General features: G+C 43.1%; 1 protein-coding gene across 1 annotated transcript; it reads left to right on the top strand.

Moving 5' to 3' along the window:
• Positions 1-14,774: 14,774 nt before the first annotated feature.
• LOC106607594 (potassium channel subfamily K member 3) lies at positions 14,775-64,972 on the top strand. Its single transcript, XM_014204681.2, has 2 exons — positions 14,775-15,057; positions 64,035-64,972. The coding sequence occupies exons 1-2, from the start codon at positions 14,775-14,777 to the stop codon at positions 64,970-64,972; spliced, it is 1,221 nt and encodes a 406-aa protein (XP_014060156.1).
• Positions 64,973-72,089: the final 7,117 nt, after the last annotated feature.

Here is a 72,089-nt window from a genome sequence, read left to right as displayed (position 1 = left end):
TCGGGACTGCGGACCGTCGCTGAAGACTCGGGACTGGGGACCGTCGCTGGAGGCTCCGGACTGGGGACCGTCGCTGGAGGCTCTGGACTGGGGACCGTCGCTGGAGGCTCCGGACTGGGGACCGTCGCTGGAGGCTCCGGACTGGGGGACGTCGCTGGAGGCTCCGGACCGGGGGACTTCGCTGTAGGCTCCGTGCCATGGATCATCACTACAGGTTCCGCACCATGAATCATCACTGGAGGCTTCTTGCCATGGATCATCAATGGAGGCTCCGGGCCATGGATCATCACTGGAGGCTTCATGCCATGGATTATCACTGGAGGCTCCGGGCCATGGATTATCACTGGAGGCTTTGTGCCATAGATCATCCCTACAGGCTCCAGGCCATGGATCATCACTGGAGGCTTCGTGCCATGGATCATCCCTACAGGCTTTGTGCAATGGATCATCCCTACAGGCTCCGGGCCATGGATCATCACTGGAGGCTTCGTGCCATGGATTATCACTGGAGGCTCCGGACCATGGATTATCACTGGAGGCTTCGTGCCATGGATCATCACTGTAGGCTTTTTACGTGGAGCTGGAACAGGTCTCACCGAAATGGGGAGAGGCACTGGAGATCGGGTGCGCAGAGCAGGCACAGGGTATACTGGGCCGTGGAGGTGCACTGGAGGTCTGGGGCTTAGGGCTGGCACAACCCGTCCTGGCTGAATGCTTATTTTAGCCCGGCAAGTGCGGGGCGCTGGCACAGGACAAACTGGGCTGTGAAGGCGTACTGGCGACACCGTGCGTAGAGCTGGCACAGGATATCCTGGGCCGGAGAGACGCACTGGAGGTCTGGAGCGTATGGCTGGCACAACCCGTCCTGGCTGGATGCTCAGTTAAGCCTGGCAAGTGCGGGGCGCTGGCACAGGACGAACTGGGCTGTGAAGGCATACTGGTGACACCGTGCATATCACCGCATAACATGGTGCCTGACCAGTCACACGCTCCCCACGGTAAGCACGGGGAGTTGGCTCAGGTCTGAACCCTGACTTAGCCAATCTCCCCGTGCGCCCCCCCCCAAAACATTTTTTGGGGCTGCCTCTCGGGCTTCCGTCATTGCCGTGCCTCCCGATCTTGTTGCTGTTCCTCCCTCGCTGCTTCCACCTGTTCCCATGGGAGGCGATCCCTTCCAGCCTGGATCTCCTCCCACGTCCAGGATCCTTTGCCATCCAGGATGTCCTCCCATGTCCACCTTGTCTTCCCCGTAGGCGCACGCTGCTTGGTCTTCTTGTGGTGGGTAATTCTGTCACGTTCGCTATCTTCAAATTCTCTGTCATAAATTAACCAAGGCGCAGAGTGCCGGCAATTCCACATTCTTTTCTTGAAGTGAAACTGAACAAAACAAAAACCAGGTAAACAGAATTGAACGTGACGCAACTGAGGTGCACACAAAACACACACAGAAAATAATAATTACCCACAAATACAGGTGGGGAATAGGCTGCCTAAGTATGATTCCCAATCAGAGACAACGATAAACAGCTGCCTCTGATTAGGAACCATACCCGGCCAAACACAAAGAAATACATGACATAGAATGCCCACCCCACATCACACACTGACCTAACCAAAATAGAGGAAATAAAACGTCTCTCTCAGGTCAGGGCGTGACACCCACTCTCTGAAGCATCACACTGTAGTACAAGCTGCTCTGTTGGGTTGTAGTATTTCAGCACAGGGATCTGTACAATGATATCCCTGATTTTATTGAAAGCCTGCTCATGTCTCTCCGACCACTCCCACAGTGAGTCCTTGTGTGTTAGCTGTCGCAGTGGCTCGCAGAGCTCCGTGGCATGGCTGCAGAACTTGGCTAGGTAGTTTACCATGCCCAGGAAGCGCTGCACCCCCTGCATATCTGTAGGCCTAGGCATCTGTTTGATGGCTGTCACTTTTCCTGGGTCCACTTTCAGCCCCTCTGATGTTAGCAGGTGGCCAATGTAGGGCACTTCCTTCAGCCTGAGCTGCAGCTTCTCCGGATTCAGCTTGATATTGAGCTTCCTGCATCTGTCCAGGAGCATTTTCAGGTTTTTGTCAAGATCCAGAGTCGCCGCTTCATCATTGTCTCCTTCTCCCACAATCAGGATGTCATCTGCAATGATTTTGACTCCAGCCACCTGTAGCGTCCCATGGGAGTAGAGAACGTGGTGAGATAGCTGGATTCCTCCTCCAGTTCCACATGCCAAAATCCATTTTTTACATCACAAACAGAGAACACGCGTGCTCTGTTCAGATCTGGCAGCACATCTTCAATAGTGGGAAGTGGGTAATGGTTCCTCTTGAGCACCTTGTTGAGAGGTTTCGGATCAATGCACACTCTTAGTTTTCCAGACGGTTTCTTCACTACGATCAGACTGTTAATCCAATCTGTGCTTTTTTCAACTGCTTTTATCATCCTTCTTTTCTCTAGACCACTGAGCTCCTCTTTGAGTGGTTTATATAGTGCTACTGGCACTGTTCTCTTTGGCAGCTGGATGGGCTCCCCTCGCTCATCCACTTCCAGCTTCAGTATGCCGGGTAAGCATCCATCTCCCTGGAATACATCACAGTACTCCTGTTTAATTTGCTCTTTAGTCCAGGATCCTGTTGTTTTCTCGATGGCCAGGATGTTGTGATGTTACAGTAATCAACTCCATTGCCTGGATAGCCTTACTGCCTAGAATGGGCATGTGCACATTCTTGTTGACTACGATGAACCCAACTCGGTAGGTTTTCCTATTACGTGGATTGATCACTTTAAGTGTGCACTTCCCCAGTGTCGTCAGAGTACTCTTGTTATACATCACCAATACCTGACTGCATGGCTCTAGGTGACTGGCTTGCAGGGATAACATTACAACTAGCACCACAATCTAGCTGAAATCTGACTGACTTTTTGTTGACCAGCATGGTTGCAAAGAGAGCTGCATTGGGGTCTGTGGTTTTCTCCTGCACCACGTTGATGCTCTCTGACTTTGGTCCTAGTGTGATGCACAGAACATCCTCACCGTTCTGAGTCAGCTGACACATTTTCCATTGCCAGGACTCTGTTTCTCTTGCTGGTCCCTGCACTTTTGCAAACCACACAGTCCTGTGTGGCTCAGTTAGTAGAGCATGGTGTTTGCAACACCAGGGTTGTGGGTTTGAATCCCACGGGGGACCAATATGGAATTTTTTTTATGAAATGTATGCATTCACTACTGTAAGTTGGATAAGTTGGATAAGAGCGTCTGCTAAATGACGTAAATGTAAGTGATTGTTTTTTCCACAGGATTTACATTTTTGTCTATATGCAGGCATTTTTCCTTTTTTCTCTCATATGTCCGTCCACAGTATCTGCATTGTATAATGCTCTGTCCCTCTGTAGGGTCTCCTCTCCCTCTCGGTCTCTCTTGCCGTGTTACTGCATGCACTAGGGCCCTGCACATTTATGACTTTAGCTCTCTGTCTGGACAGTTCTACAGCTCTTCCAATCTGTATGCATTTCTCTAAACTGAGATCAGTCTCTCTGAGTAAGCGCTCTCTTAAGTGTGGGTCACACGTGCCACACACAATCCTGTCCCTGATAAGAGAGTCTGTGATTACTCCAAAGTTGCAGGTGGCCACTAGAGTCCTCAATTCAGTGAGATATTTGTCTAAACTCTCATCTTGGCACTGACTTCGCATGAAAAAATTATATCTCTCAATTGTTTAATTTTTCTTGGGATCACAAAATGCATCCAATCCTGCAATTACTTCCTCAACAGAGAGATTGTCTTTTGTAATGCCCACACATAGGGTCTCACAAATCTCTCTGCCTTTTTCCCCAACGAGATAATACAGTAGCTTCACTTTGTAGTCATCAGGTTTTTCTCTCATTGTAAGAGCCATGTACAAATTGAATTCCTCTTTCCAACTTTTCCAGGTCAGTGCTAAATTACAATCATCGAAGTCTATTTTTCCCGGAGGTTTCAGTGCATTTCCATGGCATTGTAGAATGGAACATTAGCTACTCACGAATCTGCTTGTATCCAATAGCCAGCTAGCTTTTAGCATAGAGTCTCTCATGATAGCCAGCTAACGTAGACGTTCGGCGCGATGACTAGCCTGTAAACGTGGCACTTTTTAAAACTGCTGCCTGGGATGTATTCTTCATTTACATTGATGAGATCCAGGTTCTTTTGAGTACCGCTGCCACCATGTTTCAATATGCTTTGTGTTGTAGTCACGACAGACAAAGTTATATAGTTAAGCAATTTTTACTAAGCATGTTGTCAACCAGCACATTAATAAAGTAAGTAACAACTGGTTTCCGTTTCCTGTATAACATCAATATGAGTAACATCAATATTGCTACAACAGGGTGTCACGACTTCCGCCGAAGTCGGTCCCTCTCCTTGTTCGGGCGGCGTTCGGCGTCACCGGCCTTCTAGCCATCGCCAATCCACTTTTCATTTTCCATTTGTTTTGTCTTTGTCTTACACACCTGGTTTCAATTCCCCAATTACTTGTTCATTATTTACCCTCTGTTCCCCCATGTTTGTTTGTGAGTAATTGTTCGTTGTAAATGGGTCCGTTATTGTGGGCTCGCTATATTGCTTTGTATTTGTGTATTTTGAGTAAAGTACGTTGATTACTCATATCTGCTGTCCTGCACCTGACTCTCTACACCAGCTACACACAGGACCATTACAGAATTACTCACCTTTTAATGAAGTCAGCAGAAGCAGACCCTTTCTCGGTCGAAGAGCGCGTCCAGCAACACGCGACCTTGTTACAACGTCTGGGCACTGCCATGGATCGCGTGCTACAGATGATGGATAGATGGGAGAGAGAAGGAGGTTTTCCAACGCCTCCACCAGCTCCACTACAGCAGGCTCCACGGTCCACCCCTCCTTCACCCGGTCCCGGCGGGATTCGGGTCGCACTCCAGAGGGAGTATGATGGGACGGCTGCCAGATGCCAGGGGTTCCTACTCCAGCTGGAGCTCTACCTGGCGACCGTCCACCTGGCTCCTTCGGGACTTGAGAGCATGTCTGCCCTTGTCTCTTACCTCTCAGGAAAAGCCCTGGAGTGGGCCAACGCCATATGTGAGGGAGACGCGGCGTTGGACCATTATGCAAAGTTCCCCCGCCACTTTCGGGCAGTGTTCGACCACCAGCCTGTGGGTCGAGCGGCGGGTGAACTTCTGTTCCACCTGAGGCAGGGGACGAGGAGCGCGCAAGATTTTGCTTTGGACTTCCTGGCCGCCAGCGCGGGATGGAACAACAGGGCCCTGATCGATCACTACCGATGCAGTCTGCGCGAGGACGTCCGTTGGCAGTTGGCCTGCCGAAACACCACCCTCACGTTGGACCAGCTGGTGGACCTGTCCATCTGGCCACCCGCGGACGTCCGGATCGGGGCCCGTCAGTTCCATCCCCCTCAGGGAGTCGAGGCAGCAGGCAGGGCACTATCTTGTCACCCCAGGTGAGTCGGCACCAGGCTCACCCAGAGCCCCCTGTTGCTCACATGTATGTGTTTATAAAAGTTCCTGAGTTTTCCCCGCATTCCCAGCATAAGGCGCTCGTAGATTCAGGCGCAGCTGGGAATTTTATTGACTGTTCATTTGCCTATTGTTTAGGGATTCCCCTTGTTCCTGTGGATATGCCCTTCCCTGTGCACGGCCTAGATAGTCGACCATTAGGGTCAGGGCTGATTAGGGAGGCCACCGCTCCACTAGACATGGTTACGCAGGAGGGTCACAAGGAGAGAATCAGTCTCTTCCTTATCGACTCTCCCGCGTTTCCCATGGTGCTGGGCCTACCATGGTTGGCCTGTCTTGACCCCACTATTTCGTGGCAACAGAGGGCTCTCAATGGGTGGCCACGAGAGTGCTCAGGGAGGTGTGTAGGGGTTTCCATCGGTGCGACTATGGAGGAAAGTCCAGACCAGGTCTTCACCTTGTGCATTCCCTCAGAATATGCCGATTTGGCTCTCGCCTTCTGTAAGAAGAGGGCGACTAAATTACCACCCCATCTACGGGGGGATTGTGCGATAAATCTCCTGGTAGACGCAGCACTTTCCCAGGAGTCATGTGTATCCTCTGTCACAGGAGGAGACGGCGGCTATGGAAACATATATCTCCGAATCCCTGCAGCAGGGATATATTCGGCCTTCCACTTCACCTGCCTCCTCGAGTTTATTTTTTGTGAAGAAGAAGGATGGAGGTCTGTGCCCGTGTATTGACTATCGAGGTATCAATCAGATCACTGTGAGGTACAGCTACCCGCTGCCTCTCATCCCCAGTGTGATCGAGTCAATGCGCTTCTTCACAAAATTGCATCTCAGGAGCGCCGTCTCCTCCCTTTGCCCGGTCTCCCTACGGCCCTACAGACTGCGGAGGCCATGTTCACTCACGTCTTCCGGCACTACAGGGTGCCTGAGGACATAATCTCTGATCGGGGTCCCCAGTTCACGTCCAGGGTCTGGAGAGCGTTCATGGAGCGTCTGAGGGTCTCGGTCAGCCTCACCTCAGGTTTTCACCCAGAGAGTAATGGGCAGGTGGAGAGAGTAAACCAGGATGTGGGTAGGTTTCTGCGGTCATATTGCCAGGACTGGCCGGGGGAGTGGGCGGCGTTCATCCCCTGGGCAGAGATGGCCCAAAACTCACTCCGCCACTCCTCCACTAACCTCTCTCCCTTTCAGTGCGTACTGGGGTATCAGCCGGTTCTGGCACCTTGGCATCAGAGCCAGATCGAAGCTCCTGCGGTGGACGAATGGTTTAAGAGCTCGGAGGAGACCTGGCACGCCGCCCATGTGCACCTGCAATGGGCCGTGAGGCGGCAGAAGGCGAGCGCCGACCGCCACCGCAGTGAGGTCCCGGTGTTTGCACCGGGGGACCGGGTCTGGCTCTCGACCTGAAACCTGCCCCTCCGCCTGCCCTGCTGGAAGCTGGGTCCGCAGTTTATGGGGCCATTCAAAGTCCTGAGGAGGCTGAACGAGGTATGCTACAGGTTACACCTTCCCCAGATTACCGTCTTAATCCCTCGTTCCATGTGTCTCTCCTCAGGCCGGTGGTGTCTGGTCTGCTCGAGGAGTCTGAGGTGCGGGAGGTTCCTCCGCCCCCTCTGGACATCGAGGGGGCCCCGGCGTATGCTGTTCGAACCATCCTGGACTCGAGGCGTCGGGCGAGGGGCCTTCAGTACCTCATGGAGTGGGAGGGGTACGGTCCGGAGGAGAGATGCTGGGTGCCGGTGGAGGATTTCTTGGACCCTTCGTTGCTGCGGGAGTTCCACCGTCTTCATCCGGATCGCCCTGCGCCTCGTCCTCTGGGTCGTCCCCGAGGTCGGTGTCGGCGTGCTGCTGGAGCCGCGCGTCAAGGGGGGGGGGGGGACTGTCACGACTTCCGCCAAAGTCGGTCCCTCTCCTTGTTCGGGCGGCGTTCGGCAGTCGACGTCATCGGCCTTCCGGCCATCGCCAATCCACTTTTCATTTTCCATTTGTTTTGTCTTACACACCTGGTTTCAATTCCCCAATTACTTGTTCATTATTTACCCTCTGTTCCCCCATGTTTGTTTATGAGTAATTGTTCATTGTAAATGGGTCCGTTATTGTGGGCTCGCTATATTGCTTTGTATTTGTGTATTTTGAGTAAAGTACGTTGATTACTCATATCTGCTGTCCTGCACCTGACTCTCGACACCAGCTACACACAGCACCATTACACAGGGAGATTTAATAGACAGCCAAGTGATAAATTACATTTTGTTATGAAGAAAGGACAAAGCTTATTGATAATGCACTTCACAACCAAAATGATTCTACTACTTGCATCTGCTTGGCTGGGTAACCTAACCTACTAGATTATCAAATCAGGTATTTTTTATACAATTTTTCACATTACCGTTGTTGATTAAGTTGTCTGTGTCATCAGGCAGTAACTCGGGTCAAGCTAATTCTAGGTGGTTACCACAGCCACAAAGTCATAAAACCCACCTATTTCTACAATTTCTCCTCTTAAAATGTGATTTTAAACCTAACCTTAAATTAAGACCAGAAGCAAATGTTTATCATGTATTTTTACAGCCAATTTTGACTTTGTGGCTGTGGTAACCCTAATTTTATGCTTTACAGATGTAGACTGACTGTAGCTCCAGGTTGGATTAGATTCACACCGTTACAGTTTGTTGCTCCAAATTCACTGTATTAGTCAGACTCAGACGTGAGTTAGCTACCACTATAGCTGCACCCATTATTTAGTTTTGCCCTATACAATACAGAATAGACTTGTATGAGCTACGAACTAATTTACAAATCCTACTTGTAGGCTAACATTAGCTAGCCTGTAGCTAGCTAGCCTTCCTCACTAGTATTATCAAATGATAACCTTACATAGCTAACCAGCAGTATCTACAATACACAATAACCTTGTATGAGCTAGCTACACTAACGTTAGCTAGCCTGCCTCACTTTATTAAAAGATAGCTACCTATATAACCAGCAGTCACGTTATCAAGCTAACTTTGTTAGCAAAATTATACCAGAGAGGTCATTAGCTATATTCCAGTATCTCTGGTTATACTCACCACCATCGTTGCACCATCGTTGCACACCATCGTTGGAGACCGACAAACTCCAAGCACCTATTCCACATACTAGCTAGCACACCAAATAATTTTGGTGTGCTAGCTAGCATGGTTAATCCGTATAGGCCCCGTGATCCTTTGAACGCGTTGGGGGCGATGAAACAACAGAGCCCCATTCAATGAAGGGAGTTTGGCGAAAGGGAGCATGATTTGTTGACATAATTGTAATCCAAACCCAACCTTCATTTACTCATTGTGACACACTGAGGTTCTAAACTTAGTTTTAGACGAGAGTGGCTTATGATCAAAATTAACCTATTAAAATTAACCTAACATTGTAGTAAATTGTGATACTAGAATAAATGTTTGACTCATATCAATGCCACATTGGCCGTTTTCAAAGGGATTAGTTGCCTTTTAGGGGCAGTTAACGTTGAACTCTGCTAGTTTGAAGTTTTCTGAAGAAAAAAAACAACAGAACACTTCAACTATAGTAGAGTAAAGTACAGAGTACAGTATGGTACAAAGTATCTTGTGGATTAAATAAAAGTTCAGTGACATTTTGGCAGGTGTGAAAATAGCCTTGAGCTAGAGCTAAACTGAGCAGCAAGTGTACGAGAGCAGAAATTACACCTTGCTTGTGAACAGGGACACAAGAAGGCCCTTGGACTGAAATGCCAGTGCTATTAGCCTAGAATGTTGTGTCTTAAACTCTACATGTACAGTCAGATTATTGGCACCCTAAAAAGGGTGGGGGAAAAAGACTGTATAAAATAAATAATACAATTACGGAGAACAGTATATTGTATTCTCCCGAAAGATGGGGAATTCTATTATTTTATATTAATAAAATTTGACAAAATAATTAGATTTTCTTTAAAAAATATTGGGGTCAAAATTATTGGCACCCATTTTTCAGTACCTTGCGAGGATAACGGCACTGAGCCTTTTTCAAAAATATTTTATGAGATTGGAGAAGACATTGGGATGGGTATTAGTCCATTCCTCCATACAGAATGTTTCCAGATCCTTGATATCCTTCATCTGCAATTATGGACTGCCCTCTTCAATTCAAACCACAAGGTTTTCAATGGGGTTGATGTGCGGAGACTGAGATGGCAATTGCAAAATATTGATTTGGTGTTCAATTAACCATTTCTTATTGGATTTTGATGTGTGCTTGAGGTTATTGTTTTGCTGGAAGATCCACTTGCGGCCAAGTTTCAGCCTCCTGGCAGAGGCAACCATGATTTTGGCTAAAATGTCCTGGTACTGGAAAGGGATGGGCATGAGAAATTGAATAGCCTTAATCGAGTACTAAAACGGACGTCAAAACTCAATCTTTAACCAAAGATAAAAAAATTCAAATACTGTGTGGCGAAGACACCAAGGCACGTCTCTGTTCACTAATGCGCACACTCACTCCCTCCAATTTGTGTGCATTCATTGTTTTCATGGTGTGAATTGTTTGTCAATGTTAATGAATTTAAAAAAATCAACAGTAGTAAATGTAGGCTACCATTAATTAATGGCCTTTCCCCATTAATATAGAATGTTTAATTATGGACATTTCTGTTCATTCAATGTATTATTGATACTGCATATGTTCTCATTCGCACCCATGTTATTTGGAGAGCTCACAAACTGCTAAACACTTCTGATAATGAAGTTGCAGTTTATTTAATTATATTCACCAGTTTTATGTACATTTCTTCATTGTCTTTCATTTGGACTATATGTCTGGTTTCTCCAAATTGTCACTGTGTGAGTGCGCACAAATGTACCCTATCACTATCAAGTTCTCCTATCACAGCACAACTAGCTCCAAGACAAAACATATGCTTATCAAGCACAAAGAAACATTCTCGGAGGCGGACAAGCAGCAGCAATCTCGCATCATATTTTTTTGCCACTGCAAAGCGCTGCTGCGACCACGCCAGAGCCGAGCAGGTAACACAGCTCATTACGTTTTCAATTAATGATTTCAAATGGCACTTGTTTTTTATTGACTGAATAAAGTCAGACCCCTTGACTTTTTTCACGTTTTGTTACATTACAGCCTTATTCTAAAATTGATTATATTATTTATTTTTCTCACAAATATTTCTCACAATACCCCATAATGACAAAGCGAAAACTGTTTTTAGACATTTTTGGGAAAAAAATAAAATGTATTTATAAGTATTCAGACCCTTTGCTATGCGGCGAAATTGAGCTCAGGTGCATCCTGTTTCCATTGATCATCCTTGAGATGTTTCTACAACTTGATTGGATTCAATTGATTAAACATGATTTGGAAAGGCACACAGTTGTCTATAAAAGGTCCCACAGTTGACAATGCATGTCAGAGCAAAAACCAAGCCACGATGTTGAAGGAATTGTCCATAGAGCTCTGAGCTCCGAGATCTGGGGAAGGGTACCAAAAAAATGTCTGCATCACTGAAGGTCCCGAAGATCACAGTGGCCTCCATCATTCTTAAATGGAAGAAGTTTGGAACCATCAATACTCTTCCTAGAGCTGGCCTCCCGACCAAACTGAGCAATCGGGGGAGAAGGGTCTTGGTCAGGCCGGTGACCAAGAACCCGATGGTCACTCTGACATAGCTCCAGAGGTCCTCTGTGGAGATGGGAGAACCTTCCAGAAGGACAACCATCTATGCAGCACTCCACCAATCAGGCCTTTATGGTAGAGTGGCTAGACGGAAACCACTCCTCAGTAAAAGGAACATGACAGTTTGCAAAAAGGCACCCAAAGGACTCTCAGACGATGAGAAACAAGATTCTCTGGTCTGATGAAACCAAGATTGAACTCTTTGGCCTGAATGCCAAGCGTCACGTCTGGAGGGAACCTGGCACCATGCCTACGGTGAAGCATGGTGGTGGCAGCATCATGCTGTGGGGATGTTTTTCAGTAGCAGGGACTGAGAGACTAGTCAGGATCGAGGGAAAGATGAACGGAGCAAAGTATAGAGAGATCTTTGATGAAAACCTGCTCCAGAGCGCTCAGGACCTGTCCTTGAGTGGCCCAGTCAGAGCCCAGACTTGAACCCGATCTAACGTCTCTGGAGAGACCTCAAAATAGCTGTGTAGTGACGCTCCCCATCCAACCTGACAGTGCTTGAGAAGATCTACAGAGAAGAATGGGAGAAACTGCCCAAATACAGGTGTGCCCTCTTTGTAGCGTCATACCCAAAAAGATTCAAAGATGCTTCAACAAAGTACTGAGTAAAGGTTCTGAATACTTATGTAAATGTCATATGTCCGTTTTTTATATTTTATCATTATGGGGTATTGTGTGTAGATTGATGAGGAGAAAAAAAACAATTTAATCAATTTTAGAATAAAACTGTACTGTAACAAAATGTGGTTAAAGTCAAAGGGTCTGAATACGTTCCAAATGCACTGTATAAGTCATTATATCATCAATGATACTATTTAGGCCTATATAGCATTTGCAAACTGATCAACAGCTAATGTTTCAATTAAACCTAGTTTTCAACTGAAATAAACAATACAAATAGTCCAAGGGTTTCAAGCTTTGGTTTATTTCAAAAGTAATCTTCAAGTGTATCATTAATATGTTGGATTCATGTCTCCATCTCAAAAAATAATAGGACTAAATCAAATCAAACTTTATTTAAATGTGTTTAAAGTTTGATTAGATTAGATTCCGTCCTATTCTTTAACTTTGATGTTTGGTTATGATGGAGACGTAAATCCAACATTTCAATGATTAATTTGTAGCAAACTGGATATTGAATTGTGGTTGGTTGTCAACGCAACCAAATATCAACATTTGAAGGAGATATATATTCTGTTTGGATAGTTCAATCTGTGCCACTGACTTAGTTTGGCTTTAATTCCAGTTTGACTATACAAATTATTCATTGTTAAGTTAGATTCATGTCTCCATCTCAACTAAATATCTGAGTTTAAGAATAGGACTAAATAAAACTTTAAATGCGCTATAAATACAGAGGCGACTCCGGGATGCTGGCCTTCTAGGCTGAGTTCCTTTGTCCAGTGTCTGTGTTCTTTTGCCCATCTTAATCTTTTCTTTTTATTAGCCAGTCTGAGATATGGCTTTTTCTTTGCAACTCTGCATAGGCCAGCATCCCGGAGTCGCCTCTTCACTGTTGACGTTGAGACTGGTGTTTTGTGGGTACTATTTAATGAAGCTGCCAGTTGAGGACTTGTGAGGCATCTGTTTCTCAAACTAGACATTCTAATGTACTTGTCCTCTTGCTCAGTTGTGCACCGAGGCCTCCCACTTGCGCTGTCCAGGAAGGGAGTAGTACACAGCATTGTACGAGATCTTCAGTTTCTTGGCAATTTCTCGCAAGGAATAGCCTTCATTTCTCAGAACAAGAATAGACTGACGAGTTTCAGAAGAAAGGTCTGATGCTCCAGATACCCAACTAGTCTAAAGAAGGCCAGTTTTATTACTTCTTTAATCAGCACAACAGTTTTCAGCTGTGCTAACATAATTGCAAAAGGGTTTTCTAATGATCAATTAGCTTTTTGAAATGATAAACTTGGATTAGCTAACACAACGTGCCATTGGAACACAGGCGTGTTGGTTGCTGATAATGGGCCTCTGTACGCCTATGTACAGTAGATATTCCATTAAAAGTCAGCCGTTTCCAGCTACAATAGTCATTTACAACATTAACAATGTCTACACTGTATTCCTGATCAATTTGACGTTATTTTAATGGACAAAAAATGTGCTTTTCTTTCAAAAACAAGGACATTTCTGTGACCCCAAACTTTTGAATGATAGTGTATATATATTTATATGTATGTATGTATTTCTATGTGTATGTATATGTGTGTATGTGTATGTATGTATATGTATATATATATTAGCAAAGTAATATATGGGGGATTGGAAGTGATGCAGACAATTACATTGATTGAAGCTACAATCTATCTGCAATATTAAAGCTGATCTACCCCCTAAAAAATGTATACAAATAAATAAATAAATAAATACTTTATATTTCATTGCGTTGCGTTGTCAACCAAACACAATTCATTAATCTTTTTGTAATACAGTATCTAGCCTAAAGTTAAGGTTTTCTTACAAACAAATGTAACAATAGTTATTCAACCCAATGGTTAACACATCCATGGCCACATTTTGAGGTTAGCCTACTGTAACTGTAAGTGTCTTCTTATGTAATCATGTTCAAGATAGCTTGCAAAGGTCACAGGTCTGTGGCAATCTTCACAATTGCTGTTAAAAACTGTGCAGAATTTTTAACAGTATTGATCACTTGCACAATGTACTTTTAATGTAATCTCAACTGCAATCCCGGTTATTTGGTTGTGCTATTATAGATGAACCACAGTGATAAGTATAAGTACAAAATATCTGACATTGTATTTTAATTTGAACTTTGTGCTTTTAAATTGTTGAAATTGCAGTGATAACACATTTACAATAGATTACAACTACACCAAAAACCTGAAATTGTTTTTCCATTAGAATTTGTTTGTGTTGTTAGGTGGTTGAAACCATAGTGATAACACAATTCAAAAAACTTCTGGATGTTTTCTTTAGTGGATTAATAAAGGTTGACATTTCATTTTTTTCCTTAATTTAACTAGGTAAGTCAGTTAAGAACAAATTCTTATTTTCAATGACGCCTACGAACAGTGGGCTAACTGCCTGTTCAGGGCAAAACGACAGATTTTTACCTTGTCAGCTCGGGGATTTGATCTTGCAACCTTTCGGTTAGTAGTCTAACGCTCTAACCACTAGGCTACCTACCACCCCGCTCACTGAACAACGTATCAACCAAATATCACCTTTCCACGTTGAAATTACGTTGTGGTGGGCAGTGGGATGTTTTTCCTATAATGCAATGTAAAAAAAAAACAGCACTATTTTGTCAAATGGTGATATAATCAAAAACTTTCCGTCTACAGTTGCCTACCTCCCGCTCTCTGCAGACATACGCACAGACCCTGAGCACGCACACTCAGAAGGCACGCAGTGTGAGGGGGGTTCGCAATAGGAGTGGGTGGTGCTGAAACGAACAGCTCCGAGAATAAATGGGCGCTTCGGCAAATAAGGTAATCAGAGAGCTTTCATAGCGCCACTGTCCCTGTCTATAGAGACAGCCTAGCCATGAACCAGCCGAGCTCCCCTTCCTCAAGATTCGCGTTCAAACTTTTGGAGCCCGTCTACTCACCCTGACCATGAAGAGACAAAACGTGAGGACCCTGTCGCTCATCATTTGCACGTTCACCTACCTGTTAGTTGGTGCTGCTGTCTTCGATGCCTTGGAATCTAAGAAGGAGAAAACCCAGAAGAAGAAAGTGTACGACCGAAAACAAGAGCTTATGAACACCTACAATCTCTCTCAATTCAACTTCGATGAGCTGGAGAGGGTGGTGTTGCAGCTGAAGCCTCACAAAGCCGGGGTACAGTGGAAATTCGCTGGATCTTTTTACTTTGCAATCACGGTGATCACGACCATAGGTAAGATTTGTTATAGCAGTTGACGTCTTGCATTTGAATGTGTTGCATTAATCAAAGCAAACACCAAAATAGACTATGCTATGCGTAGGCTATGTGCTATGGCTTTGCAAATTCGAGAAGGGATTCATTCAAACTAGCCTTTATGACCTTGCTGAAGATGACATTTAGTCCATCACGTTTCATGCTATGTTTAGTTGACGAACAATCCCATTTGCTTCAGTCTATTGGGTTATTATTATTATTATTAGCGTAGGCTTTACTAAAGCAAACAGACACATTTAAAATTAGTTTACAGAATATTTCTAAATAGTTGCCTTTTGGGGACCCTAAGCGAAATGTTTAAATGTATATATATATGTTTTTGTTGGGAGCACTCTAGCAGCCACGAGGCCCTAAGCGGTCGCTTATGCCTAGGGCCGGCCCTGCTATGAGAGTTTGCAGTAGGTTTTGAAATGATTAAGATCAACTTTTATCTGTTTTATAGTGAGATACCATTGCAAACATGGTGTTTAATCTTGTTAGGACCCTGCTTCTTTTTTGACTGGACTTCTGGTATGGAGTATGTCTTACAAAGCAATCCATCACAACCGTAGAATAAGTATTATCTTTAACAGGTTGCAATCATAATCTTTGCAAGAGGCGTTGGAATAATGGGTATTCAGAAGTATCAGGTGCAAATGGTGAGCCTAACCAAAGCGTGGTCTTATAAAAGTCTCAACGTAATATTCTAAAGAGAAATGTAGCCTACATGATGGGGGAAATTCACTCACCTTCATCCCTCAATCACACATTTCCCACTATCACCTTTTATATTAAGTAAATACAATGCACCTTCCTCCAGACCATCACCCTCATCCCCAGCCTCAACTCTGGTCCCCACCTCTGGCACGGCTCTGTATTGGGTGACATGGGGCAGTTGTGCCTGGTGACCCAAGGTGGTGATAACCCTATCACATGTAGAGGACTAATTGCATGCAAACCCGATCCAAGAAGCTGAAACCGCATGCTGTAATTGTGAGCCCACTGGCTGGCTGTGACACAGTGTTTGGCTTTTCAATTCACCATTAACTATTGATGGCAACACCAGAGTTTGCACTATTCAACTGGCCTCTCATCCACACACCTACTCTGACAGTATATTGTATACTCCACACACACACACACACACACACACACACACACACACACACACACACACACACACACACACACACACACACACACACACACACACACACACACACACACACACACACACACACACTAGATACTGTAGAAACACAATTAAACCAAGTCATAACCCCATGATAATGCATAACAATGAAGTCACATCTCTGGCAGACACACAGCTACATCTCTTGTGAAACACACTGCATAACCCGAAAACACTGACCATTTCTGAAAATGAGACCGAGTCAAGACCGAGACCGAGAGAAGGACAAGGGTTCCAAGACAGAGTCAAGAACGAGATCAGTAAAATGTGAGTTAAATTCAAGACCATGATTGTAATTTTGTCAAATCAAATTGTATTTGTCACATGCGCTGAATACAACAGATGTAGACCTTTCAGTGAAATACTTACTTACAAGCCCTTAACCAACAATGCTTTAAGAAGTTTAAGTAAAAAATATATAAGCAAAAAATTGAAAATAAAAGTAACAAATAATAAAACAGCAGCAGTAAAATAACAATAGCGAGGCTAAATACAGGGGGTACCGGTACAGAGTCAATGTGTGGGGGCACCGGTTAGTCAAGGTAATATGTACATGTATGTAGAGTTAAAGTGACTATGCATAGATAATAAATAGAGAGTAGCAGCAGCGTAAAAGAGGGGTCTGGGTCGCCCTTTGATTAGCTGGTTAGTAGTCTTATGGCTTGGGAGTAGAAGCTGTTAAGAAGCCTTCTGGACCTAGACTTGGCGCTCCGGTACCGCTTGCCGTGCGGTAGCAGAGAGAACAGTCTATGACTAGGGTGGCTGGAGTCGTTGACAATTTTTAGGGCCTTCCTCTCTCAGTGCCTGGTATCGAGGTTCTGGATAGCAGGAAGCTTGGCAGTGATGTACTGGGCCGTACACACTACCCTCTGTAGTACCTTGCGGTCAGAGGCCAAGCAGTTGCCATACCAGGCAGTGATGCAACCAGTCAGAATGCTCTCGATAGTGCAAATGTAGAACTTTTTGAGAATCTGAGGACCCATGCCAAATTTTTTCAGTCTCCTGAGGGGGAAAGGGTATTATCGTGCCCTCTTCACGACTGTCTTGGTGTGTTTGGACCATGATAGTTTGTTGGTAATGTGGACACCGTGCCTGGCCTTGCAGTCATGTGTGAACAGGGATTACAGGAGGGGACTGAGCACGCACCCCTGAGGGGCCCCCGTGTTGAGGATCTGCACGGCGGATGTGTTGTTGCCTACCCTTACCAACTGGGGGTGGCCCGTCAGGAAGTCCAGGATCCAGTTGCAGAGGTTGGTGTTCAGTCCTAGGGTCCTTAGCTTAGTGATGAGCTTTGAGGGCAGTATGGTGTTGAATGCTGAGCTGTAGACAATGAATAGCATTCTCACATACACTACCGGTGAAAAGTTATAGAACACCTACTCATTCAAGGGCTTTTCTTTATTTTTGCCAAGAGTGTGCCAAGCTGTCATTAAGGAAAAGGGTGGCTATTTGAAGAATCTCAAATATGAAATATATTTAGATTTGTTTAACATTTCTTTGGTTACTACATGATTCCAAATGGTTTATTTCATAGTTTTGATGTCTTCACTATTATTCTACAATGTAGAAAATAGTAAAAATAAAGAAAAAACCCTTGAATGAGTATGTCTTCTCAAACTTTTGACCGGTAGTGTAGGTGTTCCTTTTGTCCAGGTAGGAAAGAGCAGTGTTGAGTGCAATAGAGATTGCATCATCTGTGGATTTGTTGGGGCGGTATGCAAATTGGAGAGGGTCTATTGTTTCTGGGATAATGGTGTTGAAATCACCAACATAATAAGAGTTCAAAATGTCCAGTATTTTTGTGTTCATAATTCAGAAGAACATTAGGATTCTTTAGACATTCAAAATAGAGAAAAAAATGCATGTTGAGGGAAAACAGAGCCACTCTACAAATGATTACTAACCCAAACACAGTGGGGAACAATGGGCATTCTACTCCTTCAGAAAAGAGCAAAGGAATTATAAAATAATAATTACAATAATATAATAATAACGATAATGATATTATTATTTTCAATCATGTTCTGATTTTATCTCTTCAATTTTTAACTCTGAAGATAATTTTTTTTCTTTCTTTTGTCTCTGGGGAGATAAATCTACTCAAGTCAGCCATTGGCTAGGCCATCAAAAGCTAGATAAAGGCATCTGCCATTCAACCGTATTAGGGCAACATTTTGGAGTGACAGTGGAATCAACTAATCACATTTTGACTTAATGGGTGGGCCTGTTTTTACAAAAAGTATGTTAACTTCTGCCTTCTTGAAGGCCGACAGGTCAATGTGCAATAGCGAGCAGTAGTTTTTCTATGGTCTAGTTAGCTAACTTTTGCTGTTGGCTAGTTTGCAGCGGCTGCAGCTGATGTTATCAAAGAGGATGTTGTTGCTAATTTGTTACCTTCTCCCTTTTAAGAATAACTTTCAACAAGAAGTTAAGTTTCAAATGATCATCATCTGCTGAGTGGAACAGTGTTATGTATTGTAGGGCGCTTGCTGTTAGACATCTTTTTGAAAATAACTTATGTGTGAAACATTATTGCATTTAAAGTGGAACTGACTGCATTTTAGCAACATGAAACCTTGTTAAAATCTGTTCATATACACCCACGGGAAGAATATGACACTTTTAAAAACTACCATCCTTTCTATTGGCCAACGTGCAATCACTTGAGAATAAACTGGATGATCTCTGTTCGAGACTATCCTACTAACGGGACATTAAAAACTGTAATATCTTATGTTTCACCGAGTCGTGGCTGAACGGCGACACAGATAATATACAGTTAGCTGGGTTTTCCGTGCATCAGCAGGACAGAAAAGAGGTAGAGCACATCATGATAAGTTGTAGACCACACTATCTACCAAGAGAGTTTTCATCTATATTTTTCGCAGCCGTCTATTTACCACCACAAACCGATCCTGGCACTATGACCGCACTCAACGAGCTGTATAAGGCCATAAGCGAAAAAGAAAATGCTCATCCAGAGGTGGCGCTCCTAGTGGCTGGGGAATTTAATGCAGGTAAACTTAAATCCGTTTGACCTAATTTCTACCAGCATATCATATGTGCAACCAGAGGAAAAAAAACTCTAGAACACCTTTACTCCACACACAGAGACGCATACAAAGCTCTCCCTCCATTTGGCAAATCTGACCATAATTCTATCCTCCTGATTCCTGCTTACAAGCAAAAACTAAAGCAGGAAGTACCAGTGACTCACTCAATATGGAAGTGGTAGGATGACGTGAATGCTGTTTTGCTAGCACAGACTGGAATATGTTCCGGGATTAATCCAATGGCATTGAGGAGTATACCTACTCAGTCACCGGCTTCATCAAGTACATATCCCAACCAGAAGCCATGGATTACAGACAACATCCGCACTGAGCTAATGGCTAAAGCTGCCGCTTTCAAAGAGTGGGACACTAATCTGAATCTTCTAACTTGTTATGGATAGGGGGCAGTATTTTCACGGCCGGATAAAAAAACGTATCTGATTTAATCTGATTATTACTCCTGCCCAGAAACTAGAATATGCATATAATTATTAGCTTTGGATAGAAAACACCCTAAAGTTTCTAAAACTGTTTGAATGGTGTCTGTGAGTATAACAGAACTCATTTGGCAGGCCAAAACCTGAGAAGATTCCAAACAGGAAGCGCCCTCTCTGACCATTTCTTGGCCTTCTTGATCATCTCTATCCAAAACAGGGGATCTCTGCTGTAACGTGACATTTTCTAACGCTCCCATAGGCTCTCAGAAGGCGCCAGAATGTTGAATGATGACTTTGCAGGCCATGGCTGAAAAACAGTAGCGCATTTGGTAAGTGGTCGATCTGAGAACAATGAGAGCGCACGCGTGCACGAGACGACTCCATGTTTACATTTTCAGTCTTTGAACGAAAACAACGACTCCCGGTCGGAATATTCTATCTTTTTTTACGAGAAAAAACAGCGTTTGACATGCTTTGAAGTACGGTAATGGAATATTTAGCATTTTTTTTGTCACGAAAACGCGCCGGGCGCGTCACCCTTCGTTACCCTTCGGATAGTGTCTTGAACGCACAACAAAACGCCGCTATTTGGATATAACTATGGATTATTTGGAACCAAACCAACATTTGTTATTGAAGTAGAAGTCCTGGGAGTGCATTCTGACGAAGAACAGCAAAGGTAATCCAATTTTTCTTATAGTAAATCTGAGTCTGGTGAGTACCAAACTTGGTGGGTGTCAAAATAGCTAGCCCGTGATGGCCGAGCTATATACTCAGAATATTGCAAAATGTGCTTTCATCGAAAAGCTATTTTAAAATCGGACACCGCGATTGCATAAAGGAGTTCTGTATCTATAATTCTTAAAATAATTGTTATGTTTTTTGTGAACGTTTATCGTGAGTAATTTAGTAAATTCACCGGAAGTGTTCGGTGGGAATGCTAGTTCTGAACGTCACATCCTAATGTAAAAAGCTGGTTTTTGATATAAATATGAACTTGATTGAACAAAACATGCATGTATTGTATAACATAATGTCCTAGGAGTGTCATCTGATGAAGATCATCAAAGGTTAGTGCTGCATTTAGCTGTGGTTTTGTTTTTTGTGACATTATATGCTAGCTTGAAAAATGGGTGTCTGATTATTTCTGGCTGGGTACTCTGCTGACATAACCTAATGTTTTGCTTTCGCTGTAAAGCCTTTTTGAAATCGGACAGTGTGGTTAGATAAAGGAGAGTCTTGTATTTAAAATGGTGTAAAATAGTCATATGTTTGAAAAATGGAAGTTTTCGGATTTTCGAGGAGTTTGTATTTCGCGCCATGCCTATCATTGGATATTGGAGCAGGTGTTCCGCTAGCGGAACGTCTAGATGTAAGAGGCTAAAAATCCCGCTAAGCCCTCAGACGAACCATTAAACAGGCAAAGCATCGATACAGGACGCAAGCCTACCAGACGAGCTAAATGCCTTTTATGAGCCAACCAGACGAGGTAAATGCCTTTTATGCTTGCTTCGAGGCAAGCAACAGTGAAGCTGTTCCGGACAACTGTGTGATCACGCTCTCGGTAGCCGATGTGAGCAAGACCTTTCAACAGGTCAACATTCACAAGGCCGCGGGGCCAGACGGATTACCAGGACATGTACTCAGAGCATGCGTGGACCAACTGACATTCAACCTCTCCCTGACGGAGTCTATAATACCTACATGTTTCAAGCAGACCAGCATAGTCCCTGTTCCCAAGAAAGCGAATGTAATCTGCCTAAATGACTATCCCCCTGTATTACTCACGTCGGTAGCCATGAAGTGCTTTGAAAGGCTGGTCATGGCTAAAGTCTAGGTCCACCCCCAAGCCATAAGACTGCTGAACAATTAATCAAATGGCCACCCGGACTATTTACATTTACCCCCACCCCCCCCTTTTTGTTTTTACACAGCTGCTACTCGCTGTTTATTATCTATGCATAGTCACTTTACCCCTACCTACATGTACAAATTACCTCGACTAACCTGTACCCCCGCACATTGACTCGGTACCGTTACCCCCTGTATATAGCCTCGTTATTGATATTTTATTGAGTTACTTTTCATAAAAAAATGTTTACTTTAGTTTATTTAGTAAATATTTTCTTAACTCTTTCTTGAACTGCATTGTTGGTTAAGGGCTTGTCAGTAAGCATTTAGCGCATGTTACAAATAAAATTAGGTTTGATTTGATTTTGTTTGTCAGTCTCTCATTCCCAGCTTTGATGCAACGGTACTGTCTCCGCCTTACAGATGGTAACAGTGTGAACAGGCCGTGGCTCTGGTGGCTGAGGTCCGTGAGGATCTTTTTGGCCTTCCTGTGACACCGGGTGCTGTAGATGTCTAGGAGGGTAGACAGTGCGCCCCCTGTGATGCGTTGGGCTGACCTCACCACCCTCTGAAGAGCCATGCAGTTGCAGATGGTGCAATTTCCATACCAGGCGGTGATACAGCCTGATAGGATAATTCAATGTTGCATCTGTAGAAGTTTGTGAGTGTCTTAGGGGCCAAGCCAACCTTCTTCAGCCTCCTGAGGTTGAGGAAGTGCTGTTACGCCTTCTTCACCATGCTGTCTGTGTGAAGGGACCAATTCATGTTGTCATTGATATGCACGCCGAGGAACTTGAAACTCTTAACCCTCTCCACTGCGGCCCTGTCGATGTGGATGGGGGCGTTCTCTCTCTATCAGCAACTTTGTTTTGTTGACATTGAGGGAGAGGCTATTTTTCTGTTACCACTCCGCCAGGGCTCTCACCTCCTCCCTGTAGGCTGTCTCATCGATGTTGGTAATCAGGCCTACCACTGTTGTGTTGTCAGCAAACTTGATGATTGAGATGGAGACGTTCATGGCCATGCAGTCATTGGTGAACAGGGAGAACAGGAGGGGGCTGAGCATGCTCTCTGTGGGGTCCCCGTGTTGAGGATTAGTGTGGCGGAGGCGTTGTTACCTACCTTCACCAATTGGTGAAATAAAAAAAGTATAAAAAAATCTATCTATACAAAATACCCTTAAATGACAAAGCAAAAACTGTTTTAAAATTAAAAAGCGGAAATATCACATTTACATAAGTATTCTGACACTTTACTCACTACTTTGTTGTGAAGCACCTTTGGCAGCGATTACAGCCTCTACTCTTCTTGGGTATTACTCTACAAGTTTGACACCTGTATTTGGGGAGTTTCTCCCATTCTTCTCTGCAGATCCTCTCAAGCTCTGTCAGGTTGGATGGGGAGAAATTGGCTGCACAGCTATGTTCAGGTCTCTCTAGAGATGTTCGATTGGATTCAAATCTAGGCTCTGACTGGGCAACTCAAAGACATTCAGAGACTTGTTCCGAAGCCACTCCTGCATTGTCTTGGCTGTGTGCTTAGGATAGTTGTTCTGTTGGAAGGTGAACCTTCACACCAGTCTGAGGTCCTGAGCACTCTGGAGCAGGTTTTCATCAAGGATCTCTCTGTACTTTGCTCTGTTCATCTTTCCCTCGATCCTGACTAGTCTTTCAGCTCCTGCCGCTGAGGAAATCCCCACAGCATGATGCAGCCACCACCATGCTTCACCGTAGGGATGGTGCCAAGTTTCCTCTTGACATGACGCTTTGCATTCAGGCCAAAGAGTTCAATCTTGGTTTCATCAGACCAGAGAATCTTGTTTCTCCTTTAGGTGCCTTTTGGCAAACTCTAAGCTGGCTGCATGTGCCTTTTACTTTGGAGTAGCTTTTGTCTGGCCACTCTACCATAAAGGCCTGATTGGTGGAGTGCTGCAGAGATGGAAGGTTCTCCCATCTCCACAGAGGAACTGGAGCTCTCTCAGAGTGACCAATGGGTTCTTGGTCACCTCGCTGACCAAGGCCCTTCTTCCCCGATTGCTCAGTTTGACCGTACGGCCAGCTCTACTAAGAGTCTTGGTGGTTCCAAACTTGTTCCATTTAAGTATCATGAGGTCACTGTGTTCTTGGGGATCTTCAATGCCTCAGAAATGTTTTGGTACCCTTCCCCAGATCTTTGCCTCAACACAATCCTGTCTCGGAGATCTAAAGACAATTCCTTCAATCTTACGGCTTGTTTTTTTCTCTGACATGCACTGTCTACTGTGGGACCTTATATAGACAGGTGTGTGCCTTTCCAAATCATGTCCAATCAATTTAATTTACAACAGGTGGACTCCAATCAAGTTGTAGAAACATTTCAAGGATGATCAATGGAAACAGGATGCACTTGAGCTCAATTTTAATACTTTTGAAAAAAAAAATCCCAAAACCTGTATTTGTTTTGTCATTATGGGGTATTGTGTGTAGATTGATGAGGATTTTTTTAGTTAATCCATTTTAGAATAAGGCTGTAACGTAACAAATTCAAAAAGTGAAGGGGTCTGAATACTTTCCGAATGCACTGTAGGTATTTATCTTGTCCAGGTCGGATAAATCGGTGTGCAGTGGAGTGGTGATTGCGTCATCTTTGTCTCTGTTGGGACCATATGTGGATTGTAGTGGGTCTAGGGTGTTGGGTAAAGTGGAGGTGATATGGTCCTTAACTAGCCTCTCAAAGCACTTCATGATGACAGAAGTGAGTGCTATAGGATGATAGTCATTTAGTTCAGTTACCTTCACTTTCTTGGGTACAGGAACAATGGTGGACATCTTGAAGCAAGTGGGGACAACAGACTGGGATATGTGGAGATTGAATATCTCCATAAACACTCCAGCCAGCTGGTCTGCACATGCTCTGAGGACTTCGCCATCTACTGTTAGTTCCAAAGTTTCCATATATATTTAATACAGACTAGCTAAAACGTTAGTAAAAAGGTATTCTAATTTTTTTTAAACTACAAAAAATACCATATGTTTTCACTGACTCTGTTTTCACTGACTGCAAGGCAGTTTGGCTCATCTGAGTCGCGAAGAGGAATAACTTTGCAGCTGTTTCTGATTAATAAACAAGACCATGCTGGTGGGTGGTAACATTTAAATAAAATCCAGCCCTGAAAGAAGACACCACATTCACATGGATTTGCACAAAGTGGGAAGTTTGGATTTGTCACTTCAAGCCCAAGTATATAATACTTTGACTAAACGATGACTTATTGACTTAAATTCTTGTGCAACATTATGCGTACACTCTGGACATCTACTGGTGTGGGCATTTAACTAAGGCTTTCAAACTGGTAGTGACTACAGGGAAAAAACAGTTGAAAGGACATGGCAAATGCTCAAACATTAATTTTAGGATTACGACTTGTTACCTCTCCAATCTGTCCCCTATAAATTGTAAATTGATGGGGCACTACTCCCATTTACCAACAACAATACCATGCACCCATTAGTGGTCAAAAGGTTTTTGGCGCTCTAAAAATACAGTTTGGTACTGTATTCTATGGTATGGAATTACAGTACCATTTGAAATACAGCAATTATTACAGCAAAAGTTTTCCCACAATGCATCATCATTTACAGCATGCTGCATTGAAATGTTTCACAATATTTTACTGTTAATAATACAAAAAATTACCAGAATTAAAGTTTTCAGTAACACTTTGGATTGTCCCAAATAGATGGTTTGTAATGTTCAGTTGATGTTCAGTAACTGTCAACAACATTTTGACTAGCTATCCACTAACCATAGCCGTAGCCCTAACCCTTATCCTAACCCTAACCTTAACCCTTATTCTAAACCTAACCTACAGAAGCCCTGATTCCAAAGGCAAAACCCCCTTAAAAACTTAGACTGTTGAAAATATATTTTCCCGAACGACTCAGTATCTTGTTTGAATGACTTAGTACCTCGTGTGAACGACTTAAATGTAACATTTCGAAGTTGCGGCAAACATCAAATTTCAAAGTGTTTTTGACACCCTGGGTTGCTACTCCCCTCCTGCTCAGCGTCGTCCTTCATTAACTCCTAATGTCGAAGTTAATGATTGTTTTGTATAGGGTTAAATAAAAAAGAACTACACTGTAAAATGTAGGCGTTCATTCTGAATGTTTAAGGTAAAGGTTAAGGTTTGGGATAAGGTTAAAACAAACAAACAAACAAACAAAAAATGCCTACCACTGGGATTAAACACATGACCCTCGGAAGGATGATGCTGAGCAGGAGCAACCCATGGTACCAAAAACATTTGACGTTTGGAGCAACTTTGAAATGTGATTTTTGGAGAAATGTGGATAAATGTCGGAATCTGAAGTCAAATTGGTAAAACCATGAGGTCGTGTTGGCCCACTTACATGCTCGGGCATACAAAGCAGCCCTATCAAAGAACTGTTAAATCAAATCAAATGTATTTATATATCCCTTCTTACATCTCAAAGTGCTGTACAGAAACCCAGCCTAAAACCCCAAACAGCAAGCAATGCAGGTGAAGAAGCACAGTGGATGGAAAAACTCAGTAGAAAGGCCAAAACCTAGGAAGAAACATAGAGAGGAACCAGGCTATGAGGGGTGGCCAGTCCACTTCTGGCTGTTCCGGGTGGAGATTATAACAGAACATGGCCAAGATGTTCAAATGTTCATAAATGACCAGCATGGTCAAATAATAATAAAAAGTGGTTGTCAAGGGTGCAACAGGTCAGAGTAAATGTCAGTTGGCTTTTCATAGCCGATCATTGAGAGTATCTCTACCACTCCTGCTGTCTCTAGAGAGTTGAAAACAGCAGGTCTGGGACAGGTAGCACATCCGGTGAACAGGTCAGGGTTCCATAGCCGCAGGCAGAACTGTTGAAACTGGAGCAGCAGCACGGCCAGGTGGACTGGGGACAGCAAGGAGTCATCATGCCAGGTAGTCCTGAGGCATGGTCCTAGGGCTAAGGTCCTCCGAGAGAGAGAGAGAAAGAAAGAAAGAAAGAAAGAGAGAATTAGAGAGAGCATACTTAACCTCTCTGGGCTAGGTGGGACGTTAGCGTCCCACTATTCAACAGCCAGTGGAATCTCGTGCGCGAAATACAAATACCTAAAAAATGCTATATCTTCAATTTCTCAAACATATGACAATTTTACACCATTTGAAAGATAAGACTCTCGTTAATCCAACCACATTGTCCGATTTCAAAAAGGCTTTACAGCGAAAGCAAAACATTAGATTATGTCAGGAGAGTACATAGCCAAAAACAATCACACAGCCAATTTCAAAGCAAGCATATATGTCACAAAAACCAAAACCACAGCTAAATGCAGCACTAACCTTTGATGATCTTCATCAGATGACACTCCTAGGACATTATGTTATACAATACATGCATGTTTTGTTCAATCAAGTTCATATTTATATCAAAAACAGCTTTTTACATTAGCATGTGATGTTCAGAACTAGCATACCCACTGAAAACTTCCGGTGAATTGACTAAATTACTCATGATAAACGTTGACAAAATACATAACAATTATTTAAAGAATTATAGATGCAGAACTCCTTTATGCAAATGCTATGTCAGATTTTAAAATAGCTTTTCGGCGAAAGCACATTTTGCAATATTCTGAGTACATAGCTCAGCCATCACAGGCTAGCTATTCAGACACCCGCCAACGTCGGGGCAACCTAAACTCAGAATTACTATTAGAAAAATTGGATTACCTTTGCTGTTCTTCGTCAGAATGCACTCCCAGGACTTCTACTTCAACAACAAATGTTGTTTTGGTTCCAAATAATCCATAGTTATATCCAAATACCTCCGTTTTGTTCGTGCGTTCAGGTCACTATCCGAAGGGTAACGCGTGAGCGCATTTCGTGACAAAGAAATTCAAAATATTCCATTACCGTACTTAGAAGCATGTCAAACGCTGTTTAAAATCAATTTTTATGCTATTTTTCTCGTAAAATAGCGATAATATCCCAAACGGACAACGTTGTATTCATTCAAAGAGGAAAATAAAAAAATGGCGAGTCTCGTGAAAGTGCATCTCCAGTCTCACTGTCCCCAGGCAGACCACTTACAAACTCTGCTCCTGTTATCTGCCCAGAGACAGGAGACGCGTCATTCCGCTTTCTGAAGGCTTTAGAGAGCCAATGGAAGCCTTAGAAAGGGTCACGTAACAGCACAGATGCTGTAATTTTGATAGAGATGCAACAGAAGGACTAGAAATTGTCAGACAGGCCACTTCCTGTATGGAATCTTCTCAGGTTTTTGCCTGCCATATGAGTTCTGTTATACTCACAGGCACCATTCAAACAGTTTTAGAGACTTTAGAGTGTTTTCTATCCAAATCGACAAATTATATGCATATTCTAGTTTCTGGGCAAGAGTAGTAACCAGATTAAATCGGGTACGTTTTTTATCCGGCCGTGAAAATACTGCCCCCTATCCCAGACAGGTTAAATTCACACAGGACACCAGATAAGAAAGGAGAAATACTCCAGATATAACAGACTGACCCTAGCCCCCCGACACATAAACTACTGCAGCATAAATACTGGAGGCTGAGACAGGTGGGGTCAGGAGACACTGTGGCCCCATCCGATGATACCCCGGACAGGGCCAAACAGGCAGGATATAACCCCACCCACTTTGCCAAAGCACAGCCCCCACACCACTAGAGGGATATCTTCAACCACCAACTTAACATCCTGAGACAAGGCCGAGTATAGCCCACAAAGATCTCCACCACGGCACAACCCAAGGGGGGGCGCCAACCCAGACAGGAAGACCACGTCAGTGACTCAACCCAGTCAAGTGACGCACCCCTCCTAGGGACGGCATGGAAGAGTACCAGTAAGCCAGTGACTCAGCCCCTGTAATAGGGTTAGAGGCAGAGAATCCCAGTGAAGAGAAGGGAACCGGCCAGGCAGAGACAGCAAGGGCGATTCGTTGCTGCAGTGCCTTTACATTTACCTTCACACTCCTGGGCCAGACTACACTCAATCATAGGACCTGCTGAAGAGATGAGTCTTCAATAAAGACTTAAAGGTTGAGACCGAGTCTGCGTCTCTCACATGGTTAGGCAGACCATTCCATAAAAATGGAGCTCTATAGGAGAAAGCCCTGCCTCCAGCTGTTTGCTTAGAAATTCTAGGGACAATTAGGAGGCCTTCGTCTTGTGACCGTAGCATACGTGTAGGTATGTAGGTAGATAGGTAGTAGTAAGCCCATGTAATGCTTTGTAGGTTAGCAGAAAAAGCTTGAAATCAGCCCTTGCCTTAACAGGAAGCCAGTGTAGAGGCTAGCACTGGAGTAATATGATCAAATTTTTTGGTTCTAGTCAAGATTCTAGCAGTCGTATTTAGCACTAACTGAAGTTTATTTAGTGCTTTATCCGAGTAGCCGGAAAGTAGAGCATTGCAGTAATCTAACCTAGAAGTGACAAAAGCATAGATTCATTTTTCTGCATCATTTTTGTACAGAAAATGACTGATTTTTGCAATGTTACGTAGATGGAAAAAAACTGTCCTTGTTCGTCAAAAGAGAGATCAGGGTCCAGAGTAACGCCGAGGTCCTACACAATTTTATTTGAGACGACTGTACAACCATCAAGATTAATTGTGAGATTCAACAGAAGATCTCTTCTTTTCTTGGGACCTAGAACAAGCATCTCTGTTTTGTCCGAGTTTAAAAGTAGAACATTTGCAGCCTTCCACTTCCTTATGTCTGAATCACAGGCTTCCAGTGAGGGCAATTTTGGGGCTTCACCATGTTTCATTGAAATGTACAGCTGTGTGTCATCCGCATAGCAGTGAAAGTTAACATTATGTTTTCGAATGACATCCCCAAGAGGTAAAATATATAGTGAAAACAATAGTGGTCCTAAAACGCAAATGAGGTAGGATAAGGGGGGTAAGGCAATAAATAGGCCATGGAGGCGAAGTAATTACAATAAACCAATTAAACACTGGAGTGATTGATGTGCAGAAGATGAATGTGCAAGTAGAGATACTGGGGTGCAAAGGAGCAAGATAAATAAATACAGTAAGGGGATGAGGTAGGTCGATGGGCTATTTACAGATGGGATATGTACAGGTGCAGTGATCTGTGAGCTATTCTGACAGCTGGTGCTTAAAGCTAGTGAGGGAGAAATGAGTCTCCAGCTTCAGTGATATTTGCAGTTCGTTCCAGTTATTGGCAGCAGAGAACTGGAAGGAAAGGCGACCAAAGGAGGAATTGGCTTTGGGGGTGACCAGTGAGATATACCTGCTGGAGCGCGTGCTATGGGTGGGTGCTGCTATGGTGACCAGTGAGCTGAGATAAGGCGGGCTTTACCAAGCAAAGACTTGTTGATGACCTGGAGCTAGTGGGTTTGCCGATGAGTATGAAGCGAAGGCCAGCCAACGAGAGCGTACAGATCACAGTGGTGGGTACAATGAGGGAAAAAAGTATTTGATCCTCTGCTGATTTTGTACGATTTCTGGCTCCCAGGTGTCTTTTATACAGGTAACGAGCTGAGATTAGGAGCACAGTCTTAAAGTGAGTGCTCCTAAACTCAGTTTGTTACCTGTATAAAAGACACCTGTCCACAGAAGCAATCAATCAATCAGATTCCAAACTCTCCACCATGGCCAAGACCAAAGAGCTCTCCAAGGATGTCAGGGACAAGATTAGAGACCTACACAAGGCTGGAATGGGTTACAAGATCATCGCCAAGCAGCTTGGTGAGAAGGTGACAACAGTTGGTGCGATTATTCGCAAATGGAAGTAACACAAAAGAACTGTCAATCTCCCTTGGCCTGGGGCTCCATGCAAGATATCACCTCGTGGAGTTGCAATGATCATGAGAACGGTGAGGAATCAGCCCAGAACTACACGGGAGGATCTTGTCAATGATCTCAAGGCAGCTGGGACCATAGTCACCAAGAAAACAATTGGTATCACACTACGCCGTGAAGGACTGAAATCCTGCAGCACCCGCAAGGTCCCCCTGCTCAAGAAAACACATATACATGCCCGTCTGAAGTTTGCCAATGAACATCTGAATGATTCAGAGGACAACTGGTGAAAGTGTTGTGGTCAGATGAGACCAAAATGGAGCTCTTTGGCATCAACTCAACTCGCCGTGTTTGGAGGAGGAGGACAGCTGCCTATGACCCCAAGAACACCATCCCCACCGTCAAACATGGAGGTGGAAACATTATGCTTTGGGGGTGTTTTTCTGCTAAGGGGACATGACAACTTCACCTCATCAAAGGGACGATGGACGGGGCCATGTACCGTCAAATCTTGGGTGAGAACCTCCTTCCCTCAGCCATGGCATTGAAAATGGGTCGTGGATGGGTGTTCCAGCATGACAATGACGCAAAATACAGGGCCAAGGCAACAAAGGAGTGGCTCAAGAAGAAGCACATTAAGGTCCTGGAGTGGCCTAGCCAGTCTCCAGACCTTAATCCCATAGAAACTCTGTGGAGGGAGCTGAAGGTTCGAGTTGCCAAACGTCAGTCTCGAAACCTTAATGACTTGGAGAAGATCTGCAAAGAGGAGTGGGACAAAATCCCTCCTGAGATGTATGCAAACCTGTTGGCCAACTACAAGAAACGTCTGACTTCTGTGATTGCCAACAAGGGTTTTGCCACCAAGTACTAAGTCATGTTTTGCAGAGGGGTCAAATACTTATTTTCCTCATTAAAATGCAAATAATTTAATAACATTTTTGACATGCGTTTTTCTGGATTTTTTTGTTGTTATTCTGTCTCTCACTGTTCAAATAAACCTACCATTTAAATTATAGACTGATAATTTTTTTGTCAGTGGGCAAACGTACAAAATCAGCAGGGGATCAAATACTTTTTTCCCCTCACTGTAGTATATGGGGCTTTTGTGACAAAACGGATGGGATTGTGATAGACTGCATCCAATTTGTTGAGTAGAGTTTTGGAGGCTATTTTGTAAATGACATCGCTGAAGTCGAGGATCGGTAGGATGGTCAGTTTTACGAGGGTATGTTTGGCAGCATGAGTGAAGGATGCTTTGTTGCGAAATAGGAAGCCGATTCTAGATTTAATTTTGGATTGGAGATGCTTAATGTGAGTCTGGAAGGAGAGTTTATCATATCAATGGATGTAATCAGTTAATGAATGGCTGCAGCAACTGTTTGACAAACACAGCTAGCTCTGCATAACAAATGATGCCTAAGTAGACAAAAGAACAATTAAGTCATTTGAACGACATAGGGAAAAAGACTAAGTCGTTCAAACAAGACACTAAATCGTTCAAATGAGAGTCATTTGGATGAGAATTCCAAGAGTCATCTTTTATCATTTTCTTTGCCCAGGGCTTTAGGACTTCCGTAGTAAGTGTAACCTTAGCAAGCATTTGCTTATCAACAGATTTTTTGACTGACAGATGTTCTGAACATGAGCACCTCGCGCAACAAGCAGTTGCCCCTATCCCTCTTGCTAGTTAGGCAACTTTAGCACATTTTTTGTTGTCTGATTGAGGGAAATGCCGTTGTTAAGAGGACTATGTATTTTGAAAGATGAGACGTTGAGGAGAACAGCCAGGAGTCCAAATGTGCACTTCACATTTCCACTCATGTCATATACAGTGTCAACATTTATGATCACTTTGTTTGATGTAAAGTCACCCTGGGTTATTCTGAATAGAATTATCCTAGGTTTGTCTATTGTGAAGAAAATTTTCAGTAGAAACACGCACCTGAATGCACTCATGTCTCCTTTCCATGCACATCAAAATAATGATCTGTTTCCCTGTATTGCATTGTGAAAGCCTAACACTGTAATGCCATATTTATTTATTATACTTAGCTAATCATGTTGGCAATAGTCAAACGGTCAAATTATGCCCATCTGAGCCTGATTGCGATTTATAATGGACCGTTTTTGGGGATTGTGTAAACTTCAGTAATTGTGTTATGGTGGGGATGCAGGGTTGTGTTCCAAACAAAACAACTATAAGTGTGCTTGCTAGGAGAGCTCATGAAAACACCTTATAGTTGAAGACTCTTCTTTGAGGCATAAAAGTGCATTGAAATTACTTAGGAACTGTGCACACTTTGGAGAGATGTGTGGCCACTTCGAGGGCCCATTAATTCTCTTTCTCAAACCCTTGTAATTATTCTGTCTTATGTTGCACTTACCCCAGGTTTTCTAGAAATATTTGTATCATGTTGCTGAATGTATCCAGAGTATTAGGTGAACTGTTGTGTCCTGACCTTTGGTCTAATAATGTTCCTATAATCTCAAAACTGTTCCCTTTCAATTGCTAATACGGTTATGCACTTGCTTTTCATATTTCTTCTGTAAGAAACGTTTCAATTGAGCCCTACCCATATATGCCAATTCCCATAAGTATAAAGGGTTAAAGGGATAGTTCAGCAAAATTACATATTTAGATTTTTGTTTCCTTACCTTGAAAGCAGTCATGGGTACGACATTTAAAACATGCTCAAAGGGCATTAGCTATAATCTTTTGGCCTGAAAATGCTAATAGTAGTGGGGTGTTTAGCGAAACAAAGTGTGAATTGCAGTCACTCCTTGTCCATAGACTGCTTTCAAGGTAAAGAAACAAATACCGAAATATGTAATTTTGCCGAACTATCTATCCCTTTAAAACATAATTTTTCAAACATTCTTTGAACTATTCAGTTTGGATGCCACCACCTCACCCCCATTAGCATTCCCCTCCTCTTTCACTCTGAATCAAAACAATACCTCTAAAGGATGACAAGGCACTTATCCTAATTTCAGAAAATAAAATGATAGCCATGAGTACTTGCGGAGGCATGATGAGTGAGCGTTATATTATAAGTGGTATTATTAAGAGAGAATAGTGGCCTCCTAGCCTTTGCTTCCTCAAGCCCTTACATAAAGGAAACATAAAAACATAGATTCAAAGTGACAAGGAGCACTGGAGCCCTGAGTGTCAGTGGCACTATAGAACAACCAGTCAGAGCCAGGCAGTAGCCACTCCTACTACTGTACCAGCAACAAGCCGGGCATAGCCCTGGCATGGCAGAAAATGTCCTTTGTCAAATAGAGGGAAAACACACATTCCTACCATGGAGTGTTAAAATGAAACACCTCTCATGTAACCCACAGAGATGAAAGGAAATGAATCCTTGTCAATTTGATATCGGATTTGTCAAAACATTTAACGGATTTTCAGGATTTTCGTCAGGAAAGCAGAGAGAGAAAATAATGAAACGATGCAGAGTATTTTTGGCTGCGAAAGCTCGTTCCGTGTAGTGCTGTGAAACTGAGGATATTGGAGATGTGGCTGTGCTCCTGACATGTTCGTAGAATGTTTTTCTGTTGTGTTCTTATGCTCTGTTGTTTTAATTAAAGGAAAATGACTGCTTGTTAACCTTGCTAAACAAAACATTATTGTGTTCATTCATAAGATGATAAGCTACCTGGATCTGGTCAGCTTTAAACAATACAAAATACGATCCAAATCCCTCTGAGACATTCACAAATTCAGGTTCAAGTAAATGCAATGCACCGTCTGCAGAGTCCGGCAAATCAACTTAATATTGTCGCTTTCGACCCCACCAGTTCAGTCTGTTTAATCCAATTTAGGAACTTGGTTTGCCAGGTGGCGTTTTCTGAATGAAACAACGGACATAATCTCATGTACCCAGAATATTGAATTATGGGCCGCTCGTCTACCCAGAGCTTGTACAGACAGACACACACTCACCACACAGACACAGACACACACTCACCACACAGACAGACAGACAGACAGACAGACAGACAGACAGACAGACAGACAGACAGACAGACAGACAGACAGACAGACAGACAGACAGACAGACAGACAGACAGACAGACAGACAGACAGACAGACAGACAGACATTTCTCTCAGTGACTCATGGACAGGTATAGCAATATGATTTATGTGCTAATCCTTTGAGTGGAAATTTATGATTAAGAGAGCGCAATCGCAGAAACAAGATACGTCTAGAAAACACAGGCCACAGAAATGCAGTAAAGTACACTATGCGTTGAATTGCTTTTTGGCAACGAGTAAAGCTTGTCCAAAAATATGCTTGACATTTGATTGATTTTACGGAGGAAGAGTTTTTAGATACTTTATAATTGTTTTTGGCAGGTAATGTTCTCTATAAACTGTCCTTCATGGAACATAACTACACTCTAACTTGATGCACAGAGCATTTAAAATGTTAAACCCGTATCTCAAACTCTCCTTTAGAATTGTGTTGTAGACATCTGGAGAAGGTTTTAGTGTAAGGATATCAGTAGCCATTGATTGAAAGCCACCGAACAGAAAATATGTTAGGGCTAGGCAATGTGAACCTTTTCTGGTCTGTCTGTTGAGGGATTGATTGGATGTAACACTTGTAATAATCAAATGGCTGTCTTTAGGATAAAGTTTGGTTCCTGGGTAAAGTTTATCCTCCCATGACCTGAAAGGGAAAGATATTGGAAACTTGTACAGTAGCCTACAGCCAATAACAAATTGTACGTAGCAATTGAGTAGACCAGTGTTTTCCAAACCCCTTCTCGAGTACCCCCAGCAAATTCCATTTATTTTTAACAATTGAAGTATCAGCAGCACATCTGATTAAGCTAATCGAGGGCTTGAGGATTAGTTAACCAGTTGAATCAGGTGTGCTTGTAATGGAACACATCAAATAAGTGTATTTGGCTGGGGGTACTTGGAAAGAGGTTTGTGAAACACTGGAGTAGGATAGATACTATGGAGATGGAGAGAGTCCATGTGTAGAGGGCTAGATTATATAAACGAAAAGGGAGAATATTACAAACTGCTTTTTTCTGTAGATGGTTTCAGAAACCACAGGCAATGCTAGTGTCACTATCAACTGAGTCTGTGTCCACAAGTTTTAAGGCAACACCTGAGCGAGGTAATATACCCTACATATACATATTTAATCTCCAGCCCTCTTGCTGGTATATACATAAAATTGATCAGAAATACAGTGTAGACATTGTTAATGTTGTAAATGACTATTGTAGCTGGAAACGGCAGATTCTTTATGGAATATCTACAAAGGCGTACAGAGGCCCATTATCAGCAACCATCACTCCTGTGGGTAGTTCCGGTGATCAGGTCTGTACAGTGTTTGTCCGACCAATTAGAATTCACGCTGTGTTTTGATCACATGGACTGGAATATGTTCTGGGTTGCCTCGAGAAAATGTCAATGAGTCACCAGATTCATAAAAAAATGCATAGATGACGTGATACCGATAGTATCTTTCAAAATGTACCAGACTCAAAAACGTGGATTGATAGCAGCCTTGTAGCAAAACTGAAAGAGAGAGAGATGCTGCTCATGAACAGAGCAAGGTGACCTGGGACAAAAGTTTGGTTAAGCAGTACAAATATGACTGACGCAGATTGATCAAGATGCCGAAACACAAGTATAGAGTCAAAGTGGAGGAGCAATTCAGTGGGTCGGACACAAGGCATATGTGGTATCATTACAAAAGCTCATGACCCTGGGTCTGAACTCCTCCCTATGCAACTGAGTCCTGGACTTCCTGACGGGCCGCCCCCAGGTGGTAAAGGTAGGCAACATTACCTCCTCGATACTGATCCTCAACACGGAGGCCCCACAAGGGTACATCCTCAGTCCCCTCCTGTATACAAATCAGGAGAGGATATCTGTTTAGTAGATGTTATTGCGGTTGCAGTGAAATGCTTGTGTTTCTAGCTCTAACAGTGCAGTAATATCTAACAGTAAAATCTAACAATTTCACAAAAATACACACAAATCTAAAGTAAAGGAATAGAATTAAGAATATATAAATATTTGGGCCAGCAATGTCAGAGCGGCATAGACTAAGATACAGTAGAATAGGATAGAATACAGTATATACAGTTGAAGTCAGAAGTTTACATACACTTAGGTTGGAGTCATTAAAACTCATTTTTCAACCACTCCACAAATTTCTTCTTAGAAACTACAGTTTTGGCAAGTCGGTTAGGACATCTACTTTGTGCATGACACAAGTAATTTTTCCAACAATTGTTCACAGACAGATTATTTCACTTATAATTCACTATATCACAATTCCAGTGGGTCAGAAGTATACATACACGGAAGACGAATGTGCCTTTATTTTGTTAGGCTAATTGACATAATTTGAGTCAATTGGAGGAGTACCTGTGGATGTATTTCAAGGCCTACCTTCAAACTCAGTGCTTCTTTGCTTGACATCATGGGAAAATCAAAAGAAATCAGCCAAGACCTCAGAAAAACAATTATAGACCTCCACAAGTCTGGTTCATCCTTGGGAGCAATTTCCAAATGCCTGAAGGTACTACGTTAATCTGTACAAACAATAGTACGCAAGTATAAACACCATCACCATAGGACCACGCAGCCGTCGTACCGCTCAGGAAGGAGACGCGTTCTGGCTTTGCTGCAGGAGGGATTGGTGCACTTCACAAAATAGATGGCATCTTGAGGAGGGAAAATTATGTGGATATATTGAAGCAACATCTCAAGACATCAGGAAGTTAAAGGTTGGTCACAAATGGGTCTTCTAAATGGACAATGACCCCAAGCATAATTACAAAGTTGTGGCAAAATGGCTTAAGGATAACAAAGTCAAGGTATTGGAGTGGCCAACACAAAGCCCTGACCTCAATCCTATAGAACATTTGTTGGCAGAACTGAAAAAGTGTGTACGAGCAAGGAGGTCTACAAACCTGACTCAGTTACACCAGCTCTGTCAGGAGAAATGGGCCAAAATTCACCCAACTTATTGTGGGAAGCTTGTGGAAGGTTACCCGAAATGTTTGACCCAAGTTAAACGATTTAAAGGCAATGCTACCAAATACTAATTGAGTGTATGTAAACTTCTGACCCACTGGGAATGTGATGAAAGAAATAAAAGCTTAAATAAATGATTCTTTGTACTATTATTCTGAAATTTCACATTCTTAAAATAAAGTGGTGATCCTAACTGACCTAAGACAGGGAATATTTACTAGCATTAAATGTCAGGAATTGTGAAAAACTGAGTTTATATGTGTTTGGCAAGTCAATCTCTCATGGCTCAAAATGGAAGAGAGATTGACTTCATCACTTATTGTTTTTGTAACAAGTGTTGACAAGCTGAAAGTACCGAGCTGTTTGTTTAAACTACAAGCACCCAGCTCGGACACCCATGCATACCCCACAAGACATGCCATCAGTGGTCTCTTCACAATCCCCAAGTCCAGTACAGACTATGTGAGGTGTACAGTACTACATATAGCCATGACTATATGGAACTCTATTCCACATCAGGTAACTGATGCAAGCAGTTGAATCAGATATAAAAAAACAGGTAGAAATACACCTTATGGAACAGCGGGGACTGTGAAAACTCACACAAAAGTACAGACACATGCATATGTACACACATGCTAGCACATGCACTCTACACACACGTACATTGTAATATTGTTGTATGGTGGTATTATACATTTTGTATTGTAGATATGAAGTGCTGTAATAATGTTATATGATGTACTGTTTTATATGTAATGTACATTCCATAATGTGTTTAGAACCCAGGAAGAGTAGCTGCTGCCTTGGCAACAACTAATGGGAATCCCTAATAAATACAAATACTCCCTCTATGGTCATTCCACCCCATCCCCTCGACAGCCTTTACTCGTCCCCCCCCCCCCCCCCTGGTCATCCCTACTGATCACTAAACACACATGCTTTGTTTGTAAATTATGTCTGAGTGTTGGAGTGTGCCCCTGGCTATCCGTAAATTTAAAAACCATGAAAATGGCGCCATATGGTTTGCTTCATATAAAGAATTAGAAATTATTTGTACTTGTACTTTTGATACTTAAGTATATTTTAAACCAACTACTTTTAGACTTTAGACTTTACTGGGTGTCTTTCACTTTTACTTGAGTCATTTTCTATTAAGGTATCTTTACTTTTACTCAAGTATGACAATTTCGTACTTTTTCCACCACTGGTTATTTCAAATTTTTTATTACCATTTTCATTATTTTATTTCACTAGTCCTGCATGTTGGAGTGCGAAGCCTAAGATGTTGACTGAACCCTGCAATCACACCTGCAACCCTGTACATTTGACTATTAAACAATCTGAATCTGAATCTATGGTGTTGTTTGAGTCTGCGAGGCTTTGGATATCATCTGCCTTTGGATCCACCAGGTGTCCTTCATGGCACGGAGAGTACTTGTTTATGTTTGTGTATTTTTTAAAATACTTTAGCTGCACTTGATTTAGCATGCTTGGCACAATGGAACACAATGGAATAGTCCACAAAGTGCAAACCCCAGCCACATGGCATTCCAGGCAGGCTCAATAAAATTCTGAAAGTATTTGAAGGAAAACAAATACTATTTGAACCCAGATGTGGTGCTGGAGACCTCCATTAGATATCACTGTGATATCATGTCCATTCCTCTATTCCCTGCCTTTTTACACATTTGGACGTGTGATGGTGAAAAAAGGGTGTTAGGTTTTGTACCTGGCAATGTAAGGATCCTAGGATGCAGATCAAGTGGCAGTTTGGGCCTGCCAATGCCATTTCTCTTCCTCCCTGCCCATCCCCACTTGGCATTTGGGTAGCCTGAGGCACTAGCTACATTGGCTGTTTGACTCGGGGCCACACAAAGCTCTGGTTCAGAGTGTTAGTGCGGCTTGCTGACGCTGAGCCTTCCTGAACAGCAAGCCATACTAACACCCTGGACCAGAGCTGGACCACACACACAACAAAATATCCCTTCAAAACAGATTGTTGTTCACTGCACGTTATGTTCCTGATTGATCAGTTTCATTACTGCCTTGTGAAATAGATCGAGAATATTTTGCATAAGATGAGGTTTCTTTTTTTGGATAAGATGTACAAGATAGAAGAGAGGACACGAAAAACACAAGACAATCGGTAGCGAAGGAACAATTAATTTGGTTTGACATCACTGTATTATATCTTATTTTTATATTTGCATAATGATATTAAAACTGATGTCGGAAAGGAAACAAAAGAGGACCCGGCCTGTATTAGACTATAAACATTGGAGGAACAATTGCTTTTCATATAACGGCTAAATAAGATCCATTACGTGATTTAATTGGATCTGAAGTCACTAGTCATTATGCAGGATGCGCCTATAATAGGTTTGTGCAACGCTATTGTGATAGCGTTTACATTTCACTCAAAGCCCAGTGAGAGAACAAGTGCAGAGAGGGTTTGGGTATCCATGACTCTGATATAGAACCTTTGCCATACAGCATTGCCCAACTGTCATGGTTGAGTGTGTGTGTATATGTGGTTGCGTGCGTGCTTGCCAGTGGCAGCTTGCCTGCCTGCTGTCTGCGTGTGTGTATATAAGTGATGCGTCACCCGTGTGTGTGTTTGTGTTTGTTTTGGTACAGTAGATGCCCCGGGGCGCGTCCTACCCAAAGCCTGTAGCCCAACCAACCGTCATGGCTGTCTGTCTATGTGCTGATGCAAACCATAGTCTCAGCGAACTCATCCACCACTGAAGAGACCTGCTGGCACTGATTCCAACCACTCAACCATTCACTCTGGGTCCATTTTCCATCCCAATCCCCAGACCGCCCTTACCCTGTCCCCACCACATCCAGTGAAGGTGTGAGAACTGTTGGCTACATATCAACTTTGGAAACCATATCTCCCTATTTTTCATCCAGGAGGGCTCTACATTGTTTTTATTTAATTTTTGTGGTGAGAGTAAAGTGATCCGAGGGATCGGTGTGTGTCTGCCAGTCTCTCCTTCAGCGCCTCCCCTCGCCTTTAGCAGATGTTGGTTTGCTACAGGCGTCTGTTCCTGAAAGCGAAGTGACTCATTGACCGGCACTGTGCCAGGGAGCATCCATCCCTTATCGCATTCCCGTTCGTGTAAGAGTGTATCAGAGGAATCAGCTGGTGCAGCCAGATGACTGCGTTAGACATGCTGCAATAGAGCAAGGGCACAGCTCTCACCAAATAAGATGGGAGAGAGAGAGTTGGTGAGAGAGATAGAGGAGCTGAAGGGGGAGAGTAAGAGAACAGTAAGAGAACTCCCCCTTTCTCTCTCTCTCTCCACTGTTCTCTTACTCTCCCCCTTCAGCTCCTCTATCTCTCTCACCAGCATTGGAGAGAGAGAGAGAGAGCACGAGAGAGACGAGTAAAAGCTATTTTTGAAAAGAGCTTTCGACTGAAAAAAAAACATTAACCGGCTGCACAGTGAAAATTACTCGATCACTAGGCAGGCATAAAATAACCATGTAAAATTACAGCTGGCCTGTCAAGATTGCTTCATTGCTTGGCTCCGTATATTTCCATATGTGTGACATGTTAGCAGTCCTGTGTGCCACAGGCAGGTGTTCTCAGGTAGGCGCCTGCCATAAATAGCCTGCTGTATGCGTTCAAGGGTGCACATCACTGTTCAGCCCCACATGTCATCAGTGACAGGGGTATGCTGACACTGCAGGAAGGCAGGGACAAGTGCTTATGACCACATCATAATGCATTATAATACTTATCATAAGCACCTATGACCTCTCTATGATGTCAGGCAGGTAAAACTAATTTAAATAGAGAGACATAACATTAGCCTTATACAACATTTTAAAGGCACATACAGTTGAAGTCGGAAGTTTACATACACTTAGGTTAGAGTCATTAAAACTTGTTTTTCAACCACTCCACAAATTTCTTGTTAACAAACTATAGTTTTGGCAAGTCGTTTAGGACATCTACTTTGTGCATGACACACGTAATTTTTCCAACAATTGTTTACAGACAGATTATTTAATTTATAATTGTCACGGTAGTCGTAAGGATTGGACCAAAATGCAGTGGGAATATGTATACTCATCTTCTTTTTATTTTGAAGAAGGAGAAACAAATAAATACGTATACAAAAAAAGAACAAAAACTAAACAGGTGCACAAACACTAAACAAGGAACAACTACCCACAAAATCCCATAGAAAAAACACCCCTTTTAAATAGGACCTTCAATTAGAAGCAACTAGGAGCAGCTGCTTCCAATTGAAGGTCAACCCAGCAAACACCACATAGAAATAGACATACTAGAACATAGCCTAACAAACCCCGAAACACTCTAAACAAACACCCCCTGCCACATCCTGACCAAACTACAATAACAAATAACCCCTTTACTGGTCAGGACGTGACAACAATTCACTGTATCACAATTCCAGTGGGTGAGAAGTTTACTGTGTTACTAAGTTGACTGTGCCTTCAAACATTTTGGAAAAACATTTTCCAGAAAATTATGTCATGGCTTCAGAAGCTTATGTTAGTCTAATTGACATCTTTTGAGTCAATTGGAGGTGTACATGTGGATGTATTTCAAGGCCTACCTTCGATCTCAGTGCCTCTTTGCTTGACATCATGGGAAAATCAAAAGAAACCAGCCAAGACCTCAGAAAAAAATGGTAGACAAGTCTGGTTCATCCTTGGGAGCAATTTCCAAACGCCTGAAGGTACCACGTTCATCTGTACAAACAATAGTACGCAAGTAGAAACACCATGGGACCACACAGCCGTCCTAGAGAAAAGTGCAAATCAATCGCAGAACAACAGCAAAGGACCATGTGAAGATGCTGGAGGAAACAGGTACAAAAGTATCTATATCCACAGTAAAAGAGTCCTATATCGACATAACCTGAAAGGCCGCTCAGCAAGGAAGAAGCCACTGCTCCAAAACCGCCATAAAAAAGCCAGACTACATTTTGCAACTGCACATGGGGACAAAGATCGTACTTTTTGGAGAAATGTCCTCTGGTCTGATGAAACAAAAATATAACTTTTGGGCCATAATGACCATTGTTATGTTTGGAGGAAAAAGGGGGAGACTTGCAAGCCGAAGAACACCATCCCAACCGTGAAGCACGGGGGTGGCAGCATCATGTTTTGGGGGTGCTTTGAAGCAGGAGGGACTGGTGCACTTCACAAAATAGATGGAATCAAGAGGAAAGAAAATTATGTGGATATATTGAAGCAACATCTCAAGACATCAGTCAGAAAGTTAAAGCTTGGTCTGAAATGGGTCTTCCAAATGGACAATGACCCCAAGCATACTTCCAAAGTTGTGGCAAAATGGCTTAAGGACAACAAAGTCAAGGTATTGGAGTGGCCATCACAAAGCCCTGACCTCAATCCTATAGAATATTTGTTGGCAGAACTGAAAAAGAGTGTGCGAGCAAGGAAGCCTACAAACCTGACTCAGTTACACTAGATCTGTCAGGAGGAATGGGCCAAAATCCACCCAACTTATTGTGGGAAGCTCATGGAAGGCTACCCGAAACGTTTGACCCAAGTTAAACAATTTAAAGGCAATGCTACCAAATACTAATTGAGTGTATGTAAACTTCTGACCAACTGGGAATGTGATGAAAGAAATAATAGCTGAAATAAATCATTCTCTCTACTATTATTCTGACATTTTGTAACGGCCATCATCAGAATTAGACCAAGGTGCAGCGGAGGATGTGTTCATCATTAGAATTTTAATTGAAAAAAGAGAACACTTGACAAAAATAAACCAAAGATGACAGCAAAACAGTCCTGTCAGGAAAACACACTAACAAGACAATCACCCACAAAAACCCAAAGGAAAAACAGGCTGACTCCCAATCAGCAACAACGAACTACAGCTGTGCCTGATTGGGAGCCACACACGGCCCAAAACAAAGAAATACAAAAATATCGAAAAATGAACATAGAACACCCACCCAATGTAACACCCTGGCCTAACCAAAATAAAGAACAAAAACCCCTCTCTATTGCCAGGGCGTTACACATTTCACATTCTTACAATAAAGTGGTGATCCTAACTGACCTAAGACAGGGAATTGTTACTAGGATGATTAAATGTCAGGAATTGTGAAAAACTGAGTTCAAATGTATTTGGCTAAGGAGTATGTAAACTTTCGACTTCAACTGTACATGCTTATAAATAGTAATCAAGCATTTTATATTTCAGCTTTAACTAATGTGTTACCATGTCTTACTTTCATCTCATAGTGATCCTGACTAAATAACTGCTATGTTTAGATTATTGAGGAATTGCATAACATGTTACAAGCCTTATAATAAGACAATATAAGGGCTCATAAATGCTTATTAGAGGTGATAAAATATCATACCTGTCAACGTTAATTAAAGTGTTAGCAAGTGCTTTTCCTGGTCAGACCCCATGACTTAGATATGTACTTTATGTCTGCTGACATGTTTTGGAATGTTCTGTCCAATATTGGCAATGCTAGTAGTGTGCCACAGGGTTTACAATGGCCAGAAGGCTTGGGGCTTTGCCAGCTCTTTACCACGAGGGATGGCTTTTAAACCCCAAGCAAAATAAAGTGATTTCATATTGAAATGTTATTCTGCAAATCTTTTATATGACAGTTTAATTTGACTGTATCCATTAAATGTCTTTTAATGTCAAGCGTGTACATGTGCTTTCAAGTACATACCCAGTAACACACACTGTCACTGTGTCAGTGTCAGTCTCTCAACCTAAATAGAGCAGGTTGCATCTCCCGCTCTCTTGCTCTCCTGCGCACGCACCCACACGGGCGCGCGCCCGCACGGATGCATGCACGCAAACACACCACACGCAAACACACCACACACACACACACACACACACACACACACACCACACACACACACACACACACACACACACACACACACACACACACACACACACACACACACACACACACACACACACACGAGGATTGCTCAGATGGGACACTTGATACGGAAGTGGCCGTCATTCTAGTTACCCCTCTAAAAGCCTATATAGAAACCTCTACACAGAGTCAGTAAAAAATTTGAGCCTTCCTCGCTACTAGATTGGGCATTTGATCATTAATAAAGGAATAGGTCAACATTTTGGTAAGTAAGCCCTTGATTCTACTTACCCAGAGTCAGATGAACTCATGGATACCATTTTTATGTCTCTGCATGCTAGCTGCTCCTGTATACTTCCAGTCATTGCACTAACACTAGTCAGCAATGCCTCCAGGAACTACCTTCAACTTCCTTCAAACTGCACACAGAGACATAAAAATGGTATCCATGAGTTCATCAGAAAAAAAGGCCTTAATTGTCAAAATGTTGAACTTTCCCTTTAAAGTACTACTATTCCATTCTATGCAAATAGAAAAGAGAACTATAGAACATTATTATTTGGACTCTATTTTAGACTTGGTACTATATGTAATCAAACTGTGTCCACTTCTTGGACATTTTCTCTGTTCTCTTTTCTTTCAATATTTCTTCTCCTATCACCTCCTCTTACCTCCCGCTCTCTTACCCTTCTTTCTACTGTCTTTACTCAACTCGTCTATGTACCTAAGCCCGTTAAATGTCCGCTGAACCCTATGCTGACAACGTGTCCTTGTTGACTGTGTATCAGGTCTACAAACCATGTGACTGATTAATCTTCCTGGGATCTCACACTCGGTTTGGAATGCCTCGCTTGCTGCCAAGGTTTCCTCTCATATCCCCTAAAAAGGATCCTTGGGAAACAGTGTATGGAAATAGTCGCCTGTCATTATTTCTTTTTTTTCAAAGTGACTGCAGGAAATAATGGGCCTGATTACTCTATTGGTCTAGACTACTAGAGAACCAACTGATACAGCCTGTACATGCATGGGTTGAATTTGTTCTTTTTGAGCTGTTTGTGTGTGTGTGTGTGTGTGTGTGTGTGTGTGTGTGTGTGTGTGTGTGTGTGTGTGTGTGTGTGTAGATGTTTGTGTGGGGGTGGTAGAGGCGGGTGTGGACGGGGGTGCGCCAACCAAATCACGACTCTCTGATCTAGCCGCCCCTCTCCTTCCTGTCTCTTTGGGGCTGTGATGAACATGATGACATTACTCAGCTGTGGGGTGGATGAGAGCAACATAGACGCTGAAGGGCCCAGCATAGGAGCCCAGAGCCCGCAGGAGGGGTAACTGAGTTAAACCTAACCCAAACAGCGCCGCTGCCAATGTGCTCTCTCTCCTCTGCCATCACATCAACTTACAGATAATAAATGGCCTGGTCTTTGTGCAAGACTGTGAGAGTCTGTGAGAGCTGGTGGACCTGCGTGGGCCCCTGTGGCCACAGATCACTGGCTGGCATAAACATGAGAGCCATTCGGCCCTTGGCCCCGGGCCCTTGACTCCCATCAGCTAAGGTCACTTCAATTTGTACCGGTGGAAAATTATGGGGCTTCGAAGCACTAGCTTCTAGCGACAACCGATACATGCAAGAGGTTTGTTTCGTCATTGAAGGACCAAGTGTACAAAACTGGTTGTAACAGTTTCTGGTTTTAATTATGTCCTTTCAACCCGTTTTTCCCGCTGGGCTGATGTTTGTCATGTCTGGTTGTTTGAGGTTGAATGAGCTGAACCAGGGAGTTGATGACGAAACAACTCAGTGGGATCCACAACTGATAGCTTAATTATTTTGTATAGAGATGTGCCGATATGGAAATTCTGGGGATTCTGATAACCACTGTTTTCTTACATAGGAGCTACATAAGGACATCGAGAAAACAGTAAAGGCTTTCTATTTGCTACACTGGATGAGTAACTTTTTGCTGGCATGGGCAGAGAGCAAGTTACTTTGTCCTAATGTTCTTGGTCGTGAACTGCATGTCGAAATCTTGAAAATATAAACAAAAAAGATGATTTTTATGTTGAGCTACTCAAGATTTTCATGCAGCCAAAGTGCCTACGCCCAGCTTTCATAGAAATGAATATGGGTGCCTCACACTCCGCAAAAGGTAGGTGTCCGGTGTAGCTGGCCAGTTAGCCGTTATGTCTGATCCCAAAACTGATATGGCATGGCATTTCTTATATAACTTTGATATTTATCAAAATATTGTCATGGTCCATGTCATGATCCATACATTTTCACATGCATGAGTGGCAGAATATCGCCAATTGAATACACTATCATATTTTTTTGCCATTGTAGCGAACGGAGGGAGAGTATTGTCCTAAACAGGGATGGAACCCAGGGTGCTTTCATAACAGGCTTACGAAGGCTAGGGTCGTTACACCATTATCAACCGATATCAATTTATTATTATTATTATTTTTTTAAATCTTTATTTTAACAGGGAAAACAGACTGAGACCTGGATCTCTTTTACGGCTGTGCCCTGTGTAAACATGTTGACATGTACAGTTTTAGGCATACAGACAAGAACATTTCAAACATACAAAACAAAGACACAATTCAACAGAAACAATCACAGACAACATCATATTGATCCTCCATAACATTTTTAAAATGGGCAAGGGACACCAGAGTGTCTAACTTAAGTTGGATCTGCAGTTTGTTCCATAAATAAGGCGCAAAGGAACTAAAGGCAGTCCTACCCAACTCTGTGGAGACCGCAGGAGTCTGTAATGTAATCCACATCTGTGATCTGGTTTTAAAATTTGTATATCTAGTGGAAATTAATGATGATATATATGGAGGTAGTTTTAAAAGAAGCGCTTTATAAATAAACAAGAGAGCATGTTGCTCTCGCCTCACAGATAGAGAGGCCCAACCCACATGTTGATATAGGATACAGTGATGAGTTTTGTAACTATCACCCGTGATAAACCTGAGTGCACAATGGTAAATAGCATCCAGTGGTTTTAATGTGTTTGCCGATGCATGCATATAGATAATATCACCATAATCTAAAACGGACATAAAAGTAGCCTGCACAATTTGTTTTCTATTTACAAAGGACAGACAAGCCCTGTTTCTGTAAAGGAACCCTATCTTGAATTTGAGCTTTTTTCCCAATTCAGTAACATGTTTTTTAAAAGAAAGCTTATCATCTAACCATACCCCTAAATATTTATATGCAGAGACCTGTTTGATTTGAGTACCATCCAAGCTAGTGATTACAAAAGTGTTTCTAACTGAGAGTTTAAACCTAGAAAAAAACATGACATTTGTTTTCTTAGCGTTTAAAACAAGTTTAAGCTGTAAAAGAGACCCCTGTAGTATCCTAAAATCAGACTCAATATGAAGGCCAATAATATCCTGCAATTTCAGTTAATCAAAAATCAACTGAATGAATGACATTGGACTCAAGTTAAAAAAATATTAAAGTCAATGTTTTGTCCTGATCATTGTGGCCCCACTGTAGAAGTGCTCTAAATTGAAATTATATCACATAATTAATGTTTTAGATACTCTACTTCTAAAAAGCTTTTTTTCCCCTCACCAAAAGCTTTTTTTTCCTCTTTTAGCTGATTGAACATTAATGAAGCCAGTAAAAGTTAGTAAAACATTTTTTTTCACTCAGGATACATTTTTAAACTCTTTCATTGTCAAATGTAATTATTATTCCAACAAAACGTCATTCCCAGCATTCTTGGTTTCACAGTGCAGATGTGGACACCACTGGAGAACCCTGTGAGAGCAACAGTGTTGCAGGAGTCTCTTATAGGTCAAAAGCTCGCTGGGCTAATGGAGAGAAGCGGAGGGGGAAGAGAGATTGCGAGAGTGATGGGCCAGCGCCGTGTTGAAGTGCATGAATAAACAATCAGGGAGTCGTTTGGTGTTAGTATCAGAACTCAGGATATGACCTAGATGCAGACACAGGAGGCGGATAGTACGAGTCTCAGAGTCTACTATAGTACAAGGGGCAGGCAAAAGGTAAGTTAAGGCAGGCAAAGAGTCATAATCCAAATCAGAGTCAGGCAGATACAGGACAGCAGGCATGATGATGGTCAGGACAGGCAGAAAGGTCAGAACTGGGAAGACTAAGTAAAACAAAAACTAGAGCACAGGAAACAAAGGAACACGTTGTTAGGACTTGATGGACAAGATGAACCGGCAACAGACAAACAGAAAACAAAGGTATAAAATGGGAGACACCTGCTGGGGGGAGGAGACGAGCACAAGACAGGTGAAACAGATCAGGGTGTGATAGTACCACCCCCCCTTCTAGCGGTGCCACCTGGTGTCCTACCTGGGCACATACGTGGTTGAACAGGGTGCTGGCGGCAGAACTCAGCGATGAGGGCTGGGTCCAGGATGTTCCTAGCGGGGACCCAGCACCTCTCCTCTGGGCCATAACCCTCCCAGTCAACCAGGTATGGAATCCCCTCCCCCGAGGTCGAACACTCAGGAGGCGCCTCACCACGTACGCCGGATGGCTGTCGATGAGACAGAGGAGAGGGGTAGGCCTAGAAACAGGAGACAAAGGGCTGTGAGACAGAGGTTTAATCCTAGACACATGAAAGGTGAGATGTATACAAAGGGTGCGGGGCAACAGAAGAGGAACAGCAGAGGGGCTTAAGAATCTTAGATGGGAAAAGGACCGATAAAACGGGGTAAAGTTTACGGGACTCTACCCAGAGGGGCAGATCTCAAGTGGACGGCCATACCCTTTGCCTGAGACGATAGCGGGGAGCAGTGGTCCGGTGGCGGTCCGCCTGTCGGCGATACCTGGAGGTGGTCTTGAGAAGAGTGGACCGGGCTCTCTTCCAGGTACAGCGAAGGACAAACATCTGGGCCGAGGGTATGCTGACCTCTTCCTCTTGCTCAGGGAAGAGCGGGGGCTGTTATCCCATGGAACACTCGAAAGGCGAGAGACCAGTGGCCGAGCAGGGAATGGTGTTGTGGACGTATTCCACTCACACGAGTTGCTGGCTCCAGGTGGTGGGGTTGGCGGAGATGAGGCAATGAAGAACCATCTCCAGGTCCTGATTGGCTTGCTCCGACTGGCTGTTAGACTGGGGGCGAAAACCGGAACACAGGCTGGCCGACAACCTAATGAGGGTGCAGAATGCCTTCCAGAACCAGGACGAGAACTAAGGACCACGTTTGGAGACCATGTCCACCGGAAGTCCATGGATCCGGAAGACATGTTGCACAATGTGCTGTGCTGTCTCCTTGGCTCAGGGTAACTTGGGAAGCCGTGGTAGATTGGGGAGAAGCGCCCCTGGTAGCGGGGTAACTGACAGTCTGGGGGGTTATTGATGCTTGCTGCTTAGTAGATAACCCGCGGAATTGCTCCAGCAATGCAGTGGAAGCATGGTCATGGCATTCCGCCAAGGTCTGGGGTCTTTCCATAAGGTCTTGAAGTACTACCTCGTGTCTACCAATGGAAACTCCTTGGATGGAGACAGCGTTGCGGAACTGGTCTGAGTCTGCTGGGTCAGTCATGGCCCGTTCATATTTTTTAAATATTTTTTTATTTCATTTTTATTTCACCTTTATTTAACCAGGTAAGTTAGTTGAGAACAAGTTCTCATTTACAACTGCGACCTGGCCAAGATAAAGCAAAGCAGTGCGACAGAAACAACAACACAGAGTTACACATGGAATAAACAAGCGTACAGTCAATACCACAATAGAAAAAAAAGAAAGTCTATATACAGTGTGTGCAAATGGCATGAGGAGGTAAAGGCAATAAATAGGCCATAGTAGCAAAGTAATTACAATTTAGCAGATTAACACTGGAGTGAAAGATGAGCAGATGATGATGAGCAGATGATGGTGTGTAAGTAGTGATACTGGTGTGCAAAACAGCAGCAAAGTAAATAAAAACAATATGGGGATGAGGTAGGTAGATTGGGTGGGCTATTTACAGATGGACTATGTACAGCTGCAGTGATCGGTTAGCTGCTCAGATAGCAAATGTTTAAAGTTAATGAGGGAAATGTAAGTCTCCAGCTTCAGCGATTTTTGCAATTCGTTGGCAGCAGAAAACCTTTAAGGCAGCCAAATAAGGAATTGGCTTTGGGGGCGACCGGTGAAATATACCTGCTGGAGCGCGTGCTACGGGTGGGCCAACACTGTGACCAGTGAGCTGAGATAAGGCGGAGCTTTACCTAGCATAGACTTATAGATGACCTGGAGCCAGTGGGTCTGGCGACGAATATGTAGCGAGGGCCAGCCGACTAAAGCATACAGGTCACAGTGGTGGGTGGTATAAGGCGCTTTGGTAACAAAACGGATGGCACTGTGATAGACTACATCCAATTTGCTGAGTAGAGTATTGGAAGATATTTTGTAGATGACTATCAGAAGTCAGGATATGACCCAGATGCAGACACAGGAGGCGGATAGTATAAGTCTCAGAGTTTATTATAGTACAAGGGGCAGGCAAAAGGTAAATCAAGGCAGGCAAAGGGTCGTAATCCAAATCAGAGTCAGGCAGGTACAGGACAGCAGGATCACGGTCAGTACAGGCAGAAAGGTCAGAACTGGAAAGACTAAGAAAAACTAGAGCACAGGAAACACAGGAATACGCCGGTAGAAACAGACAAACAGAAAACGAAGGTATAAATACACAGGGGATAATGGGGAAAATGGGAGACACCTGGTGGGGGTGGAGACAAGCATAAGACAGGTGAAACCGATCAGGGTGTGACAGTTTGAGGTGTCTGTGATTAGAGATTGATGGCGGGTCTCCTCCGGGGTATATGGTTTAAAGTAGTGACAGGGAGACTGGCATTACGCCTGGGAATGCTACACTTAGCTTTAAATGGGCTTGGGGGGAGGGCAGAGAAGTCTTAGAGAAACCACCATAGAGCACCTACCATAGAGCGATACAGTTCCTAGGCAGGTGCAACTAGCCTGGGTCCCATACGGTATATGCTGTAGATATTCTATCGTTGTCATACCATACTGTACATGTTTAGCATGGCACAATAAATTAGCACAAATAAATGACTTGGCTGAAGCACAAATGGACAGTAGCACCAGGCTAAAACACAACGGTCTAAATGATACATTATAAGAGTTTAGAGATGGTTGATGTTAAGTGGCTGTGCTGTTAAAAGATTCTAGATTACACTAAGTATCTCAGATACAGTAGGTCATGTGGAAGCAGGTCACAGTGACAACCTAGCAAACCAATTTGGGCTCTGTGAAAGTTCCCAGAACATTCGTTATGTTGTGGCAAATGCTCTCATAACACAAAAACTGTCAAGTTATGCTTATATAAATACAATGTTTGTCTAAAACATTCACCTGATGTTGCAAGAACATCCCAGAAGACATTTAGTCTGTTCTTTAATGTATCCAGAATGTTTTATTTGGTTGTGGAAACAGTCTGGTGTGAACTTCACAAACAATACGTTTCCTAAACATAAAAACTGACAAATTTCGTGGATAATTACACATTTCTTTTAGGGTGCAAAAAACATTCATCTGATGTTGCAAGAATGGTCCCAGAACACATTTTTTATACTCATTTTTTATACTCTCAAAGAAAAAAAGTGATAGACAATAATACAGATAAAAACTAAAAAATGTAAAACTGTGTGCAGGTGTGGTTGGAAGCCCAAGGGCTTATATAAAACCTACACCACAAAAAAACTATATACAGTGAATTCAGAAAGGACTCAGACACTTTGACTTTTCCCACATTTTGATACGTTACAGCCTTATTCTGAAATTGATTAAATTAATGTTTTTTCTCATCAATCTACATACAATAACCCATAATGACAAAGCAAAAACAGGTTAAGACATTTTTGCTAATTTGTAAAAATAAAAAAATACAGAAATACCTTATTTACATAAGTATTCACACATTTTGCTACGAGACTCGAAATTGAGATCAGGTGCATCCTATTTCCATTGATTGTCCACCGGTGGTAAATTCAATTGATTATACATGATTTGGAAAGGCACACACCTGTAAATATACGGTTCCACAGTTGACAGTGCATGTCAGAGCAAAAACTAAGCCATGAGATCGAAAGAATTGTCCTTGTATTGTATCGAGGCACAGATCTGGAGAAGGGTACCAAAACCTTTCAGCAGCATTGAAAAGAGGATGCACCTGATCATGTACAGTTGAAATCGGAAGTTTACATACACTTAGGTTGGAGTCATTAAAACTAGTTTTTCAACCACTCCACAAATTTCTTGTTAACAAACTATAGTTTTGGCAAGTCGGTTAGGACATCTACCTTGTGGATGACACAAGTAATTTTTCCAACAGTTGTTTACAGACAGATTGTTTCAATTATAATTCACTGTATCACAATTCCAGTGGGTCAGAAGTTTATATACACTGAGTTGACTGTGCAGTTAAACAGCTTGGAAAATTCCAGAAAATTATGTCATGGCTTTAGAAGCTTCTGATAGGCTAATTAACATAATTTGAGTCAATTGGAGGTGTACCTGTGGATGTATTTCAAGGCCTACCTTCAAACTCAGTGACTCTTTGCTTGACATCATGGGAAAAAAATCTAAAGAAATCATCCAAGACCTCAAAAAAATTTGTAGACATCCACAAGTCTGGTTCATCCTTGGGAGCAATTTCCAAACGCTTGAAGGTACCACGTTCATCTGTACAAACAATAGTATGCAAGTATAAACACCATGGGACCACGCAGTTGTCATACCACTCAGGAAGGAGACACTTTTTGTCTCCTTGAGATTAACGTACTTTGGTGCGAAAAGTGCAAATAAATCCCAGAACAACAGCAAAAGTATCTATATCCACAATAAAACGATTCTTATATCGACAGAACCTGAAGTCCGCTCAGCAAGGAAGAAGCCACTGCTCCAAAACCGCCATAAAAAAGCCAGACTACGGTTTGCAACTGCACATGGGGACAAAGATTGTACTTTTTGGAGATGTCACACCCTGACCATAGAGAGCCCTTGGTTCTCTATGGTGTTGTAGGTCAGGGCATTTTTTAATTTCTATGTTGGTGCTCTTGGTATGGTTCCCAATTAGAGGCAGCTGATGTCCATTGTCTCTAATTGGGGATCATACTTAAGTTCTCCATTGTTCCCACCTGGGTTGTGGGATATTGTTTGTGTTAGTGTTTTGTGCACTACGGCTTTCACGTTTCTAGTAGTTTGTTTATTGTTTTGTTTAAGTTTCACAGAAATAAAAGATGTGGAACTCAAATCACGCTGTGCCTTGGTCCGACCTTTTCTACGAGTGTGACAGGAGAAATGTCCTCTGGTCTGATGAAACAAAAATAGAACTGTTTGGCCATAATGACCATTGTTATGTTTGGAGGAAAAAGGCGGAGGCTTGCAAGCCGAAGAACACCATCCCAACCGTGAAGCATGGGGGGGCAGCATCATGTTGTGGGGGTGCTTTGCTGCATGAGGGGCTGGTGCACTTCACAAAATAGATGGCATCATGACAAAAGACAATTATGTGGATATATTGAAGCAACATCTCAAGACATCAGTCAGAAAGTTAAAGCTTGGTCTGAAATGGGTCTTCCAAATGGACAATGACCCCAAGCATACTTCCAAAGTTGTGGCAAAATGGCTTAAGGATAACAAAGTCAAGGTATTGGAGTGGCCATCACAAAGCCCTGACCTCAATCCTATAGAAAATGTGTGGGCAGAACTGAAAAAGCGTGTGCGAGCAAGGAGGCCTACACACCTGACTCAGTTACACCAGCTCTGTCAGGAGGAATGGGCCAAAATTCACCGAATTTCTACCAGGATTAAATGTCAGGAAATGTGAAAAACTAAGTTTAAATGTATTTGGCTAAGGTGTACATAAACTTCCGACTTCAACTGTAAGTGTGCTATTGTTTATGTAGGGATCGACGCTGGAGACGAGAATCAGTTACAGGGAGTGAACATTTAATAACCACAGACAGGAACAGGTAAAAAGGGCGTGAGGGAAGCCCTAGAGTTATATGTTTTTCTAAATAGGGAGAACACTTGGAAGCAGGCAATGTTGAAAATTAATCTTAAGACATTTTCTTTTCTTAAATGTACTTTGTAATTGACTAAAAGAAGCAGCCAACAAGAAGTTGCGTTTATAAAAAAGTCAAATAGTTGCTGTGAACCAATGGGGTAACATCAGGTTGTTTTCCCGACAGGCGGGCAGGGCCTCTACTTTTTATCTAATACCGACTGGGACTATTGCTCCCACATTTTGTTGAGGCAGAACATTGTATTATTGCATTCTCTGGCAACCTAATGAGAACCTTAGGGGAATATTCTCTGGTAGTTCTCAGACATTGTGAACATTTTAGTGAACATTAGGAGAACATTCCAAGGATATTTCATTTCAAACATTTTCTTGGAAAAAAATATTTGGTGCTAAAATATTATTGTGGGACGTTATCATCCTAAAGTTAGCTCAAATCCTAACTAGAACATAATGGGAATGTTAGCTAATGTTCTGGGAATGTTCCTGGATTGCTGGGCTGTTTGTTGTTATCAATACACATCATTGGGGAGGCAGGTAGCCTAGTGGTTAGAGCATTGGGCCAGTAACCGAAAGGTTGCTAGATCAAATCCCCAAGCTGACAAGGTAAAAATCTGTTGTTAATGGGGGCCTGTTTGGCCTGCCTTTTCCTGTAGTCCACGATCAGCTCTTTGAGGGAGAGGTTGTTGTCCTGGCACCACAAGATCAGGTCTCTGACCTCCTCCCTATAGGCTGTCTCATCGTTATCGGTGATCAGGCCTACCACTGTTGTGTCATCAGCAAACATAATGATGGTGTTGGAGTCGTGCCTGGCCTTTTAGTCATGAGTGAAAAGGGAGTACAGGAGGGGGCAGAGCACGCACCCCTGAGGGGTCCCTGTGTTGAGGATCAGCGTGGCGGATGTGTTGTTACCTACCCTTACCACCTGGGGGCAGCCCGTCAGGAAGTCCAGGATCCAGTTGCAGAGGGAGGTGTTTAGTCCCAGGGTCTTTAGCTTAGTGATGAGCTTTGAGGGCACTATGGTGTTGAACACTGAGCTATAGTCAATGAGCAGCCTTCTCACATTGGTGTTCCTTTTGTCCAGATGTGAAAGGGCAGTGTGGAGTGCAGTAGAGATTGCATCATCTGTGGATCTGTTGGTGTGGTATGCAAATTGGAGTGGGTCTAGGGTTTCTGGGATAATGGTGTTGATGTGAGCCATGACTAGCCTTTCAAAGCATTTCAAGGCTACAGACGTGATTGCTACGGGTCGGTAGTCATTTAGGCAGGTTACCTTAGTGTTCTTGGGCACAGGGACTATGGTGGTCTGCTTGAAACATGTAGGTATTACAGACTCAGACAGGGAGATCAGTTGGTTAGCGCATGATCTGAGTACACGTCCTGGTAATCCATCTGGTCCTGCGTCCTTGTGAATTTTGACCTGTTTGAAGGTCTTACTCACATCGGCTACGGAGAGCGTGATCACAGAGTCGTCCAGAACAGATGATGCTCTCATGCATGTTTCAGTGTTACTTGCCTTGAAGCGAGCATAGAAGTTATTTAGTTCATCTGGTAGGTTTGTGTCACTGGGCAGCTCTCGGCAGTGCTTCCCTTTGTAGTCTGTAATAGTTTGCAAGCCCTGCCACATCCGACGAGCGTCGGAGCCGGTGTAGTACGATTCGATCTTAGTCCTGTATTGACGGTTCGTCGGAGGGCACAGCGGGATTTATTCTAAGCTTCCGGGTTAGAGTTCTGCTCCTTGAAAGCGGTAGCTCTACCCTGTAGCTCAGTGCAAATGTTGCCGGTAATCTATGGCTTCTGGTTGGGGTATGTACGTATAGAGTTGGTTGAGTGTGGTCTTAGTACCAGCATCGGGTCTTTGGTGGTAAATAGATAGCTACGAATAATATAGATGAAAACTTGGTAGGTAGTGTGGTCTACAGCTTATCGTAAGGTACTCTACCTCAGGCGAGCAATTCTTCGAGACTTCTTTAATATTAGCATCACACACCAGCTGTTATCGACAAATAGACATACACCCCCACCCCTCGTCTTACCAGATGTTGCTTCTTCTCTGTTCTGCATGGAAAATCCCACCAGCTCTATATTATCTGTGTCGTTGTTCAGCCATAACTCGGTGTAACATAAGATATTACAGTTTTTAATATCCCGTTGGTAGGATAATCGTAATCGTAGGTCATCAATTTTATTTTCCAATGATTGCATGTTAGTAAGTAGAACCGATGGCAGTGGGAGTTTACTCGCTCGCCTACTGATTCTCAGAAGGCAGCCCGACCTGTGCCCCCTTTTCCTCTGTATTTTCTTCACGCAAATGACGGGGATTTTTGGCCTGTTCCCGGGAAAGCAGTATATCCTTCTTGTCAGACTCATTAAAGGAAAAAGCTTATTCCAGTTTGTGGTGAGTATTCACTGTTCTGATGTCCAGAAGTTGTTTTCGGTCATAAGAGACGGTAGCGGCAACATTATGTACAAAATAAGTAAACAAATACGTGGAATCTTAGATAATGTTTTGGGAATTTTCCCAGTTTGCTTGGAATATGACTAGACTAGTTTAATGTGGCCATCATTGTTGGAAAACTGGGTTAGCCAAATATGGTTTAGCAGCATCGCAAAGCTATGGGACCTCCTAACAAACTCCATTGTCATTGTTGCAGATGTTCTTTGCTTATTGAACCAGCAGGTGTCCCATATTTTACAGTCCATCTGATGTCTAGAGTTGAACCCGCCACCCACAGATTACTTTTTGCTTCCTGCTGTGGCAGTTTAACATTCAGCATCCAGCCTGGCACATGTCTCCAGGGAGCTCCAGATGTCAGAGGACATCTAGTAAGGGATGAAGCCCAGAGTCCATGACCCCAGCTAGGGCACTTCTGCTGTCATGGTCCCCCTACTCTTGTAGCTTGTCTTCACTCCCTCTTAGTGTATCTTGTTGGCTTGCCAGAGTTCTTGTTAATTCCACAAATTATATTCTAATGTTATTCTCTCTCCCTGTAAATTCCATTGAATTCAATTCAAATTCCATGGCAGTCTTTCAATTCAGAGATAATAAAATTCCTCTCAATTCCAATGTTTGGAATTGACCTATTATTCATATCCCAATGAATTATTATCCCCAACAATTCTACAAATCTGCTACAATTTCAATACAACTTGAAATGATTTAAAACTATTCCTGTAGTCAATTGTGTTTTCATGTGTTGCTGCCTATGCTATGTTGTCATCTTAGGTCTCTCTTTATGTAGTGTTGTGTCGTCTCTCTGGTCGTAATGTGCGAAATTATGTGCATTAATTCCATTAATTTTGAAAATACTGAATTGCAATTAATTTCTTAAAATTAAATATTTTACCATAATTTAAATTCCATACGAATTGAATTCAACATACATTCTCCACTTCATGAGATAATTCAGGAACTTCAGTGACATTTAAAATTAAATTGGAATTAACGCCAACCCTGATGTAGGTATCATGTCTTGTTACGTAATCTTTATACCGTTAGTCCTTTTCAAGTCCCATTTGTTTACATTGTCATGTGAAAATCCCTATTACGTAATACCTGAAAATACGAAAGGCCTGTTAGACATTGCCTAATGCTTGCAATTTCATGTTATGTCTTGAACTCATGACCAAGGTTCTTTGATTTCCAGCTCTTTGCCAGACATGGGTCTGTCTGTACTGCACCTCAGCCTTTCCACAAATTCCTCCTTTGATAGATTCACCCCCTTTGTGAATCCTGGCCCATTTGCGAGGTGATGTACTGTACGTGCTCTGCGGGTTGATAAATGGCTGGTGTTCCTCTTCTCTTTGGCGAGAACAAAATGTGCTCGGTAATCAATAGAAATGTAATAATGACAGAGACAGGGGGCCCTAACAGGCACATTATGCCATCCTTGATGTGTTTTCAAAGCCTCTTTATCTCCACCCAATTAATCAGGATAATCAAGACGGTTAACTGCATCAGGTGGGTGCCTCGGAAAGCACACGTCACGACGAGGGAAACTAGTCTATACACTCTCATCTGTACACATGACTGAACCACTTACCACTTAACCTGCTGCCAGATCCATGAAATGTGACCAAACACAGATCATATTGTTTAAAACCCTGCTACAGGTTTTGTAAGAAAAACATTTGGGAGATATCAGGAATTTAATTTTGAAAATCTGTGTAAAGGTTAATAGGGCTCAAAGCTGCGTAAAGCCGAGCACAGGCCTGGTAAAATGAATATGGGGGATTAAAAATTGTGAACACATTTTTTGAGGGAGAGATTGGTCATTATGCAAAGTCCCTCTGTACCTCAATACTAGGTTCAGGCCTTGGGGGGTTAAGGATAAAATGGCAGGCCAACTTAAACTGTTATTGCTGCCGAAGTCTGAATTAAATTCTCAATACAATACTGCTAGTGGGTCTTGTTAAAATGCTTTAGAATTCTTTGCCTATCTGATGGGGTTACTTTTTGGAGTTTTTCTCTGCTGCCCCATGTATGACAAATATAGTGTTGTCCTCACAAAATCTTTCAACTAGCCTACACACTAAACTGTAAAGTTTGTTAACTTCTCTATGAGGCTGAATCACCATAATAGAACAACTTTATTGTTTCGGGTACTGTCACGTCCTGGCCAGTATATAAGGTTAATTGTTTTGTAGTTTGGTCAGGGCGTGGCAGGGGGTATTTGTTTTCTGTGGTTCGGGGTGGTGTGTTTTGTGTAAAGGGTGTTTGATTTAATAATTCCGGGTTTTGGTTTATGTTTAGTATTCTATGGTTAGTCTAGGTTGTGTGTTTCTATGTTTGGTTGATTGGGGTTGGGACTCTCAGTTGAAGGCAGGTGTTGTCTATCTGCCTTTGATTGAGAGTTCCATATATTAGGGTGTGTTTGTATGTGTGATTTGTGGGTGATTGTTCTGTGTTTCGCCTTGTGCCTTACCAGACTGTTTTGTTGATCGTTCGTGTTTTTGTTATTTTGTATGTTCGTTTTGAAAGATAATTAAAAATCAAGATGAGCATTCACGTACCTGCTGCATATTGGTCCTCATTCACCGACAACAGCCGTGACAGAATCACCCACCACCAAAGGACCAAGCAGCAGAGGAAGGAGCAGACGGAGTTCGAGTTGGACTGGCGGGAGAAGTGGACTTGGGAGGAAGTTCTGGACGGGGCCGGACCCTGGCATCAGGCTGGGGATTATCGACGCCCGCAGGGGGAAATTGAGGCAGCCAAGGCAGAGAGGCGGTGGTACGAGGCCAAGTACGCGCTGAAGGAGAAGCACGAGAGGCACCCCCAAGAAAATTTTGGGGGGGGGCACACGGGTAGTTTGGCTAGGCGTAAGAAGAGCCGGAAGCCAGCTACTCGTGGTTATATGGAGGAGCGTATGGGGTGGAGAGCGCTATGTTTCGCTGAGGAGCGCACTATCTCACCCATACGCACGCACAGTCCGGTGCGCGTTATTCCAGCCCCTCGCAGGTGCCGTGCTAGAGCGGGCATCCAGCCTGGTAGGAGGATGCCTGCGCAGCGCATCTGGTCGCCGGTACGCCTCCGAGGACCAGGCTACCCAACTCCCGCTCTACGCACGGCTACCATCAGGCCCCTGCACAGCCCAGTCTGCCCTGTACGAGCACCCCGCTCGTACAGGGCTACTAGTTCCATCCAGCCAAGGCGGGTTGTGCAGGAGGTAAGATCTAGACCGGCTGTGCGCCTCCATAGCCCTGGGTTTCCAGCTCCTGTCTCTCGTGCGGACCCGGAAGTGCGTCAACCCAGTCCGACTCGTCCTGTTCCCGCTCCCCGCACTAGCCTGGAGGTGCGTGTACATAATCTGGTAATCCCAGTACCAGCACCACGCACCAGGCTACAAGTGCGTCAACCCAGCCTCGCCAGTCAACAGTCTTCATCAGAGCTGCCCGCCAGTCAACAGTCTTCATCAGAGCTGCCCGCCAGTCAACAGTCATCGTCAGAGCTGCCCGCCAGTCAACAGTCATCGTCAGAGCTGCCCGCCAGTCAACAGTCATCGTCAGAGCTGCCCGCCAGTCAACAGTCATCGTCAGAGCTGCCCGCCAGTCAACAGTCATCGTCAGAGCTGCCCGCCAGTCAACAGTCATCGTCAGAGCTGCCCGCCAGTCAACAGTCGTCAGAGCTGCCCGCCAGTCAACAGTCGTCAGAGCTGCCCGCCAGTCAACAGTCGTCAGAGCTGCCCGCCAGTCAACAGTCGCCAGAGAGGTCAGACTGCGCTGAACTGCCGGAGTGGTCAGACTGCGCTGAACTGCCGGAGTGGCCAGACTGCGCTGAACTGCCGGAGTGGCCAGACTGCGCTGAACTGCCGGAGTGGCCAGACTGCGCTGAACTGCCGGAGTGGCCAGACTGCGCTGAACTGCCGGAGTGGCCAGACTGCGCTGAACTGCCGGAGTGGCCAGACTGCGCTGAACTGCCGGAGTGGCCAGACTGCGCTGAACTGCCGGAGTGGCCAGACTGCGCTGAACTGCCGGAGTGGCCAGACTGCGCTGAACTGCCGGAGTGGCCAGACTGCGCTGAACTGCCGGAGTGGCCAGACTGCGCTGAACTGCCGGAGTGGCCAGACTGCCCTGAACTGCCGGAGTGGCCAGACTGCCCTGAACTGCCGGAGTGGCCAGACTGCCCTGAACTGCCGGAGTGGCCAGACTGCCCTGAACTGCCGGAGTGGCCAGACTGCCCTGAACTGCCGGAGTGGCCAGACTGCCCTGAACTGCCGGAGTGGCCAGACTGCCCTGAACTGCCGGAGTGGCCAGACTGCCCTGAACTGCCGGAGTGGCCAGACTGCCCTGAACTGCCGGAGTGGCCAGACTGCCCTGAACTGCCGGAGTGGCCAGACTGCCCTGAACTGCCAGACTGCCCAGACTGTCCCGAATTGCCAGACTGCCCAGACTGTCCCGAATTGCCAGACTGTCCCGAATTGCCAGACTGCCCAGACTGTCCCGAATTGCCAGACTGCCCAGACTGTCCCGAATTGCCAGACTGCCCAGACTCTCCCGAATTGCCAGACTGCCCCGACTCTCCCGAATTGCCAGACTGCCCCGACAGCCTGGAACGGCCGGAGCCAGAGCCACCTCCAGAAATAGGTGGGTTGGGGAGGGGGGGTGTAGCACAGTGCCGTCGTTGACGGCAGCCACCCTCCCTTCCCTCCCTTTAGAAAAGGGGACTTTTTGTTGGTGTTGCTTGGGGTTATTTTTTGTTAAGGTGCTTCTGGGGTAGCACCTTTAAGGGGGGGGTACTGTCACGTCCTGGCCAGTATATAAGGTTAATTGTTTTGTAGTTTGGTCAGGGCGTGGCAGGGGGTATTTGTTTTCTGTGGTTCGGGGTGGTGTGTTTTGTGTAAAGGGTGTTTGATTTAATAATTCCGGGTTTTGGTTTATGTTTAGTATTCTATGGTTAGTCTAGGTTGTGTGTTTCTATGTTTGGTTGATTGGGGTTGGGACTCTCAGTTGAAGGCAGGTGTTGTCTATCTGCCTTTGATTGAGAGTTCCATATATTAGGGTGTGTTTGTATGTGTGATTTGTGGGTGATTGTTCTGTGTTTCGCCTTGTGCCTTACCAGACTGTTTTTGTTGATCGTTCGTGTTTTTGTTATTTTGTATGTTCGTTTTGAAAGATAATTAAAAATCAAGATGAGCATTCACGTACCTGCTGCATATTGGTCCTCATTCACCGACAACAGCCGTGACAGGTACACCAGTCAGGGACTGCTTCGTTGCTGCAGGCATGGTCTTGCATAAAATTATTTCCCCAGAATTATATAATTTCCCCAAATTAAAGACAGAGAGGAATAAAGAGGGTTGTGTGTTTGGTGCACCTGTGTGCTTGTGAGTTTTATTAAGTCCTCTCTTCTCCTTACTCTCTGGGCCACTTTGCAAGTTTCCTATTTTCTTTCCACTATGGAAATTGTATTATTAACAAAATGTGGTCTGGTGCCACGTTTGTGGCATTTCTCATTGATGTGTCTTGTTTTGTTTCTAATTCAAAAACAAAATATATTTTTAATTTAGGACAAAGTGGCCTTTCTGTCCCTGGTAATAAACATTCCCAGATGGTTATAAACTGAGTGTACAAAAACATTATGAACACCTGCTCTTTCCATGATATAGACTGACCAGGTGAATCCAGGTGAAAGCTATGATCCCTTATTGATGTCACCTGTTAAATCCACTTCAATCCATGTAAATGAAGGGGGGAGACAGTATACTGTGGGATCGGTGTCCCTAACTGGGACGGTTGTTGCTAATATGCGCTAATGTGACTGGAATGACGTTGTATACAAAAGACAACTTTCTGGGACATAGACATGTCTTATATGGGCAGAAAGCTTCAATTATTGTTAATCTCAATGTGGTACCCAATTAATAGTAGCTATTGCAATGAAAAAATACCATGCTATTGTTTGAGGAGAGTGCACAATAACAAAACACTTTCATCAAGGCAACTGGTTTGATACATTCACCTCTGAAGATAAGTAATGTACTTACATTCAGTAGTCTTGCTCTGATTTGTCATCCTGATGGTCCCAGAGATAAAATGTAGCATCGTTTTGTTTGATAAAATCTATTTTTATGTTAAAATGTAGGATCTGGGGTCTACAGTTTGACCCCACTGCTGTCTTTGACTCCACACCCACTCCACCCAGCCATCTAGATGTGTGAAAGTTAGTGTATAAGCTAATGATTCATCATGTATGACATTCCAGGGAGTGTGTAAACTTACATTTTTTATTACCATGGCATTTTTGTATGTTCTCTATAGTTATGTATTTGAAAATGTATCAATTGACCAATTCGGCACATTTGGGCAAACACCTGCAAGACTTGATACAAAATATTGTGCAGTAATGTAATTCTTCACTGGATCAGTCTGAAACGTTCCACACACACTTCTGCCATCTGGTGGCCAAAATGTAGAGTACACCTAAACTCCTATCTGAATGTATGGCCTTTCTCTTGCATTTCAAAGATGGAGATAAAAACATAGAAAACGCATGTTTTTTTGTTTGTATTATCTTTTACCAGATCTAATGTGTTATATTTTCCTACATTAGTTTCACATTTTTACAAACTTCAAAGTGTTTCCTTTCAAATGGTATCAAAAATATGCAAATCCTTTATTCAGGTCCTGAGATACAGGCAGGTAGATTTGGGTATGTCAGTTTAGGCGAACATTGAAAAAGGGTCCAATCCTTAAGAGGTTTAAAGAAGGATTTTTATGCCTTGAGACAATTGAGACATGGATTGTGTACGTGTGCCATTCAGAGGGTGAATGGGCAAGAAAATATTTTAGTGCCTTTGAACAGGGTATGGTAGTAGGTGCCAGGAATACCAGTTTGTGTCAAGAACTGCAAATCTGCTGGGTCTTTCACACTGAACCATTCTCACCACTACTACTGCTGCACATTTATAACTCCCTTGCATTCTGCCAATTTTGGAGCCCCTCAAAATTAAGAATATTAAATAGTGTTGAATTTCAAAACTGTGGCACTCTCAACCTTCATCCCTAATTCCATTGACTAAATAACTCAACTAAGTAACTCAACTAACTGACTAACTCAAAAGACTAACAACTATAGAAGAAACTCAACTAACGCGACTGACTAACTCGCTCACTCACTAAACAAAGTAACTCAACGAACTCAATTGAATAACTCAACTGACTTCATTTAGTCTGTTCCACCCCACTGACTCTCTACTGCTGTCTCTCTCTCTGTCTTAGGGTACGGCCATGCGGCCCCCAGCACGGATGGAGGCAAGGTGTTCTGCATGCTCTACGCCCTGCTGGGCATCCCTCTCACCCTGGTCATGTTCCAGAGCCTGGGTGAGCGCATCAACACCCTGGTGCGCTACCTGCTGCACCGCCTGAAGAAGTGCCTTGGCATGCGGCGCACCGAGGTCTCCATGGTCAACATGGTGGCCATTGGCTTCATCTCCTGCATGAGCACGCTGTGCATTGGAGCACTCTCCTTCTCCTACTTCGAGGGATGGAGCTTCTTCCACGCCTACTACTACTGCTTCATCACGCTCACCACCATCGGCTTCGGGGATTATGTGGCACTGCAGAAGGATCACGCTCTACAGACCAACCCCAAGTACGTGGCCTTCTGCTTCATCTACATTCTCACTGGCCTGACCGTGATCGGAGCCTTCCTCAATCTTGTCGTGCTGCGCTTCATGACCATGAACGCGGAGGACGAGAAGCGGGACGCCGAGCAGCGTGCCCTCCTCTCCCGAAACGGCCAGGCAGGAGGGCACAACCACATGCGCTGCGCCCCCGACTTGCCCTCCTCCTCCTCAGCTGCCTCAGGGTGTGGTGGAGGATCAGGGAACAGTGGTGTGGGGGGAGCAGGGCGGGGGCTGCGAAACGTGTACGCGGAGGTGCTCCACTTCCAGTCCATGTGCTCCTGCCTGTGGTACAAGAGCAGGGAGAAGCTGCAGTACTCTATCCCCATGATCATCCCCCGGGACCTGTCCACCTCGGACACATACATGGAGCAGGGGGAGGCCTTTTCCTCCGACCCACTCCACTCGCTTCACTCCAACGGCTGCGTCTGCAGCATGCACCATCCCCACTCTGCCATCAGCTCTGTGTCTACGGGCCTGCACAGTCTCACCCCATACAGACTAGGACACAGCAAGCGGCGAAGCTCCTTATAGAGGCCTGGAGGACGCAATGCGTATAAAACCAAGCTCCACCTCTTGTCTACCACATGGAAGGACTGTGGCACTATTTTAGATGGACTAAACCAAGAGCGCTCAACTAACAGTCCTCATGGGATCCCTGTCCTGTGGTGATTTGTTTCCCACTGGCACTTAAGTGATCGATTAATGTCACTGATTTTCGAAAAACAAGAATAGGCCGAAGTTTTGACCCTTGAACTATATCTTTGCTATATTTTCAGCATCCTTTCACATTTTGCCGTATTTAAGGTTGAAGTTCTTGATCACCGATATTGGGAGATTGTTTGGATGATAATAGGACACTATGAGAGACATATTTTTATGTGAAAGCGAGGATTATTAATTTTAAGAAACTGTGCATCATAAGTCACACTTGATTTTATGTTTGGTGAAGTGATAATATTATTTTTGAAAAATAATAGTATCACTTCAATATATCACAAGAGATATATTGAAGTGTGACTCTCGGTAATCATCAATAAAAACTCCCAGTAGTCATCAATAAAATACATGTAAATATATTTCTCATATGGATACAGTTTTTAACCAATGTACTTACTAGGGAAGTAGCTATATTTTCAGTTAAAGTATTCTAAAAACTCAGTCGACTCATGTCTTGTGTCTGTAACTGAAGTTCAGTTTCAAGCCAAACACTTTTGATCTGCTTTAGTTACTTACTGTATCATTCTCTCAATACTCAAGACCTATCATACTTTGTAAAAAGTATTGTAATTAACTTTCTAATGCTTTTTTCCATCCATATAATTGATTTACTGTATGTTTGTTATTCATTTGTTTTATGTTTTCACCACTGTGTATACTGTAGTAGACAGTCTAATTTACTGCTGCACTTTATAACATTACTGTGTGCTTTAAGGCACTGGAATTTATGCTTACTCACCAGATTTTTTGGTACCTAAATAATTTATTCTTATAGGTATAATGCTCTTAAATGTTGTCTAAGGGAGATTTATAATACCCTATGAAAGTGACACACATTTGTACTTCTGGGATCCTTGTTTTGTAGGCTTAGAATTGGCTTCAAATTTGCATCGTCAAATTCATATTAAAATGTATATGTATTTTCATATGAATTGACTTACCATATGTCGGTTTTCAACGTGTGTATATCATTCAAGAAGAAGCACAAATCCTGAACTAGACAGGGTATTAGATTTTTAAATGCCTTTTTAGCATCCAGAAAAATATGTCTACATCTGGCTGTCATAAAAACCAAAATATGATGTCTTGACATTATGAAAAAATATGTCTTTACTTGGTTTTAATCTGCTTATTTTCCATCTCCTCGACCAGAAAACCAATTTATAACCAGAAAACTCCATCATTATGATGTCACATGGCATGTTTTGTCGACTGGGAATGCACATCCTCAAGCAGATAGAGTCTTTGGTGAGGGTCATATGATCACAAGTTAGTGATTTACGGAATAGTCTTTATGTTTTTGAGAAATGAGAGTTGTTTGAAACATCATGAGATGGTACTTTAAATGTTTAACAGATTTTAAAAACATTGAGTTCATCAAAACTCTTTTTGATTCAATCACTTCAGATTGATTTGAAGATTACCATTTATTTGAGTTGGAATTATTAATCACATTTTCTTAATAAAGTATAGAAATTGGAAATTGAGTACCAACATTTATTTTTTCATTTTTATATATTCTGATTGGGTGGTAATGGTAACCAAAGTGAAAGTTAAAATCTCAGTTCATCACAGTATTTTTCAACAGCTTGGTGAAACAAAACAGGGTAATTGTTGAGAAAAAAGAAGAAACCCTACACTCTGCTCTTGCTAGTATCACGAAGCGGTGATACTAGCAAAAGCAGTGTGTGGGTTTCTTATTTTTTCTCATCTTATTCAACCGTTTCCATGAACCTGCAACAGAGATAGCTCACATGTGCGATTACCTTTTGAATTTTGAATTACGGTATGTAATTGTTGCTTGGTGGGGCATCAGTATGTATTTTAAATAGTTAAATAAAATAAAATCAAAATAAAATCAAAACACGCTTAATGATGTGACAAAACAATACACATGTGGCTAAATTGTTATCTGGTGTAGTATTTTCAAGGATTTCATTTATTTCTGAACAGACAGGAGTAATTATATCATTTGGCACAATGATTTCAATTTATCAGGAGCACTTCCAACACCCCCCTTCCTGCAGCTAATGATGAACACTTCTTATTATTCAATGGATTGTGGTGAGTAACCCCATATGATGTTATTGAGTAGATAGATTATTTTCAATATTATTGCAACAGTAGGCCTATCAGGAAATAGCCTACAATTACAAGAGAATAATTTCAGTAAGTCAATGAACAAGTGTTTCCAACTAATCACTTATTTTTCCGGTTTAGCCAAGTGGTTTTAGTGCCTATTGTCACGTCCTGGCCAGTATAAGGGTTAATTGCTATTGTAGTTTGGTCAGGACGTGGCAGAGGGTATTTGTTTTATGTGGTTCAGGGTGGTGTTTTTGTAGTAAGGGCATTTGATTTAGTATTCCGGGGTTTTTGGGCACTGTTTGAGATTCACGTATTTCTATGTTGATCTAGTTAGTTGTATGTCTATGTTTGGTTAATTGGGGTGGACTTCCAATTGAAGGCAGCTGTGTGGTGTAGCCTTTGATTGGAAGTCCTATATTAGTTGGGTGTGTTTGTCTGTTTAACTGTGGGAGATTGTTCTGAGCTTAGCCTTGTGCCTTGCCAGACTGTGTGGTGATCGGTCGTTCTCTTGGTGTTCATTTTGGAGTTAATAAACCTCAAGATGAGCTTACATATACCTGCTGCGTTTTGGTCCTCCTTAACCAACGACGACCGTGACACCTATAGAAAGTCTACACCCCCCTTGGATTTCTTCAAATATTATTGTGTTACAAAGTGCGATTAAAATTTAATTAGAATTTTTTGTCAACGAACTACACAAAATACTCAAATGTCAAAGTGGAAGAATTTTTATTTTTTTGATTAATGAAAAATAAAACACTAATATACCTTCATTATATATAATTATTCAACCCCTGAGTCACTATATGTTAGAAACACCTTACAGCAGAGCTGTAAATCTCATTAGAGCTTTGTACACCTGTACTGTGCAATATGTACTCATTATTTTCAAAATTCTTTAAGCTCTGTCAAGGTATTGGAGATCATGGCTAGCCAGCAATTTTCAAGTCTTGCCATAGATTTTCAAGCAGTTCAATTAAAAACTGTAACTTCGTCACTGTCTCCTTGGTAAGCAACTCCAGTGTAGATTTGGATTTGTGTTGTAGGTTATTGTCCTGCCGAAAGGTGAATTCCTCTCCCGGTGTCTGGTGTGAAGCAGGTTTTACTCTAGGATTTAGCCTGTGCTTAGCTACATCCCATTTCTTTTCATCCTGAAAAACTCCCCAGTCTTTGCCAATGTCAAGAATCCCCATACAAGGATGCAGCCACCACCATGCTTGAAAATAAGGAGGCAGTTACTCATTGAAGTGTTGTGTTGATTTCCCCCAAACATAAGGCTTTGCATTTAGGCCAAAAAGTGTATTCCTTTGCAGTATTGTTTGCAATATTACTTTAGTGCTTTGTTGAATACATATGCATCTGTATATCTCTATTCTTCTTTTCACTGTAATTTACATCATTATTTTAGAGTCACTACAATATTGTTGATCCGTCTTTTGTTTTCTTCCGTCAGAGCCATTGAACTCTAAGTGTTTAAAAATCGCAAATGGCCTCAAGGTGGAATCCCTGTCCAGTGTCCTTCCTGTCCTGTAGATCAATGACATAAAACTAGAACTAAATCTTAACTCAACAAAACGTGAAAACTTTCAAGGGTGTGTAGACTTTCTATAGGCACTGCATTGTTATAGAAACAACGTATGCCTTTTGACCTGTTTAACCATTGTAGCACAGTTTCTATGTTCAATAGGCTAATAAGAAAATATGTCAAATGACTTGAATAGCCTATGGAAAAAGTGTCAAAATGTGTATTCGCGTCAGTAGGAAAAATGACTGAAAGCCAACAGAAAAGTATTAGAAAGTTCAGGAAAACATCAGGGAAGCTCATCAGGTAGGCTATATAGGCCTAGTGTGTGTGTGTTTAGAGAAGATCCGCACTGCTTTCAATTCCTAGACTAAGGACCATGTGCACTCACCACAACTTAGTTAACATTGCCAACCTAATTGTAACATTTCCAAATGGAGATTCAGTGAAAACAAAAATCTTACATTGATTGATTTATCAAGATGAGTTCCCATGCTTGTCTCAAAGCAGCACAATGGTGCTGTCAGAATCAAAATGGTGCTGAAATTATCATCTGACCACACACGGCAATTGCTTTACATTTATTACAATGGTTGGATGACTTTGGGAGTGTTACGTAACCACAGCTCTATGAACTAAACAGTGCATTCAGTTGACTATACATTTTTTTTAACCATCGCAGCAGGGCAGAAGATTCGGGCCTGACCTAAATGTTATGCTCGTCTGAAGAACTGGACCAAGGTGCAGCGTGGTAGGCATACATTTTTTTTTATTTAAAATTACACTGGAAAAAAATTTAAAAAATACAAAAACTAACGTAAAGCTATATGCAGTGCAGAAAGACACTACACACAAACAAGATCCCAGAATCACAGGTGGGAAAAAGGGCTGCCTAAGTATGATCCCCAATCAGAGACAACGATAAACAGCTGCCTCTGATTGGGAACCATACTAGGCCAACAAAGAAATAGAAACATAGATATGCCCACCCAAGTCACACCATGACCTAACAAAATAGAGAATAAAAAAGGCTCTAAGGTCAGGGTGTGACACCAAAAGCCCAATCCTGGTGGCGTCCCTGCTATTAGGGGCGACTGGATATGGTTGTAACACTTTTCACCTTTTTGTCAATTTCTCAGAGATTGTTTGAGCTACAACATTCAACATTTGATACAAACAACTTACATATATGTGTGTTACAAATTGGTATAGATATTATCTCTATAAGTCAAACGTACAAGGTGTGATTTTGCCTCAAATACAAAGAGTGAAATGTTACAATTTACCCCACCTCCGGGTCAGTTGTAACACTGCTTGGGGTGAAATGTTTTTTAAAATGCAAAAATCATAACCTTTATTGAGCATTTCAACAAATATCAGAAGACCATTGTCATTTTTAACACATTGTGGCACTATTCTTAACCAAGAAACTACTTAACTTACAAACCTTATGAAAACATTTTTCAGTTGAAGTCTAATGAAGCAAAAATGTTGTTATGCAAACAACTGAACTACACCAATCATTGTTATATTGTGTTTGTTTTCACACTTGACTTTGTACAACAACTAAAACAATAATTGTGTGTGTGCGTGAGTGCCAACGTACACATAGGAAGCTTTTCAGTCAGATTCACAGTTGTGAAACATGTACACATGTATACTCCATTGTGGGCCTACAACTTTGTGTGTTTCAAATCATTGCACCCACATTTCACTTGGGATAGTTGTAACATTGTGTCACAACTCACCCCAACCTTGGCAGCTATTACATTACTCCACATGATCTGGATCCTTTGTTTGGATTTCCTGCGGCAGCCTGAGCATCCCGTGTGCTCCACCAAAAGAATGACACCAGAGGAGAGGGAGGAGAGCTGTGGTTCTAGTCAGTTTCAGACGGCGAGCAAACCATCCACCGCTTCCGAGTATATTACTCACTAATGTTCAGGCCCTGGACAATAACGTAGATGAGCTCAGGGCAAGGATCTCCTTTCAGAGAGACGTAAGGGATTGCAACATACTCTGTTTCACCCTAGACCCACTGCAATTTGCATACCACCCCAACAGATCCAGGGACTACGCAATCGCAATTGCACTGCTCCTTCCCTATCCTGCCAGGATACCCCAGGTCGTAAAAGTAGATAACACCTCCGCCACGGGGATCCTCAACACGGGGGCACCACAGGGGTGTATGCTCAGCCCCTTCCTGTACTCCCTGTTCATCCATGACTGCGTGGCTACGCACTCCAACGCAATCATCAAGTTTGCTGACAACACCAAAGTGGTAGGCCTGATCACCAAAAATGTTGAGACAGCCTACAGGGAGGAAGTGAGAGCCCTGGTGGAGTGGTACCAGGAAAATAACCTCTCCCTTAATGTCAACAAAATGAAGGAGCTGATCATGGAATACAGGAGACAGCAGAGAGAGCACGCCCACCTCCAAATCGACGGGGCCGCAGTGGAGAGGGTGAAAAGATTAAAGTTCCTTGATGTTTATATCCTTGAGAGCCTGAAATGGTCCCTCCACACCAACACCGTAGTGAAGAAGTCGCAACAGGCTCTATTCAACCTCAAAAGGTTGAAGAACTTCTACAGACGCACCATCGAGAGCATTCTGTCGGGATGTATCAATGCCTGGTACAACAACTGCACCCCCCTTAACTGCAGGGCTCTACAGAGGATGGTGCGGTCAGCCCAACCCATCACCGGGGGCACAATGCCTGCCATCCAGCACATCTACAGCACCCGGTGTCACAGGAAGGCCAATGAGATTGTCAAGGACCTCAGCCACCTGAGCCACGGCCTGTTCACCCTACTACCATCTAACAGACGGAGACAGTACAGGAGTATCAAAACTGAAAAACAGCTTCTATCTTCAGGCCGTCAGACTGTTGAGCAGTCATCACTAGCTGGCCTCTGTCCGGTACCTGCCTTCCACCTTATACACTGTCACTAGCCGGCTACCGTCTGGTACTCTGCCCTGCACCTTAGAGACTGCTGCTCTATGTACAGTACCAGTCAAAAGTTTGGACACACCTACTCATTCAAGGGTTTTTCTTTATTTTTATATTTTCTACATAGTAGAATAATAGGGAAGACGTTAAAACTATGAAATAACACATATGGAATCATGTAGTAACCAAAAAAGTGTTAAACAAATCAAAATATATTTTATATTTGAGATTCTTCAATGTAGCCACCCATTGCCTTGATGACAGCTTTTCACACTCTTGGCATTCTCTCAACCAGTTTCATGAGGTATGCATTTCAATTAACAACATCCAATTATCTCTGGCCTTGGTGCACAGCATGCACTGCTCTACTTTT

Source organism: Salmo salar, chromosome 06 (assembly GCF_965601325.2).
Source record: "Salmo salar chromosome 06, fSalSal1, whole genome shotgun sequence".
Lineage (NCBI taxonomy): Eukaryota > Metazoa > Chordata > Actinopteri > Salmoniformes > Salmonidae > Salmo > Salmo salar.
This window is presented reverse-complemented; position numbering and strand designations above follow the sequence as displayed.

Bases quoted from the DNA above. Each gene is read 5' to 3' on its own strand.
- LOC106607594 (XM_014204681.2), top strand. From the start codon at position 14,775: ATGAAGAGACAAAACGTGAGGACCCTGTCGCTCATCATTTGCACGTTC. The intron at 15,058-64,034 runs GTAAGATTTGTT...TCTCTGTCTTAG, and splicing joins CACGGTGATCACGACCATAG to GGTACGGCCATGCGGCCCCC.